Below are 71,188 nucleotides of genomic sequence, written 5' to 3'. Positions count from 1 at the left end.
CAGGAGCACGGAAAACAATTCCGTGTCCAGGAGCACGGAATTTTGGCAAAATCCGTGCTCCTGGACACGGATTTCGTGTGCTTAACATCCGTGTCCAGGAGCACAGAATTTTTGGAGATCAGGCTGGGTGGTTCATATGCGGAAATTAAGGTGCTGTTTCCACGTAGTAGGATTTTTTTTATGTGGGTATTTTTTTCACCTGTTTAGGTGGAAACACACCATGTGGATAAAAACAAATACTCCATTGTAACAAATGTGTTTTAACCCCCTAAATAGGATATTTTTAAAGCCTGCTTTTTTATAGGCCTATCTGGATTTTTTAAAATCTGCTACGGGGAAACGGAAGGCCAAAACCAATGTAATCAGGAGAAAAAAATATCCAGATTTAAAAATATCCTGCTACATGGAAACAGCTCGTAAAATGCTTCATAGATAGTCCACTAAAACAAAGGGGGAAAATCCATACAATAATGGCACTGGCTGTCGTTGTGCCGGCGACGGGTGATACTGCTGAAACATCAGACCCTCATTACGTATAGGCCACTCAACTTTTTTTGAACACACTGACCTTGACCTCATAAAGTTAACCATTAGACTTGACTTACACAGCAGGGACTTTTCACTTGTACTTGTACTTTCAGAAAGTAAGCAGTAATGGTTAAATACTTGTATTCAGTAACTTGTAGGCCTACTTTTACTTTCAGTAGAAGTTTTGTTTTCTCTTTAATCCATGTCTACTTACAATACTCAGTAACATACATTTTGAATACTTCAGTATAGGCTACTTCGACTTGAATGAGTATGGTATTAAAAGGGCACGTCTACTTCTACTAAAGTCAGTTTCTTGTTGCCTACTTGTAGGCCTACTTCTTTCTTGTACTTCTCTTCCGTCAGTGCTGCCAGAACAGGTAGGCCTAGACAGCACCTCCTTGCCACACTTCTTACGTCTTACGTATGTTTCTAGAGTTCCCACATACTGATTGCTGCTCATTGTTGGGCATTACATCATAATCCTTTCTGTCACTGAATTTCTATAGGCCTACTGATTTATATCCTAAATTTCTCAGACACTCTTCCATTCACCGAAGCAAATTGCATCAAACATCCTATACGAAGCATTACCAATCAGTTCATTTGCTGATTTCCATCCAAGTCGCTAGGACATTGAGAGATTCTTTCTTCTACTTGCTAATGTACGTTAGGCCTACATGAAATATTTCTCTTCCACTGCTTTTCATCCTCCTAGTTCAAACCATTGTGTAAACTCCACGAAATTCGGACATTTTGATTGCCTTACGGCTGCAAACATATGAGTAGGACTAGGTAATCAATAAGTAGGCTATATACAGTATATCAGTAGGCAATTGGAAATTATGTGTTTTTTTAATTGCATTTTGCTTTATGGGCTTTTACACAGTGGGTATGCCCTATGCCTTACCAATGGTTGAATGCTGGGGGGGTAGCAAAATTTGTGAATTCAACACCTATAGAATAACATTTCAGTTTAATTGGGTCCTTTTGTCTCCAAGATACCGTTTGCATGTATGGCTATTTCTCTAAATCAGTGGTTCTTAACCTTTTTTTCTTAACGCAACCCCTTTCCTGTGCCGAAGACAAGCCGTGCACCGGCAACACAAACTTCCACACGTTTATATGCGCTAAAAATGTTTTAAGTGATGAATTACAATGATTCTTGCTTGAGACATTTATCAATAACATGGTATAATTTGGTCTTAATGTGGCCTAACTCTAACGTTTGCAAGCATAATTTTGGCCACAACCTCAACACAAACAAAATTCTGCGCACCGCCTAGAATCTCTGGCGCACCCCCAGGGGGTGCCCGCACCCCAGGTTAAGAACCACTGCTCTAAATGGATCAATTTGGGCCTTTTGTTTACATGTAAACTGTTCTAGCCCCCTAAAACGTCTCTCAAGGGTGATTTCTTTATCCACTACCGTCTAAACAGATTTAGAATTATATCCGCTTTAAAAATCATCCACATAAGTAAATATCAACATATATGTATAACCATTATCCAGGTCCGAAGCGTTGACATTGTTACTGTGGCAGATACATGACTTTAAGCCTGGTGAGGAAGACAGGGCCATCCTAAGCAGCCCAATTTGGTGGGAAACCGCCCAATCTGGCAACAACGTCTGTGGTGAGCAATGACCTGGAAACACAGGTTGTGTGGTGTTCAACATGTCAGAGAGATGAACATTGTGGACTGGGCTGAGAAAGTTCCCCTCTGCACATTTATCCACCTTCCTCTGGTTGTCCATGATGCTGTCAAAACGGTCATCAAGCAAAATGTGGCACTAGGGGCCACATCTGAGTGCCTGTTCCTTGTGACTTTAAGCCACTTGTTTTTTGGCCTAAACCTTATTCTTTTGGATTTTACAGGTATGCCTCTTTGATATTTTATTTCTGCTATTGCTTTATTTCAGCTCAACTTTAAAAAAAAACTGATTTTCTTATCTATTTTTTTTTTTTAAAGTTCAGGGTGTACACAAGACAAAGAGATTGGTAAGCGTTGCTTGCCTAGATGTTCCACTGCACTAAACTGGATAATTTACTAATTTACTATCACAGTGGATGATTTCTGAATGAATGAAAACCTTTTACTACCAAAGTGGTGATATACTGACTGGTCCGTTAAAATTAACTGCTTGGTTTACTCTCCTGATGGCCAATGTAGCCTACATTTTCTTTGAGGTCTTAATGTGGAATATTCAAATTTAATAAAAAGTTGAAATTGGCCTCAGTCATCTTTCAATAACTGGTTAACAAAGTATGTTTCATATTACTGTATATTGTAATGCACGTCTAGGCCACAGACTTCATTGAACACACCAGTGAGTGTGCACTGCAGCAAGCAAATCTCTGCAATTATGCTTGTTGGCGCTTACTGAGTGGGCAGTGTGGGGTTTCTTTTTTTGTTTTAACCAGTTAAGACATTGCCCATTATTAAGTTGCTGTTACCAGAATGGCCATGACCAAGACCTTACGAGTTACTACAGGCCCTGCGTCACATCATGGTAGTGTAGAATTATGGTAGTTAAAAAAAAAAAAAAAAAACTATGTTCCACTGGTTGAGCGGCATGTGTTAAGGGCTGCCAACGTTGATGAAATAGGCCATGTTACTGCTGTGTCCTTGAGTGTATGCTGCCTATTCTCAAATATTAGCTTTGTAGTGAATAAAATTTTTAACTAATATTTACTCATCTGACCAGAGTACAGCAAGTTTTGTGACCAAAAATGTCTTATGGAAATTCATGAGGGTCAATGCTGACCAAAGTTAATCCACATGTTATTCATGTCTTCCAAGGAAAGGTCAAGGCAAATTTTCTGCAGACAGGCATTTTGACCCGTCTAACGTTTGCATGCAAGGTTTGATGTATTTGACATGCCATGTTTGTATGCTGCTTGACACCTTGATTTCCTTCAGGACCAATAACTATGCTCCATCATAACGGAAAATGGTTGTACTTTTGATTGAACTAAATACACTTTCCACTGTTGAGCTTCACACAAACTTGCGTTCCTCACCATCATGTTTTAAGATGAGTCTGAACACATTTTCAAAATTCAGTAAGACACAACCAAATGTAAACCACCTAACCCAAAATCGCTGCTCTAATCCATCTTAACCTGGGGTGCAGGCATCCCAAGGTGCTGCTCCAGAGATTTAATTGAGGTTGACCAAAATTCAGCTTGGGAACATTAAAATTAGGCCAAATCAAAACCAAATTTCCTTAAGGTATTGATTAATGTTCAAGCAAGTATCATTGTAATTAATCACTTAAATATTTTTTTAGTAGTATAGTGCAGTAGTTTGGGTTGGGGATGCACGGCTCGTCTTGCGCACCCGTAAAGGGTGCTTTAAGAAAAAGAAAAAAAGTTAAGAGCCACTGCTCTAAGGCACAGTTTCAACAGCTCATACAAGCTATACAGTAGGCTGTGTGGTAAACAAATGATGCTGGAGTTACATGTTAGAAGTTCTCACTTGTCCACAAGAATGATGTAGGCTAAAAAAGCATGGGGCAGATGCAAGTTGATTCCATACAGAAAAAGAATGTTTTATTGAACAGAATGACTATTCCGGATCCCCATCATCCATGGACATAACTCCACACGCCGACTTCGGATCTCTGCATTTAGTCCAGCTGAAACAAATCCAAATAAGGCATGTCAATTCGGTTTCAATCAGACACAGACAAGACAACCAGAACATTCAGCAGCCTCGGCAAGTTAAACAGATTAGCATCTGAACATCTACCAGGTAAGAATATCAACCATATCACTAGCAGGTTAGTTTTCCTTCAACCAATTGTGCACAAATAAATGCAAGAACACTGAAAAACGAGAAAGGGTCGCACCATGCATAGATTCTTATTTAATGTGTAATTAAGAATAGTGCATGGTGCTACCACCTCATTTTTCACTTTTACAATATTTGGAAAGCACTCTCAAAAGAAGAAAAACTTGTTGGGTGAAACCTGCTCCAACCTTTATGTAGGCCTACTTGCACAAATAAATGCAGCCATGACAAATTTATTTTGAGGAGTCAACTTTCAAAAAGGTAATAACAAAAGGAGTGGGGGCCACAAATGAAAAACTTACACGAAGGCATAGGCTACTATTATGATTCAGACTAGTTTCTCCATCATCAAACTGATGTACATTTGACATTCAGGAGTAAGGCTCAAACATGGCATAAAATGTTCATTACCTTCACGAAGCCGATGTCTTTTGCATACTGCCTGAAGCACTGACGGCACATATTGAGTCCGTATTTCCGGATGAGTCCGTGACGGTTTGAGCATACGCGGCTGCAAAACACAACACGCATATTAAGAACACATGGAACATTCATATTAGAACTAATAGAGATGTTCATACTCGTAATTTTGCTGCTTCGGGGCTAGGTCTGACTACCACAATTGAGCACACGCGAAAGACCTCGGCATAGCATCTCATGTTTATCCTCACGCGACATGGTCGGCATCTAAAACACGTTCTAGGAATGCACGACATTGGCAAGTATACCAACATCAACAGATCTGGGTTTCAACCGTTACACAGGGATTCTTATTCTCAACATCTCAAATCAGATTGCAACCAAATATGTATAACTTAATCCCATTCAGAGTCTCGAATGCTCCAATGTCCGGCCTCGAGATCCGCCATGTTAGTTAGCTTTCTTGGTTCACTCCCATGTGGCGCGAACTTAACATAAACGATTCGCAGCAATTCGACCCGTTAAGACAGAAAATGCATCACCAATCGAAAAATACAACATTTAACAACAACCATACGCAATACTGACCAGGCACGAGATCCCTGGCCGTATTTTCTGGGGTGACTCCAATAGAGCTGCTGGTGGCCCATCTTGTCGCTTTAGCTTGGGATGTCGAAAAGGAAGAATTTTTAGCACGCATGCGTAAAAGAAACTCTTTTTTGCTCGTTTCTGAAGACAATAGATTACACATTTCTCCTGCCATCTACTGGTCTGGTAGACACATCGCAATTTACAATTTATTTCCAAATCACTAAAATATGCCAGGATGAAGATTGATTAATTTGTGATATGCATACTTTTTAGTAGAATTGTATCTATTGGAATCATATGTGAATTAATTTTGGTTGTGAGGTTCCTCCCATTCCTAGCTTTGTCTACATGCAACTGTCATACAATTTAACAAGAGGAAAGTGGATCTTATGAGAACAGAAATGAATTAATTGATTCATTGGATAGGAATGGTGCAAAGCTGAACATTGTAATGACTGCCTGCCATGCTGACCAGTAGCTTTTTTGATGACTACTACACAAAGACAATTGTATCAATTATTCATTCTTCTGCAGGTTCATAAGGGGTTTTATACGCCAATATGCAGTAAAAGTTGCTGCAAGAACGTAGACTCTAGGTTGCACTCGTTACATAATCGTTCAGAAAAACGCACACACTTAAGATTTTAAGGGGCTTTTTCCTCTCTTTTTCCTGAGTGTATGTGCGTGCGTGCGCGCGCGCGCGCTGATTACAAAAATATTCAAACTATACTTTGCCCTTTTCTTTCACTTAATGAACATAAATATTTGATGTTGTTCTAGGTATTCTGCCAATTGGGAACTCAGAATAGGAACAAGTAGGCTATAGCTGTTGGCGGAATTACGCACTTTTACAGATGGCTCGTTCATTCAGGCAGGCAGAAATACATGGGAGAAAAAATACTGCTGTTCACGCCCCAACAAATGCAACGCAGGGTAGGATACATTACATACACATAAAACATGGTCCATGGAAAGCCGGACAAAACATAGCTTCCTACTAACCATATATAATAATATTGGCATTGGCTCACTAGTGTTTTTTCGACTAATTAGAACATACTTCTAAGTGATGTGTATTGGAGTCATCGTTTGATATATGCATCCTCTGAAAGGGCTGCGAGAGAGGATGGATGTAAGTTTCGCCGTTCCTGACATCATCCTTCTCATGGATCTCTCTTGTTTGCCGTGCACCCCGTCCCCTCCCCCCACCCCCAGAGGTGTAGTGCATTGTGGGTAAGGGGTCGGCAGGCAGTGGTTCCATAGCTGTTCCAGCATCTTTTTTTTTAAGCAGACACGAAATTAGTCCAAAGTAGGGACAAAATGAAGCTGAATGCATTTCTCACACCACAGCGTCGTTAAAGCTGGAGTCGAGGGTCTTTCTGCACGCCCACGTTGGCGGTAAGTCATTTTTTGCGATCTTACTTTCTCCTACCCTGAAGGATCTGATTGCGACACATCTTCTGTCGATAATTATTTGTCAAGTAATAGCTAACGTGTACCGCTATGTCGTGCTTAGTATTCAGACCTTGATTAAGCTAACATAGGCTGGTAATGCACATTGACAGCTAACGCTGTTTTTTTGCTGTCATTCATAAAACTGCGTTATTGGGAATAACATATCGAACTGCAGAGCAACTGTTGTTAATGTCTGATTTTCAGAGCTGCATGACATCTCTACCCAAGCTATTCAGTGGTGCTGTACGACTACAGAGCTAGCTGTCGATGAATAATAGTTAATTGAACAACAGTGTACGTGCAACATGGCTTGTCCGAATAATGGTCTAATCTTGTTGCGTGTGCCCATGGGCATCATAATTGACTTGTTAGCCAGTCTCAATGCAAGTGCGGCTCATCTTGCATTGCAGAAGGATTCGAACCTTTCTATTTGGTTGGTGTTGTGTTGTTTTGGACGGCGGGTTGTCACAAGACTCTGGTTTGTCGACATGCGCGTTTTGAGTAGCGAAATAAGTGTCAACTCTCAAACATAATTCCTTGAGTAGTTTGTGCTCCCTAAATTATTAAAAGGTTTTCACATCTCTCAAGCAATGCACGAAGCAGTCCCAAGCTTCCAACACGGTGGTTGCCAAAATGATACAAACTAACACGCTAAATAATAGTGCATGATGCTAAGTGATGCACGGTGTGTTATTGGTTTGTTGAGGAAGTGTAAATAACATTTTTGTTCCGTCTTGTTCTGAGTGCGTTGGTGGTTTCAACGAAGGCTAAGAAGGGTTCAGTACAGTCAATGTAAATATTGCTACCATTCATTCACAACCATGATTTTTGTACCCCCCCGACCCCGACCCCCAAAGCAGAGCATTACGATTGAAAATGATGCAAATGAATCTAACACTGTAAAGCCGTGAATGGCATACGTGTCTTCTGTCCTCAGATGTGCAGGTGCATTACCTGTCCTCAATTGCCCCCTCACGTAGAGGTCTAGTTCTTAATAAGTGAATACGATGATTTAGGCTATTACATAACAGACCACACCAATCCCAATATACTGAGAATACTTTTAATGCTTTGCTTTCATTTTTTTACTGAGAAAGACTACTAACATGTGCTGGTTGTTCTCTGAATGTAGCAATAACAGAGACCGTAAGATGGAAATGGTTGTGTGTTGACATAGAGAGTATCATTTACATGAATTCAGGAAATGACATAAACAATGGCTGTCCGACCGTCACACAAGCTTGTAGCTCTCTATGGCATTCATGATGCTTAATGTGATTTATCAGCGTACATTAAGCAGTGTTAAAAAGCACTCTGTTAGCCCGGAAAGAGCATAGCGATTATTTATTGTTCCCCCTTCTCTTTTGTGTGTTGCAGTTTGCAGAAGCTTCCTGTCGCCACAGGACTCTAAGCACAATGCCTTACTGGAGACCCCTAAAGTGTTTATAACACACAACGCAACACAGTCCATGTTTACATTCCCAATGTGAAGGGAAACCGTTTGGAGAACCAACAAAAAAAAGAAGATCTGCACCACTCTAGGCCTGCCCGCACACCTGCCCGCAGCCTCCCCTGGGCGAGCCACCCTGCCTTCCAGCATCTCACCCCGTTTTTCCTCTCCGGCCAAGTCCTCCCTGCCTGCTCCCGTCGACGGAACAGTGCGCAGCGTGCCTACCATGAGATTCCGCGTCTACAAGAGGAAGGTGGTGATTCTGACCGTGGTGGTGGTGATCTGCGGTTTCGCTGTGTGGAGCAACGGCAACCGGCAGCGGAAGGCGGCGGTGTTCCCCAAGGAGGCGGAGCCGGCGTCGAGGAAAGGAGGAGCAGGAAGCAGCGGCGGCGTCCTCAGCAGCAGCAGCAGCAGCAGTAGCAGTAGTAGCAGCAGTAACAACAACAACAACCAGGCACAGGCCCCACCCCAGCCCCAGCCGCAAGTCCAGGTCCAGCCCCAGCCCCAGCTCCAGCTCCAGGCCCAGGCCCAGATCCACCAGATCAACCAGGCCCAGATCCAACAGATCAAACAGGCCCAAGGGCAGCCCCAACCCCAGGTCCACCACACCACGGTGCCGGTGAGCCGGAGAGCGGCCAATGAGACGCCGGTAGAGAAAGCGGCCGCGGCGGCCAGTGCGCAGGCGGACAACGCCACGCTGGTCTACCGCAGCATCGTGTTCCAGCTCAACTTCGACCAGACCATCCGCAACCAGGAGAAGTTCCGCGCGGCGCGGCAGAAGGACGACCTGGTGGTGGTGGTGCAGGTGCACAACCGGCCCGAGTACCTGCGCCTGCTGGTGGACAGTCTGAGGAGGGCGCGCGGCGTGGAGAGCATCCTGCTGATCTTCAGCCACGACTACTGGTCGGCCGAGATCAACCAGGTGGTGGCCTCGGTGGACTTCTGCGCCGTGCTGCAGATCTTCTTCCCCTTCAGCATCCAGCTGTACCCGCGCGAGTTCCCGGGCAACGACCCCAAGGACTGCCCGCGCGACATCCCCAAGAAGGAGGCCTTAAAGCTGGGCTGCATCAACGCTGAGTTCCCGGACTCCTTCGGCCACTACCGCGAGGCCAAGTTCTCCCAGACCAAGCATCACTGGTGGTGGAAGCTGCACTTTGTGTGGGACCGCGTGCACGTGCTGAAGGACCACCAGGGCCTGGTGCTCCTCATCGAAGAGGACCACTACCTTGCGCCGGACTTCTACCACATGCTGCGGATGATGGCCGCCCTGAAGCGCGAGCAGTGCCCCGACTGCAGCGTGCTGTCGCTGGGCAGCTATGGCCATGTGGGCTACTCGAGCAAGGCCAACCGCGTGGAGGTCAAGGCCTGGAAGTCCACCGAGCACAACATGGGCATGGCCCTGACGCGCCAGACCTACCAGCAGCTCATCCAGTGCACGGACGCCTTCTGCACGTACGACGACTACAACTGGGACTGGTCGCTGCAGCACCTGACGGTCACCTGCCTGCCCACCTTCTGGAAGGTGATGGTGTGCGAGGCGCCGCGCATCTTCCACGCCGGCGACTGCGGCATGCACCACAAGAAGAGCGCCTGCATGCCCACCGGCCAGAAGACCAAGATCGACAACGTGCTGCAGAGCAGCGGGAACCAGCTCTTCCCCAAGAGCCTGCTCATCACCAAGCGTCTGCCGGCCAACGGGGCAGGCGGGGTGGCGCCCCACGTCAAGAACGGCGGCTGGGGGGACATTAGGGACCACGAGCTCTGCAAGAGCTACCTGCGACTACAGTGACCTTATACGACCCTTTGGGGTTTCTTCTTTTGTTTGTCTGTTTGTTTCATTTTGTTTCGATTGATTGATTGTTTTTTGCATCCTCTTTAACAGAAAGCCTTTAAAAATCCTTTTTCTTCATATTGCCTGTTTTAAAAATGGACTGTTCCAAATAAAAGGTATGTGCGTTTGGAATCTTAGTCATGGCAGTCTTTGGAGAGATGCGTCACTGACTGACAGATCTGTCTCTTACGCTCTAGAAGCATCTGTCAGGATAAAAAAAGAGTGAGTGGATAAGCATAAGCTTGCTATGGTCATGGAGATGTAGGTCTTCAGAATCTGTTGTTTTATGGTGGGGTTTTTTGCTCATTGTTTAAAAATATGTTGATGGTGGTGAAATGTAGGTCTGACACAAATGCAGAGTTGTGCACTTTCTTGGCAGCGCGCTCAGAATGACTAGGCTTTAACATACATCAATATTCCATCAAGAGTTGGGTCATTGGTTCAGTTGAAATTGCTCAGGAATTGTACCAGGACTCAGGGGAGGGAGCATATTTTTACATTTAAAATGAGCCCCCATCCCCTGCCAGAGTTGTGTGTGTGTCTGTGTCTGTGTCTGTGTCTGTGTCTGTGTCTGTGTGTGCGCGCGCGTGCGCAAGGGGTGAATAATTAATCTGGAGGTATTTAAATCGCGTAGATTTGCTGAGATCAAACTTGCTCTCAGGAGAAGGGCCCTTTGGCCCATTTTGCACAAGTGTGCATTCAGTCCCAAACACATTCCCCTTTCCTCCTCTTAAAAGGTAGCGCAAGAAAACCTCTCTAAAACATAACCAGTAAACTTCCTTTTTTCAATAGTGTTCAATTCAAAACTCCAGACCCCTTCCTTCAGATGAACATCTCTGCCCTCCAGTTGATCACTACTCAATCAACTGAAATGGGTCTTGTATTATGATGACGTTGTGCTGTCCGTGTCGTGGTTGAGTAACACGTTTTATTTTTGTGTTAGAGCAACTAGTTAAATAATTAATGAATTGCTATTGGGGAAAATGTCCCATACCCTAACTTTTTCCTTTCCACATTTTCTCACTTTCTTCCCCATCGGTCCCTGCATATTAAGCTCATTTCACCTCATCTTAGTTTGCCGCACAGCCTTCCGCTTTCTCCTCTGTCCTGTACGTGTACACACACGTCCATTTCCTCTTGGTTAGCTCTTGCACTTGTAGCCCCTTTAACAGATGCTGATGATGACTCCCATTACTTTCTCCTTAATCTCACTGTCACATCTGTCTGCTCCTCTCCTCAGACAGACTAAGCCACACTACACATACTCCTATTTTCTCTTCCTATACAGTATAAGTTCATACCTGCCTTTTCTTCCTCTGCCTTCATTTCTGGTATGCCACAGAGTGGTTATTTTCTTCTATTATTTCCATTATTTTCATCATATCTCAATCTCCTCAGTCTGCGCCACTCTACGTACATATTACGCTCCCATCTTATTTTTCTATAGCCAAATGCCCATGTCCCATTTTCTTCTGCCTTCATTCCTAATATGCCACAGTTTCTCATTTCTTCTGCCTTAATTTCACTTCTCTTTCATCGGTTTCTGTCCTCTCCGGGCTCGTTCTTGATGGTGCATTTGGCAGCAGTCTGCGCAGCTCACATGCGCACTGCAAAATTACAATGTACTCTGGACCTGGTTAGAAATTGTGTCCGTAACGTTGTTGATGGGAGGTGTCTTCTGCCGCGCAGTCATGTCACATGGTGTTCAGTCATTGCGGGAACCGCTTTTTAGCTGCGCTGCTGTGCAGTTGCCCTTACCTCGCTGTACTGTGTACTCTGTTGGACATTCATCTAACATTCAAAATACAAATGAGAAGTATCTGAAAAAAAATCCCTTTTTATCAAACCAACTTTGACAACAATGTCCTCACATGCAACAGGGCATAGTTTTAATGCGTTATATCACATTTTGTGTTTTGAATGTTGAATGAATATCCACTATGAGATTGACTTATACCCAAGTTGACAATGAGGCAGGAGATGGAAAGAAAGAGGGAAAGGGACGCAGGTTTTGGGAAATCATTTGCACCCCTACTCCCGTATTCTCTTCCTATAGCCCCAATGCACACTCCCATTTCCTCCATCTTCCTTCCAAGTATACGCCACGGGCTCCAGTTGGCACCTGCAGCAAATTCTGGAGCAGGGAGGGGAGAGAGTAGGTGTGAAAAGCTACAAGGCTGCCAGTAGCAACTCATTTAATCAGCTGTCCTGCGTGTCAATACAAAGCCTGAGTCATTCTGGCTGATCCGCGGTGCCTTGATTCAGTGGATTGGTTCTTCTTCTCTAAATCCTTGTTTTCACTGAACACGGCGGGACTTCAATTGACACCTGCCAGCAGCAACGGGCCGAATTCCTCAGTGGGGTTGTTTCTGCAGAGCTGCAGGCGGGAGTATAGCTTATCTTTAAACCCTTTTTTGGCATGCACATTTTTGTTGCATGTGACAATAGAATGAAACGGTAATGGTGAATGTATAAGCAAGGCCTCTAAAGGTCTCATATAGCACTTTTCTTGGTATTGCTCACGCTGTCCTTGACTTGTCAGTACACACAAAGCCAGCATGTTTTTGTTCAGCCCTTTGCGAGACCCTAGCCTGCAAACTGTGGGCATGGTTTGTGTACTTGGCGCTTGAAACATCTTAACATGCTGTTGGCCTACATACTCAAAATATCATCCCAAAAGTTGCATGTTGAAATTGGATGGAATTCTCCTGTGATGTTATGTCTTCACTCACAAGGACCTCTACAGAGGCTCTCAATTAACACCAGCCAACTGGAACAAATCCTGGTAGAAAAGTCAACTTACAAGCCACTTTGGCCCATTAGTGAGTGTGTTTGGCTAGTACGTAGCAGTTTGGCTTGGGCCCTGGACCTCTATATGCCTTCATCCAAAACATTGGGTTTGTTCGCGATGAAGTAGTGATGCTTTTGCTAGGCATTGCGCATGCACACTTTGCCAGTTTGATACATTCTAACCAAAATGCATCAACCTGGCAAAGTGTGCATCCGCGCACTGCCTGGCAAAAGCATCACTGCTTCATGACAAACGAGCCCATTAACTGCTGTCAGTTGGAAGAGTGACTGCGGTAAGCCATGCACAGCTCTTAGGTCTCTCGGAGACCTTTCACTGACTCTGTCGGTGTCATTAGCCAGCAAAGCTTCTGTGAAGCGTTGTCTTGACACTGACACGGCCTCTCCTCCCCTGTCATCCTCTTTGTGGCGCAGCGTCTTAAGCGCGGGGGTGTCTGACCCTGGCAGAGGTGTTGGGCGTAATACTACATCTGTTGAACAGTACAGTATGGGAGCTTTCCAATATGCAGACTCCCGTCCTCCACTTGTGCTTGTGGCCTCGCGTTTTACTGACGAGCTGCCTCCGTAGAGGAAACAATAGAGTTTCCACACTGTCAGCCTAGCCACAGCAACTTTTGGGGGACTGTTCTTCATTCACCATCCCAGTTGCGAATGAGGAAATGGCATCAGGATTGCGCTTTTGCGTGATGTTGACTTTCTCTGTCGTCAGTGACGTCATCACGAGGTCACAAGCAGGCAAGGGAGGATGGGAGTCTGCATATTGGAATTCACATTATGCGTGCCGGGGGCTGAACGTTGAGAGGCATGTGACCAGCAGGCATGCATCAGCACAGAAGACTGCGGCACGGTCATGTGAATATATGACCGATTGGCAGTTTACGACCCCAGAGGGGGCCAGTCTAGTAGTCATGTGACCATATCATGTGGGGAGAGCACAGCTGGAGGAGCACCACAGCAAGTGGGTCACCAATTAACCCCGCACCTCCTTGGGCAGCCTTGGGAGGCTTACTAAACACCTCCACTGACTGGCCTCCTCGTGACCGCTGGGATAGAGATGTGAGAGCATCCATAGGGAGGTATACTGGGTGGAGATCATTTCTCCAACCTTGGGTCCTTTCCTCTGTCCTCGTTGTCGACTTGGCTTAGGTCAGACTTATATTGGACACTCATACGGTATAACATTCAAACTACAAACATGACTGTGATATAACTGGAAAAGAAAATACACCTTGCAGCACATGAGGATAGTTGTCTGTGTTTTAAAGTGATACTGTCCCATTTTTGGAAATAAGCTTATTTTACACCTCCCCTTGAGTTAAATAATAGGGTTTTACCGTTCTCGTATACTTTCAACTGTTCTCTGAGTATGGCAGTGCAAATTGAGCCCTATGAGACCAGTTCGCCGCCGGCTCAAGGGGAGGTGTACAATGAGCTTATTTCAAAATGGGACCGTTTGACTTTAAAGCTGGTTTGACAAGTGCTATTCTTCAGGTTGATCACATTTGTATAATATGAGTGGAGTGCCCAATATAAACTTACTTTACCCAAGCTGACAATGAGGACAGAGGAAAGGATGCAAGTTTAGGGGATTGACATGAACACGCAGGTGAGGGAGGAGCAAGGCTGCCAAAAGCTTTGGCTGGTCCTGGGATAAAGTCATCTGAAAGGCCCCCTCTCCCAATACACATGCTTTTTTACATACAGTACATAGTGTAAATACATACTCACCCTCCCGCACCCCCCACCCCCGGTCCGGGGACAACCGACCCCTTTGTTCCTCCCTGTCAGCTTCCCTGAAGGGTAGCGCACTCTGCCGATGTCCTCATGGCCTGAAGAAAACATGGATGTGCTAAATGAGATCAGTTGAATTGGATAAACAATAGCAAGTACCCATTGATGCATAAATGAATGTGCTTTGTGTTGGCATTCGAGCTTATAGCCTATTAGAGCTGTATCTGCAAAGGGTTTGTGATGGTCAGCAGCAGGGCCACTGACATCTTTGGCCAAGCACGGGACAAAGTCATCCGAAAAGCCCCCCCGCCCCAAAAAAATATAATGAGGAGTAAATTCTGGGCCCCCTGTCTCCCTGGGCCCAGGACAACAGACCCCTTTGGCGCCCCCGCGGTTGGCTTCCCTGATGTTGAGCATTATACTGCTAGGGAGGCAGTATTCGACTCCAGCCAGCAGTGGATGAGGGTGCATGATTATATAAGAGCCATTGGATAGCTGGAATGGAAAGCCCTGCAATGAAGCACTCTGTAGACTGCACTGTTTCTACTGCACCCACCACCACTGTAGGTTTGTGTGGACTAAGTAGTAAGTTAGTTCACATGAGATTGTGTAAGTAGGTTTATGAACCTCCTGGAACATTTTATTGCCACGTTTTTTAAAACCGTCTGCAAAGGGATGGTACAATACTACACTGATAGACATTAAAAATACACGAAAAGAATATCAAGTCCACACACTCACACATTTTTTTCGGAGTGCATTTCTGATGTGTGCTGTATGTCAGATGACAAATATTTAAAGGGACACTGTGCAGGAAATGGTCAAAAAAGGTACTGAAACTATGCTGCTCATTGAAACTGGGCTGCCTATTGCCAAATTTGATCTTTACATGAAAGTTTACTAAGTAATAAACAAATATTTTCTAGTATGGTCCAAGTACAGTCATTTTTGCAGCTAAAAATGGCTATTTTTGGAAATTCAAAATGGCGGACCATGGAGAAGATCCCCCTTTTCATGTATGAAAAGTGCAATTTTCCAGTCATAATGAATACTTAAAATTTGATGCTGGTGGTAAGTATTCATGAAAAAGGTAACAGGTAACATTAGTGAATGGGCAGCATGAATTGGAAATTCACAACTAAAATAAACAACTAAATAAACAACTAAAAATCTCACACAGTGTCCCTTTAAGGAGAGGGTGATTGTTTACCAGAGGGAGAACCAAATCTGCCCTCCATAGCCCGTCCCCCCCCCCCCCATTCTATAAGTTGACCATTAGATTGACGAGAGGACTAGTGTAAAAATGTGTTGTTGATGGCATCCGCAGGGATATTTTTATGCATGGCTTCAGTCGAGACAAGTTTACACAATTTCCTGTTTTCATTACTTGTGCAATGCATACTCAGATTGGAACATACACTACATACAACTGTGTGTGTGTGTGTGTGTGTGTGTGTGTGTGTGTGTGTGTGTGTGTGTGTGTGTGTGTGTGTGTGTGTGTGTGTGTGTGTGTGTGTGTGTGTGTGTGTGTGTGTGTGTGTGTGTGTGTGTGTTTTATAGGGGAGTTGTACCACATACTGTATTATAGCATGCTATTTGGTGCAATGATAATGAAGTATATATTTATTTTCTGTCATGTTGTATTTTATACTCTGGCTCCCATGTAGCAAATGAAGAGGGTGCAGTGCATTCTGCACCCAGTCTGATTCTGATTCAGATTTTCTCTCTCTCTCTCTCTCTCTCTCTCTCTCTCTCTCTCTCTCTCTCTCTCTCCATCTCTCTCTGTCTCTCTCTCTCTCTCTCTCTCTCTCTCTCTCTCTCTCTCTCTCTCTCTCTCACACACACACACACACACACACCTCTGGCTCCAGTGTAGCAGGTGAGGAGTCTGCAGCAGCTGCATAAAGCATATGTTGCGACTCACCACTTTCATACGAGCCCTATCTCACGCCTTTCGTAAAGTCTTCACGAAAATAATATATTAATTTTCGTGGTGCATTCACGTTTTTGCCCGCGTTTCGTAAAGTCTTCACGAAAATAATAGATTAATTTTAACGCTGCCTATTCACTTGAATTGCCCCACTGCTGCTATGGTTATCCAAACGTCTGCAGGGGCGGGGAGGGGGTGCTGACAGAACACTGCTGATACACTCGGGACTCACTAATTCGACGCCCTTTCGGTACTTACGCCTTATGTCCCCTAAACCTAAACCTAAACCTAAACCTAAACCTAACCTTAACCCTAACCTTGACCCTAAACCTAACCCTAAATTGCTTGTTTGAAATGTTTGATTACCATGTGACGGTAGGCTACCGAAAGGGCATCAAAGGCAGCGTGAAAATTAATCTATTATTTTCGTGAAGACTTTACGAAAGGCGGGCAAAAACGTGAATGCACCACGAAAATTAATATAATTTTTTCGTGAATACTTCACGAAATGAGTGAGATACGGTTGTTCATACATTCCCGTGCGTGCGTGCGTGCGTGCGTGCGTGCGTGCGTGCGTGCGTGCGTGCGTGCGTGCGTGCGTGCGTGCGTGCGTGCGTGCGTGCGTGCGTGGATGCATTCACGCGTGCACGTGTTCACTTTTACTCTTAGATACTGCAGCATCTACAGTTCCTAACCACCACATACTCACTCGACCATGCACCAGGTTTCTCTCACTGCTGAACACACAGTCTTAAAAGTAAAAAAAAAAAAAAACAGATCTGCAGAGTTGTCTTCAGGATACCTAATGAGCTCAGATCTGCTTCTTGTAGAAGATTAATGATCAGAAACCCAAACAGGTATTGTGATCACAATTGTATGTATACACTATATACCGGTACACACATCACTGCTAGTACTTACACTTGCTCAACGTTACAGAGGGCTGAGGAATGCCGTAGCTGTAATATTACAATTGTTCTCTCTCTCTCTCTCTCTCTCTCTCTCTCTCTCTCTCTCTCTCTCTCTCTCTTCTCTCTCTCTCTCTCTCTCTCTCTCTCTCTCTCTCTCTCTCACACACACACACACACAGACACACACACACACACACACACACACACACACACACACACACACACACACACACACAGACATTCACACACACACACACACACACACACACGCAGACACACACAAACACACACACGGACACACAAACACACACACACACACACACACACACACACACACACACACACACACACACACACACACAAACACACACACACACACACACACACACACACACACACACACACACACACACACACACACACACACACACACCTAGCAGAAGGATGAGATGTACAGCATGGCCTGCTGATGCGACTCTCAGCAGCAATGCAGCAGCAACTGAAGTTGTTGTGTGGACAGTTTTTTTTTTTTTTGCCATAAGCAACTGTCTCTCTGCCATAAACAATCGAGCGGAGCCAATTCCCACACAACTCTACTCCACCTCTAGAGACAGAGAGAAGCTCAGACACCCACAGACCTGCAGCAGAGGCCGTGGTGGTGGTGGTGGCGGACTCGGACTAGCCTCGCGAGCCATCCTACGTACTTCCGCCAAAGGATGAAATGCGAAATGAAATGGTAGTATTATGGGATGGTCACGACCAGGCTAGACTCGGACGCCAATTGACTTTCACAGGTAATTTGCTGAGCTAAGTAAAGGACTTACGGAAGTCTTAATTATATGTATGCGGATATTTTTAAACACAGATGTTTTTATTCGTAAACATGTAAAAACGGCATGTGGTGAAAAAATAAAAAATAACATTGTGACAGGTGAGTTGCAGCTCTTTGAAATGGATATTTTTTTAAAAACCACAGTTTTAACCACAGACTTTTTAAGAGGAGATTTCTTAAATTCTGTTTACTTGTAAACAAGAGGCCAAAATGCGTTTACAAGAATATCCATACACACATACGTGTAAACAGGATCTGAGAGGTTGTTTGAAAGGACAGATTACTGAATGGCCCTACCAGGCCCACACCCAGGCGTCCAAGAGCCAAGGGGGCCCTGAAGCCCAAACTTTCGTGTTACAAAAAAATGATAATTATTGGTTATTGGTATCAAAATGACTGTCATTGGTCAACATTTGTATTCTTATATTGTATTAAAATTGCACTGTAGCCTCTTACTGCAGCAGGGGTCACTGTTTGCTGAAAATACTCAACTACATCATAACAACATAGCTATGACAGTGCCGAGAGCCTTAAGTAACAGATTAAGACATACATTTCAATTTCGATGGCAGTAAGGTTATAACATAGGTGCTGCGCTAAGGGGTTAAAGGTGCTCAATGTAGGATGACGTTGTTTGCGCTGTGCCCGCTGCATGCCTGTCTCAAAATGAAAAAAATGCTGTTTAAATAAAGTCGATGTGAGAATGTTTTTCCATCACGGAATGCCAGCAGTTGATGCAATCTGAATACGGTATGTAAAGCGATTTTTCGTATGAGAAGTGTTTCCCTCGACACTCGTTCCGACCGCTCTGTCAAAAGTTGCATTTGGGGTTTTCTGACAGCGGACCGTGGAAGTGATCGTGAGAGTCATCGTTCACTTACTAATGACTAAAAAATGACTTAAAAATAAGCATCGGCTGACTCGGGACAGTGATTAATTGAACTTTTAATACCTAGAGCCCCTTTATTTTTCTCGAGTGAGAAACCCCCAAACAAACAACAATGAAAGCTCTCTAACATCCTCACTAAACCCCAAATCTTTTGAAACCTTGCTATGCCATTGGAAGGGATGCCTTTCTACTGTAGCTGTCAATTGATTCTTGTGTGCTGAACAGGGACAGCCATTCCAGGTCCAGAAAGTCAATTTAGTGACACAGTTGATCCTAATTACAACACCCTATCAGCCAGGTTGATGTGAACACACATGTGTTAGTACCACAAGCAGAACCAATATCTTTTAGGACTTTTAGGGGTCACTTTCAGTATCTAAGTAACCTCCTGTCCTCTCTATGGCCTCATGATGTGAGGCGAGACGTCGATCACAATAAAAGTTTTTTTCTATTTCTCCCAAAAGCACAATTCAAATATCGTTTCCTTATTTGCAATTCGGTTGAATGGGTCCCCCAAAAGTTGTGACTAGGCTGACAGCCAGTGGCGGAACCAGACATTTATTCTTGGGGGAATGGGGTAGCCACATGAATTTCACAGGGGCATGCTCTTACACAAAGAAAAAAAACACTCAAACACTATAGAATAGATAAAGAGAATGATTTTCTCGGGTTCTTATGACACCTGTGAGTGTTACCAGATTGAGCGGTTTCCGATTGTCATATATGGGTTAAAGAATGGCTTTGGGCAGGTACATATTCTGTAGAATTGTGTTCATATAAATCAAGACTTCTGTTTAATTCTGGCAGGATTTTAGTCTTAAGGCGTTCTTTTTAGTATTTTTGGGTTGGTAATCATTGGTCACATTTGGCAACCATAACACCCGCTGTGCATCCAATAACTGCACCCTTAAGTTTTAGGTCTCCTATTATGTCAAACAGTAATCAGTTATTTTTTTGTGATTTTTTTGTAAGATTTTTTTGTGATTTGACCTTCAGAAACCCATTGCATTGCAAATGGCAAGATTTACAAATAACTATAGTGCCTTACATTGACTGAACTTAACTCAAATTAGGCCTACATATCCCAACACCACACAGTCATTTCCGGAGAGAAAATAGTATAGAAAAGATCACATTCCAAGTAAAAACATGGCCATTTTTGTATACTGCTAGCTGTCCTTTCTGAATACATTTTAACCATTGTAAAAGTAATTATTTAATATGTAGATGTGCCAGAAATGTGGGAAACATACGTTTTTGAGAAAAGTGATATGAAGGGCTGCTCTTATTTGGAAGGAAAATGCCTAATACCTGGGTGCTAAGCCATTGGAATACACAGACAGGTGTGTACACCTGTAGGCTATCTGTGTTTGTGTATACGAGAATCATATAGTGATTTGAGATGATAAAGATAAGTGTTTCACTGAAGCCCTATTGCAGATTTTCACCGTTTCTACAGAATTCTCAGAAATGAACTTAAAAGTTTCTGCATCAGAGACTTAGTAAAATTAGGTTGAAAGGAAATTAATGCTTAAGTGTCTGAGAGTTAATCAATGTTCTACCATCTGTGTTTTTATGTAATTTCAAATTTCCCATCAATAATTTGAGTCTCAAGACTGCACATTAAAGAGTTACCATACTAAAATCCAGTCACTGTAATGTTGCAATGCTGCTAAGAACTTGCTACAATTCACACATATAACAATGCTATCAAAGGTGCTGTACGGAAATTCTTTTAAAATAGGCCTACTCATTAGCATATAGTCTGTTCCAACACAAAGACAGCAATTAGCATATGCCAGTGAATATTTGGACTTTAGACATGAGGTTTGAGTTGAATTCACAGGAATTAATCATGAAGCTACTTTCATTTACCACCAAAAACCAATCTATTGATTTATCACATGGGCAATAGAGCATTATATAGTACTGAAAAATCTTAAAAAGCACACATCTGCTTCTATGAGTCATTGCCATCAGACCGTACAACACAGAGAGTTCCCATGCATACAGAAGGCATTCTAAGCTTTCGAATGGTATGCCCAAATTCACGAGGGTGGTGTGTACACAAACTTGCATCAAAATGTGTGTGGGGAAAATGGTTATCCTTTCTTCACTCGCGATAGCTCGCGCGCTTCGTGTAACGCGAGTGGGCGGGGCTACTGTCCATTTTCTGGGGGAGCACTTGGGGTAGCCAATCAGATTTCAGGGGGGTCAAATGCTACCCTAGCCACCCCTGTAGCTCCGCCCCTGCTGACAGCAGCAGTCATTGTTTTCTCCATGGAGGCAAGGCGGCAGAGAAGTGAGAGGCCACAAGGAAAAAGGAAAGGATTGGAGGTTAGATATTGAAAGGGACCCTTAAGCCAGAATCATGTGTCTCAATACAGTTTGCCTGCCCCTGGAACAAGAGCCGGTCAGTTGAGCTAAATTGAGCTGAAGAAGGAGGCGTAATGTGCATCTCGTTTGACAGCTATCACTGGGTGCATTCCAAATTATGCAAACTCCCGTCCTCAGCCTGTGCTTGGGGCCTCACGTTTCGGAGCCCTATCTCACGTCTGTCGTAAAGTCTTCACGAAAAAAATGTGGAAAATTCTGTGGGAAATTCTAGGGCAGAATCTACAAGGACGTGGTGCATTCACGTTATTGCCCGTGTTTCGTGGTTGGACAACGCTTCCGCTGCCTATTCATTTGAATTGCCCGACTGCTGCCTAGCGACTCGTGGTCGATTTACGATTGAGCCTCGTGGTTGATTTACGATATGCATGCGATTGTCATTGACACAAACTCGACAGACAGTTGGTTCGATTTGAGCCTCGTGGTTGATTTACGATTTGAGTCTCGTGGTTGATTTACGATATGCTTGCGTTGGCATTTGGGTTTCGCTGACGCCGCGCCTCCGTGTAGAAAATAAAGTTCGCTCACTGTCAGCTTATCCACAAGTCTTGGGGGAGTATTCTTCATTCACCATCCCGTTTGCAAATGAGAAAATGACATTAGAATTGAGCTTTTGCGAGATATTTTGGCTATGTTTACATGACGTTTTTAATTCCGAATTGATAATTCCGAATTAGATAGTTCTGTCGAGTTTACTTTGACGTTTCATTTAATTCTGAATTGTGAAATGTAAACATGACGATTTCAAAGCGGAATAAAGCTTAATTCAGAATTAAAGTGAGTTAATTCTGAATTAAATGTCTGATGTACACGAGGCCTTTGAAATGCAATTCTGCTGACAGTGATGTCATCAGGAGGCCACAAGGAGGCAAGTGAGGAAGGGAGGATGGTGGTCTTCGGGGCAGCCTTGGCCTAGTGGTTAGAGAGTTGGTCTTTCAATCTGGGGGTTGCAGGTTCGCAACCCCCTGACCTCTCCCTACATCTCCCTACATCCATGGCTGAAGTGCCCTTGAGCAAGGCACCTAACCCCATATTGCTCCAGGGACTGTAACCAATACCCTGACAAATAATAACTGTAAGTCGCTTTGAATAAAATGAAAGCTTCAGCTAAGTGTAATGTACTGTCTTCATATTAGAAAGAACAGATGAGGTTTGGGAACCTTTTTCATTCAAGGGGCCTTTCTTCGGGGCCTTTCTTCAGAGCCTGTGGAGCAGGTGTGCTGCTGAACTCTGAACCAGCGTTACACGATTTTTCTTCTCAGTTGGACATAACTAGTGACGTTTAGTATTTGTTCAATTACTTCGCAGACAGAAGTGGAGCTACGGGGTTGCTTGGGGTTTCCATTGCAACCCCAGAAATTCCTGTGCTGTTTTGACTAGCACCCCCTCGCATTCATGAAGCAACTGCATAGCATCTCCAACAAAAAAATTCTGGCACCACCACTGTTACGAATGGTAATCACTGCGCCAGGCCCACAGTACAGCGCCTTTCTAAAAAATTATAATACAAAAAAGTTTATTTATTTCCATAATCCTATCAATAATGTCAAACTTTCATAGATTATATAGTATAGGTGCATATGTAGGTTTTGGAACATTTCATATAGATTTTTCCATTTGGTGTTTTTTTACTTCAAGGACCCCCCCGAATACAAATCCACCTGTTTCCATTTTTTTCGTGAACATTTAGTGGCAAATTCAAGATGGCTGCCATTGTGTGTAGAAATTTCACCATTAATGCCGTTTTAAGGTTCAATTGAACTTTTGTATAATTCCAGGGCAACATTGAATAAAAAACAACTTATTTTCAATGTTTTCCTCCATTTTTGCGGGCAAAATCCAAGATGGCTGACACAATTTATGGCGAAATTGGCATATTTCATATTTTGAAGTCTATAAAGCCATTGTTGACTTGTTTTGGTAATATTTGTTACATGAATGCGAAGTCAGCCATTATATAAACTAAACCCATTACAAAATCCAAGATGGAAGACATTTTGTTTAGCAAAATCAACATTAATGGTGCTTTCAGGTCTATAAATCAATAAATGATATACTCTACTCTGAAGCCATTCATTTGTGAATTCGAGCACAGAGGATTCCGTGCTGGTCCAAATTATTGTTCCAACAACAATTGCTATGAATCACTTCATGTGTAGGCCTACCTATTATGCAGTGCTACCTGTACAGTAATATGCACATTCACTGGATTGGCTGCCTATATCAAGGCAAAGGGCTACAAAGTTGCTTCAAGGTCGGCCTCAGCTTATCTGAAGGCTGTGAAACCGTATGTTCTATCCGGGATGTTGCATTCTTCCAATGCCAACAATCTTGCCATGCTCTCTGCTCACAGAACTAGGCTCTCTGGCATGACAGTCAGAGAATATCCTCAACTCTAGTGATGGGTCATACCCTGATGGTCTTCCCTACGGTAAGCCCTGCTTCACACGCTTTGAACGTCCCTCATATAATTCCCAACTTACTTAGACCTATATCATCCATGGTGTCTAATATTATGCTTCACCCATCAGTAGCATCCATTGACATCACGTCTCTGCGGGTCTGTTGTGGCTCATCCGGTTGGCATGCCTATGTTGGCCTCACAGCAAGTCATCCCAATTCTGAAGCCATGTGTAGTGAAGAAGAGGAGAGTGGGCTCACACGACTTGGAACCAAGGCCTTCTGTTATTTGAACCCAAACCCAAAGTACTACCATATGTCATGACTCAAGGGGGCTTGGCTGTCCTCCCTGCTGGTTCCTTGGTCTGTCTGTGTTTCAGGTGCAGGATTGGCAGGTGCGCTGACTGCTGATTGCTCATGACTGGAGATGGTGCATAGGTGCCACAAATCCCTTTAAAAAACAGTCTGCTCCCACAGCAGACAGCTGCTGCAAAGAGATAATAGCTGCAGCAAAGTTTTGAAACCTGCAGCAAAGAGACTGGTTCATTGGCCTGACAGTGAGAGCACACCCACGATCCTAGTAATGGCCACACTATCATACACTGACCTTTGTGAGACCTTTGGCATCATGAGGGACCGTGTAAGTGGCACAAGCGTGAATCTTTTATGAAAATAATTGACATAAAAATTAAATGAAACTGGGTCCCTCAATGATGCTGCACATTATTCTGTAATGTTGGGAATTTCATGAAGGTGGTCCCCTTGCCCATTCTTTTGGACAGTTGTTCTATGAAATGAATTAATAGGATTTTCTTTTACTTTCTGATCAGTCTAGAGAGTTTAGTTAGAGGCAACAGGCCAACTTTTTGCAACTAGCCAATTGTTAGCCGACATGTGCGCAGTGTGCACAGTGTGTCACCCCAAATTCAAGATGCTCTTCCTATGAGACGAAACATTTAATGTAATGACAGTTATGTGCCTATCAAAATATTACCAATAGGCGTACAACATAGCATAATAGCTTAATAAACCTGAAAATACCAAATGTTGGCCATCTTGGATTTTGCTTCTAAAAATTGGAAACAGATTGTTTTGTTTTCAGAGGGGGTCCTAGAAATATAAAACACAAATTATCAAAGGGGCCAGCTCAGATTTGGGATGAGACACATTAGCTGGCCATATAGAGAGGTGCGCAATCGTTTTATAGATGTCATGTTGAAGTTTTATACATTTTAAATGATTTTTGAAAAAGTTCATGTAATGACTGACTGAACGGTCCTGTACACATCAAGAATATTAACCCTCTACTGCATGGGGTTGCCATATGGCAGGGGTCAGGAACCTTTTTGGTGGAGAGAGCCATAAACGCCAATTTTTAAAAAATACATTTTCACGAGAGCCATACCATTTTAAAAACACTGAATACAATCAAAAGCATGTATTTCAATTAAGCCCAACAATTTTAGAGTGTACTGTCAAGTTATTGCTTTTATTGATAACAGGTAAGTATAGGGTAGCAAACTGTCAAATTCATTATGGCAGGGGTCTGGGAGAATTTTGTATTTCTTAGATGTAATTTCCTGCATTTTAACACTTGTTAACCTCCCTTGTCCCGTTTCAACCCTATATGGAACCTGTACTTCTATTTATAAATACAAGACGATTCCACATTTCAGGGGATGGTTGGCGACCCTAGATAAGTAAGAGCCATATATAGTTCCCAAAAGAGCCACATGTGGCTCTAGAGCCATAGGTTCCTGACCCCTGCCATATGGCAACCGTAAACTTTTTCCAGTTTTTCTAATAGAGGGTGCACTATAACCTGTTTATTTATACTTATTTGTGATAAGACAGCCTTTTACTTTGAAACCAAAAAAACTTTTCAGGTCACATGATAAAGAAATAAACACAGGAAGCCCTTTTTCATCACCTACTTTTGTGTGTGGAGGTCATCGCTCGAGGCCTCCATAAACCAAGGTATTACTCTCATTTCAGCCCAAAATATTGTTATAAAAAAATACAAACACTATCTGGAATATGTAAACTGTTATTTTTCATCATTAAAACAACTTTAGATGCAAAGGTTTTTTTGTAAAATGGTAAAATGTTATGGTTGCCATATGGCAACTTCATGCAGTTATGGAACAACATTGTTGGCCATTTACCCCAATCAACCCCATTGAAATGACTTAGAATTAGATTAGTATGAGGCAATTTTTACAGATATTTCTTATAATTTTTGTGCCAAATTAATCATTTGAACTTATATTTGTAATTTTAGACATGCTTAATGTGAAAATGCATTGTAAATGTTTGCAAATAAGTGTAAACAACCTTATGAAGCTTTTATGTAAATGTGTGTACATGTCTATGGGCCGTCTTGTAGACCATATTTTGCTATTTTACCAAATATATTTTCACTAAATACTAAAAATATGCATTTTTATTTATGTCATTTAATGAGTTTTAACATTTGGAAAGTAATATATTGAAGATTTATGAAGGGAAAATTCTCTTTTTAAGGAAAAACCTGATTTTACACAAGATTCCGCGACTGCATGAAGTTGCAATATGGCAACCATTAGCTAAAAATTGGATTTTGGGCGTTTCCACTTCGGAAAAAAAATGGAAACAGGTGGATTTGAAGACTATGGGGTTTGTAGTTGATAAAAAACACAATTTGGAAAAATCTATATGAAATGTTCCTAAACCTCTTTTTTCTGACATATCCACCTGCACTAATAGATTCATGGTCCATATTTTAAACTATTCCAACTATTAATTTGCTTATTCTTGCATACTTTGCGTTCCAGAAAAAAAAAAAAAAGAATTAAGGATTTCAAAAAGTTTTAATATTGTGATGAAATCACCATTTACTTCGGAAATGACCACATATGTTTTGGTGCTTTGGTGGTACGGGCATTTCACCAGAAATAAAATCTCATTGAAGATCACATTTGGTAATCTATGAGGTATAAACAAGATGGAAGTGTGGGTCACCAGATCAAAACGCACAAAAAAAACAGCTAAAAGGCAAAGCATAAATGATATCTGGGCTTCCATAACTCCTAACAAAGTATTGATTATTGATATGTAATTTAGAAAGTACCATATTTCAGTTGATCTGATATGATCTGAATTTCTTTTTTCCTTAAGAAAATGGTGATTTCATCACAATCTTTTTTGTTTTAATTGTTTTTTCTGGCTGGAATCCTAAAATATGAAGAAGAATAAACGGGTGAATTATTGAAAAAACCTACGACAGCATAACATTATAGATGGAATTATGGAAATAAACATCATTTTCCTTTTTTTATAGAAAGGAGCTGTACGCGTCACATAGGGCTTTTTTCCTTTAAAATGGGTAGTCGGTTAGATATCAAAGTGTGCTGTATACCACATACACCTTGTCTTACTCTGAGAATGAACTTTATACACAAATAAGCAAGAAACAAGGAAGAATATTGAACATTCTTTAATTTTATCTAGACGTGGCTTTACACATTATAAATCTCACTATTTTTCAGAGGTGAATAAGCTATTATAACAATGATTTGGATCAATAAATCTTTTAAATTACAATATTTACAAATATAATACAGAGCATTCATTTAGTAGACATAATATTAAAATAAACGTTCAGTAGATACAAATATTTCTTGATTCTATGTACACTTTGAACAATCTGGTCATGGCATCCTTTTAAAATTCAGAGACCAAAAAAAGCCTCATCTCTGGCAAAGCATTTAGTGCAAATATTATGTCCATACATCTGAATTAGGGATGCACGATGTATCGGCCAGATGTATCGGTATCGGCCGATATCAGCCAATATTCAACACATCGGACATCGGTCTGATGGGTAAAACTGGGCCGATGTTAACGCAGATGTTTTTTTTTATATGTTACGGTTCTAAAAGAATGGACTTGACGATGACTTTCACTGTTTGTCTTCTATTTTGTCTCTATTTTTTTATCTAATTATCACAGGGAGTTAAAAAGTGTTTTTGGAAATAAGACGACATTCAAAAATTCAGATCGTTTGCATCATTGTCATCTCTTTTTTTTTTAAAAGAAAGAAAAACATCGGTATCGGTTAATATCGGTCATCGGCCAAAACCGCAATATCATAATCGGATATCGGTATCGGCCGAAATTTTTGACATCGTGCATCCCTAATCTGAATATAATAATGATGATAATAATAATAATAATAATAATAATAATAACAATAATAATACCACCACCATAATCGCAAGACCTCTCTCAGACAAAACTTCCTGGTTCCAATAGGACCCCCAATGCCAGCATGGTGGTCTCAAAGGAGTATTGTTCCATAATTGTGGTGCTATGAGACAGACACGCGCACACGCACGCGCACACACACACCTTTTCACAGTGACTCAGTCCGCCGAGGCATGACTGTAGATGATGACGTGCCTGACCGATGGGAACATGTATACACACGGCCAAATTAGCTGAGGGATACATCACAGCCTGAACATTTCAAAGATGAACATTTCTGAACACTTCATCACACAGAACCAACAGACCCACAATGCATTTTGAGATCGACCCATGCAATGTCAACGGCATCCTTGAATAGATGAAACCAGTGTGAAACGGAACACATACACACGCACGCACGCACATACACACACACAATCAGTGCAAAAGCGCTACAGGCTGAGGGCCAAGACTCATATCTTGTCAGTTCGTTCGTGGTAGCGAGTGGCAACTTGTATAACCCCCTGACAACCCCTTAATCAATATTTTGGCTGCTGCCACCCTCGAAACTTGCACATTGATTTATAAAAAAATGCAACAAAAACTAGTCGACCGAGTGACGTCATTTCAATGCAAAGTCAATGGGGCAGAATGCAGCTAGTGCGCGCATGCTACCAGGAGCCGTCAGAATTGATGGCAAAAAGTTGCAAGTTGGGGGGTAAGTCGGCTCACTTGTAGTCTACGTGCAAAAAAATATGTTTTCCCTCAAACTTTCAGAAGCGCTCTTTTTCGCTGTTAGTTTTGTCTGACCTTAGGCAACGAGACAGAAAATGTCAAAAAGAAAACACAGGCCCTGCCGTAGGGCAATGGGTTACTACGCCAGCGACCCAGGTTCGATTCCGGCCCGGGTCAATTGCCAATCCTTCCCTGTCTCTCTCCTCCACTGTCCTGTCAAAAAATAAAAGGCAAAAAAGCCCTTAAAGAAATAAATAAAAAAGAAGCCGTTCCCTCAAAGCAAAAGAGCGATGAGGTGGCTATTTTATGAGGTGACTAGATTATTCGCCAAAAAAAGAGATAAAAGCGAGCGAATTATGAACTATAGAAAGACTAGAGTAGAGAAGTAATGTCATCGATGTGCAAACAATGTTAAGTGTAAAAGATGGCTTTTAGAAATGTGTTATCAAAATGTCACGGTGCGTCCTTTTAATTATAGGAAGATTGACACCATGCAAGAGTCTCATCATTATGATTTACCACAATGGATTTACCGCATATCAGGCATAGTTTTGTGTTGCTCACATATGATATCTTCATTTCTCTTTAGTTTATTCACAGACGCCCTAGTTACCGTGATCTGAAATGGTTATTAAATGCCCCATCAAGAGAAGTGGGCTATAGCCAATCGGAAACTGTGTCTGTATCAAAACCCAAAACTACGTGTCAGTAAAGAAATGCAAGCCGTGTTATTTTTTTCCAGTAACAACAAAATGGCATGGAAAGAAATGCCTATGTTGTTCCAATGATTAGGTGAATTATCTGCCTATGAGAAAAAGCATGTTATACGGATAAATATTCCATATTCAACTTTGATGGGCGGAGATTTCCCATTGACTGTGCATTGTGTGACGTCATCCCCAGACTCTTTTTATTTTCGTTAATTTTTCATATCTAAAACTACATTTTTAGAGTGGCAACAGCCAGAATATTACTAAACATACCGTCAGGAGGTTATATTATTAAAATCAAGTTGCCACTCAACAGTGAGAACGTAACTCGTTTTCTAGAGGAGCTACGATTCCAGGCCCACCAGCTACTAGAGATGTTGTTGCTGTGAGGAGTGTGCCCCTTACACATAAGGGAGAGACATCCCACTTCACAACCACAGTTGAGTCGCAGAATCAACACACAACACACACACACACACACACACACACACACACACACACACACACACGGAAGGTAGGGGGGAGTGTAGAGGGAGTGTCAACAGAAATGTTATAAAAGAAAACATCAATGAAAAAAAGGGAAGGTTCCAAATGAAAAGAAAAGGAATTAGACATCAAAGAGTAGTTCTAGACTCTACCTCATTGCCATAGGCTTGAGAAGATCCTCAAGTCCTTTCTGTTAGGAGCAATGGCACGGAAGTGCTGCCCCATAGTGGCCATAGCCTAATCTGCACCCTACTCCGCTCCATGGGTTCTGAGACATTGAGTGCATCTTAATATGCGACCTTGCCTCCTCCACTTGCCTCCTCCACTTGCTTCTCGTCATGATGACATCACTGACAACAACATTATATTTCAATATCTTGCAAAAGCTCAATTGTAGAGTCTTTTTCTCATTTGCAATTGGGATGGTGAATGAAAAACAGTCCCTCAAAAGTTGTTGTGGCTAGGCTGACAGCTGGGAAACTTTATTGTTTTCTCCACGGAGGAGGGGCCAGGAGGCGGGACTAGGAGACAAGCGCATATTAAGACGCACTCATTGGACTCTCCAAGCCTAGCCGGACTCTCGCCAGATCCTCGTGTATTTCCGCTCAGCTACGTGAGCTCACACAAGAGTCTGGAAGACCCTAGAATTCACCCTGCTGCCAAACCCAAAATGTGGAAGAAACCAATCAGGATCACGGGAATTGCAGAGATTAGACTTAGTGGAGAAGGAGGAAAAATAAGTGAAACGCAACAATTGTTTCAGCAACAATGACCGCTCACGTGGACCTACTCATCGACATTGATTCTGAAATATTTAAGTGTATTTTCAAACCTGTCGGTAATTTAAGTAGCAGCTCATTAAAATCTAAAATGTCAGACAAGTGTTTCCCCAATCACGTGCAAGGATTCCCGATAAAACCACGCTCCAGATGGATGTTCGTGGAGCATGGCAGAAACTATCCATCTGACGAGAGTCAGGTTACTCCTGGCCTGCCTGCCACACAACAAACTGTGGCAGCCATATTGTCCCACGAGGAGAGCAGAGGAAAGCAGGGGCTGGTAAACGAGGGTTCCGACCCACATCCATCGCATCGCATCCATCCATCCATCTACAGGCCTGGTCCCAATCTCCCCCAGTCTGCCTGAACTCGTCTTCCATCTCCGCAGGCCTTGACTACTGGGGTCTTCTACGGGGGTATTCGTCCCTGCGTAGTGTTGCTTTGCCAAGTGTCTCCAGCCAGTGGCTACGGCTAGGTCAGGCAAAGCAAGCCAGGTCCAAGTCAACACTGCACATCCCCTGGGACCCTACACTGTGGTGCCACTAGGGGAGCTGCCTTGGTTCTGGGACAGCAGGAGGCCCTGTAGGGGGAAGGACAGAAGATGATAGCTGATGAGACCCAGGACATGACAAGTAGACAAGTTCAAACTTCTGGTCAGAACACAGTAATGTGATCTAATCTAGAGACATTGTGGTTGACACACAGATTTTTTTTTTATTTGCACATCGCACCTGTAACCTGGACATGTTAAGTTGGCAAGTGAAAACATCTGGAAAGGTCTGTCCATAATACTATTATGCTCTAAAATGAGGACCTTCTGTTTCTAGTGTATTGCCTCAGGGTCATTCCAGCTGGAATCAGCAAATGGTCCCCACTCGACCCCCTCGGATTTGCTTGAAAAAAATATATGTGATGGCTTAAACATCCAATAGAACATATCCACCATTGCAGATTTCAGCTGTGCATACTTTTTCCACAAAAAATCTGTAAATAAGGACACCCCCTCCCCATGATTTGGTGTCAATGCCTGAGTGACCATATTCAGACTTAATTATCTCCAAAACTATTTGTGGTGGGTCCATTATTTTTTCAGGGCTAAGAGTCATAGACCTGACAAGCATACATTACAATTTGCAGCACTGTATGTCAAATTACACCTTAATGCTGGCCCTCTACTTTTCTTTGAAATTAAAATTGCAAGGGTTTTCAGATGTCCATAAAAACCTCAAATTTCAACATTCAAGGTTCATCCTTGGTACATGGTCAGATATGTTCCATGACTTTCACATCACATCATATTTAATATAAGGGTCCAATGGTTGTTGAGATGCCGAGGTCCAAAGATGGGCAAAAACTAATTTGTACCATTATTTGGAGCAATATTCCCAATGTATGACACCAGTTGTGAACTTGCTGTTTGGTGTCTCTGAAAGATAATATTATTATTCATAACATATCTAAACATTGGGATGGTGTTTTGCCCCATTATTTTTATAATTAATTTTTAAAACTCATTCCTGTGTGACATGCAGGTGCACCTTAGAAGCCCTGTTACCTTAGAAAAATTGGGTTTACTACACCTAAAATGAATAGCCAAGTCAGTGTACACTAAAACCTAAAATCTCTGATCCCAAATAGGTGATTTTATACTTGTTCAGCTCAGTATTTCAGTATTTCTGACTTAACCCTCAATTCCATCCTAAGAAGGTGGCCAATCCCCTTGATTTTTGTGTTCCATTTTCACACAAAGATGGCGGCTCATGGAGCCAATGGCATAGTTCCAAAATAGTTCCAGGAAGTCAGCATCATGGGAAGGAAACAATACACCATTGTTTGGAGCAATATTTCCAATATATGACAGCGGTTGTGAACTTGCTGTTTGTTGTTTCTGGAAGAGGATATTCTTATTAACAACATATCTAAAAATTGGGATGGTGTTTTGCCCCTTTATCTGTATAATGCCTTTTCAAATCTCAATGCAGTGTGGCATGCATCCCTCAAATCCATCCAAAGTGGCGTCATGAAAAAAAAACACCATTTTTTAGAGCAATACCTCCAAAGTATGACACCAGCTGTGAACTTGTTTTTTGTTGTGTCTGTAAGAGGATATTTTTATTAACAACATAGCAAAAAAATAGAATGGTGTTTTGCCTCATTCCTTTTAATGATCGTAAAGCGCATTGCGGTGTGACATAAGCCTGTGATCAAATAGTGCAGAGGGAAGCGGAAGTGGTGAATTGTTCTGGGCCAAGGACATGGGGGAATCAAGATTGGGTACTCATTACATTGCATGTATTGGGAAGGGGTCTCTTCAGACGACTTTATCCCGGGCCCAGGCAAAGCTGTTTGTTCAGCTGAGTATTTCTGATTTTTCTGGGATTCTGGCCTCATCTTTTTAAGTGTACTATCGGCCAGATGATCAAGTGACTACGCAACATGTTCTCACTGGCGCTACGTTAGCAATAAATTCAAGATGGTTGAGAGAAGTACCATTTTGAGAGAAGTCATTAAAAAAACAACCTCTGGAAATAAAACAAGGCGTTGATATGATTTCCTTGATGCAACCTTGATTTCCTTGAAGGTGATTTAATATTTGAATAAAAATGAAATGTATTAAAAAAGTCAGGAACTTTTAATGCTCTGGCCTGTGACAATACATTTTATACACACTTAACTTTCAATCACCAGTTGCATCTTATGAGTTGACTTTATAAGGTAGCTTGCCATTGTCATTGATGATGCATTAGGTATCTGCACTCATATTGTTGTGTGCAATCTTCCTTCATTGGCAATTCAATGAGGAACACCTTGAAGGACCACAGAGGTATTGATTTCAGTAAGCATACCACCACCATGCTCAGGGCACTTCGGTCAGGGGAGGATGATGGGGGGCGGGAAGTTCTACAATCAGGATACCTCTTTACAAACTGTCTCCTCCTATGTGTCATCTCTTATCAACTTTTACTTTCCTATGCGACCATAAAACAGTCCCACCCCCGCCAACAGTCACCACGACAGAGGTACCCTGACTGTAGAACTGTGCCCCGCCCCCAATCCACCACCATATCTGAACGCTTTTGCATGCTGCAAAGGTTCCTTTCGGCTTCCATCATCTCACCTGGATCAATGTGATGATGAACTTTACAAGTAATGAACATTGTGTGCAAGCATCCAAACCATGATTGTTGTAATTACTGCTGCTAACCTGCAATCCACTTGTCAGCATTGCAGTGGGATATTATTACAATGATGCAAGCAGCTGAATTAGATCGCAACAATGTGACAAGAACCACATGGTTGTCTGGTGCCAATATGAACTTCTGTGCCTTCAATATTCACCTGATATTGAATACTGCATGCAAGCAAACTCTTCTAACAAAAACTCCAGGATCATGCTGTCAAACTAGTCTGAGGGAATCTCTAGCCAGTATGGTTAGTTATTTTGCAATACAGCTGGTAACTTAACGAGTAAGACACAAGCTTCATAGCAAATATAAAGTTACAGGTGCTGATTGAAAGACTAGTTAGGATGGGAGTCCTTGTTGCAAACAAGAGTACTACAATTATTTAATCCTCTCCTATTTCATCACTTTATTCCAAGACTACTACTACCGCTACAACTACTACTACTACTACTACTACTATTACTACTACTAAAATGATGATGATGATTATTATTATGATTTTACAATTAAAATAATTAATGTCTATCAAAGCCATGTGCAATGTGCTATTCTTGCTGTGTGGCATCAATCAATTCATTTACAAGTGTTATGGTTTCCCTAGAATTTGCTTTGTCATTCACAGGGTAGCCATCTTGTTTTCACTATTAAGGTGACATCAGAGCCATGGATTTGAGAGTTGCGACAAGTCGGTTGGTGACATGGTCCTCATAGCTTCAAGTAATTGTAGCCAATTGAGATTTTGAAGTCCGTTATAAAAAGAATGAGGCAAAACACCATCCCAATTTTTTGATATGTTGTTAAAAAAAACATCCTCTTTCAGAAACACCAAACAGAAAGTTCCTAACTAGTGTCATACATTGGAAATATTGCTCCAAACATTGGTGCAAATTAATTTTTTCCGAACTTTGGACCTCTGTATCTCAACAACCATTGGAGCCTTTTGTTAGATATACTATGATGTGAAAGTCATGGTACATATCAGACCATTTACCAAGGATGAACCTTACATGTAGAACTTTGAGGTTTTTACAGACATTTGGAAACCCTAGAACATATGATATCTACAAAAAGTAGAGGCACATTATTACGGTGTGATTTGACTTACAGTGCTGCAAATTGTAATATGCGATATTCAGGTCTGGGACTCTTAGCCCTGAAAATATAATGAATCTGACACAAATAGTTCTGGAGATAATTGAATCTGAACATGGTCACTCATGCAATGTCGCTAAAACAAGCGTAGGGGGTGTACTTATTTACAGATTTTTTGTGCCAAAAGTATCCACAGCTGAGTTCTGATATTGTGGATATGATCTATTGGATGTTTAAGCCATCACATACATTTTTTTCAGGCAAATCCGAGGGGGTCGAGTGGGAGATTTTTCAGAAATTTGCTGATTCCAGCTGGAATGACCCCTCAATTAATTGGTTGACTTTCATTGGTACATTACATTAATTTAAATGATAATGGTCTGCCTGGTTACACTGTTATAAGGGATAAGGTTTCCAGTGCTGTCTGTGGCGTATACAGCGTGATGTAGAGGAGTGTGGTCTTTAGCAGGGCGGCTAAGTGGAGGGCGGCGCGCTACACTGCACCAAGCCGTGCTCTTCCCAAAACAATGGCCTGGCCTGGGCGGAACATTCCGGTTCTAAATAATTGAAGAAGCTCTGAAACGTCTGGGTGGGTTTGGGGCACTGCCAACACTGACTCGTGACTCATCAGACTGCATCTGTCTGAACTATTGACGCTCATCATTTCAAGCATGTTGGATGAGGGTTGAGGAGGAAATTTGATTAATATCACTGGCTGCCAAACCATTTTAGAGCATTATAAAATTGTGCTATTCGTGGTGTTTAACGCTATATTTTGCTGCAAAGGTGTGTTAAGGTACAAGGCTAGGGGCGCATGAGTGAGACAAACAGAGGCTGAATCTCAAATGGTGCACTTGTGCACTTTAGTGTTCATGTTTCAGTGTGTATGCCGTATTAGTTACGCACTGAAACATAGTGCCTGAAGTGCACAAGTGCACCATTTGAGATCCAGCCAGACAGACACATGCACACACAATGTGATTTGTGACCAGGGAAAGTTCACATGGTTAGTGATGCCAAATACCCTTGTTGCTTTGAATATAGGCACAAAGGCAAAAAGTCTGCGTCCGCATCCTCACGCACACACACCTGCATGAAGAGACATTCACAAACGGAACACACCTGTATGCTCTCACATGCGAAAACGAACACACACTAGAGCTGCACGATATACGGGTATTTGCATCGGCCCATGTTTGGCATATCAACATCGATCCAATGGCTAACACTGGGCCAATATTAACGATCAATGTATGTAATATTAGTAATTATGTTATATTAGTTTAGTGTTTTCCCAACACAGACGTAAATACAAGATAGAACCTACATTGAGTGTATGCAGGTCTGTCTTTCCTGTCTGTTTTGGTTTTGTTTTGTTTTTGTTGCTGCCTGTTGCTTTGCTATACCTGTCTGTGTCTCATGTGCCAGCGTCTGTACTGCAAACAAAATTGCCCCATGGGGACAATAAAGTACTACTCCTACTACTACATTGACAGAAGACGTTTTTACCAGCAAAAATGTGACTCGCGGAGTTGTAAAGAGTTAAAATGTGTTTTGAAAATAATAGACATTAAAAAATACAGTTGATTGATTTTCAGTCTGTATAAAATGTCGTCATTTCATTTTTCTTTAAATATCGATATCAGTTAATATTAGTCATCATCGACCACAACAACAATGTTAATATCGGATATCTGTATCGGCCAAAATTTTCACATCAATGCATCCTTAGTGAGGAAATGTTTTTAACACGTTAACTTTTACCAGTAATAACAAAACTATCGAGAAAAACACTGAGATTTATGCGGTCCATCATGTGGGGCCCACAAATTACCATTAAAAGTATTTTACTGCCTCTGATGCCCACAATGTTTGTTAGATGTGCACGCACGCACGCACGCACGCACACGCACACGCACACGCACACACACACACACAGCTGAGCGACCTTCCCCACCTTGCCGGGCCGGGCCCAGGTGCAGACGAAGCCCTCCTGGCAGGCGGTGACCAGGCAGTCGTCCAGGAAGATGAGCACCGTCAGCCTCTCGTGTGCCACCTTCTTACACACCAGCGGCTCCAGCAGCGCCACCTCCTCCATGCGCGGGCACAGCGCCGTGCCCAGTGTCTTGGCCTGTGCTGCCTGTGCCGCCGCTGTGCCACGCGACGTGCCCAGCTGGCTCAGCTTGTCGTTACTCTTGCTACCTGTACCCGTGCCGGTGCCGGTGCCCATGGGGGTGGTGGTGGCCAGGCTGTGGTTGCGCCGATGCTCCTTGTTGTGCTGGCGCTCCCGGTGGCGCGACTCGTGCAGCGCTAGTGTGGCGAATTTGTGCACGCCCGTGGCGATCAGCGCCGTGTCCATGATGCTGCTGCCGATGCCGTGGCTGCCACCACCACTGCCACTGCCACCACCGGACTTGGGAGTGGTGCTGCCCCCTGCCGCGTTGGAGTGCGGTAGGCTGTTGGAGCGCGGCAGGGGGCTGGAGGAGATGCAGTTTGCCTGGGGGTGCGGCGGGGCGGTGCCCGTAGTACTGTCACCGCTTCCAGCGTTGGTCGTGGTGGTGCCGTTGCAGTTGGGGGAGGAGTTGGTGGCCTTCATGACGTTGGTGTGCGTGCGCGTGCGGGACAGGGGCAGGACAGGGAACAGCACGTCCTCGGTGAGGTCCCAGAGGCACAGCTGCGTGTCCTGCCCCACCGAGCCGAAGCGGTAGGTCACGCTCAGCCCGCCGCCGTCCGTGGAGTTGCACTTGGAGAGGCGCGACAGGGTGCTGTTGGCCCGCTCCCGGCCCACACCTGGACCGTGCTGCTGCTGCTGCTGCTGCTGCTGCGGCAGGTCCTCGTCGCTGCCGCTGAACTCCGCCGGGACGTCCCCGCTACCGTTAGCCGATCCGACACACGTGGTGCAGTGGTCAAACGCCACCACGCTCACCCAGGACTTGTGTCCGTGCCCCCTGGCGATGACCCGGCGTTCGGCGAGCGACCAGACCGTCACCAGGTCGTCCTCGCCACCCGCCGCCACTAGCCGACCGTCGGGCGACCAGCAGACGCACAAGAGCCCGCCGAAATAGCTGCGCATGGACCCAAGCAACAACAGAGACGGCGATGATGATGATGACGACGACGACGACTGCGGCTCACCAGCCCCTCCCGTCACCACCCCGTCAAACGCCAGCACGCGCAGGTAGCCGTCTTGACTGGCGCAGGCCAGGTGCCGTCCGTCGGGCGAGAAGGCGAACTCGTTGAGCGCGGCGCCCGCCCGGCCCAGCGTCCAGCGCCGCAGCGGGTTGCGCGGCTGCTTGCCCTTGCATGTGTGCACGGCCACGCCGTCGGCCTGGCGCAGCAGCGTGTAGTGGGGCGCCGCCGTGCCGCACGGGTGCTCGCTGCTGTACAGGTAAAGCGCGCCGCTGGCGTGGCCCACCAGGAAGTGGGTCTCCGAGCCGGGCACCCAGCGCACGCACGTCACCCGCGTCTTGTCGATCAGGCGCTGTGGGGACGAGAGAGAGAGAGAGAGAGAGAGAGAGAGAGAGACAACAGGTCAGACACATGGAGGAAGACTGGGTTGCACATTGATAAAAGAGACTAAAAGTGTTTATTTAGATGTCTCAGTCTGTGCTTGCACACAGACACATGGATCTTGCCTCAGCCTCGGTCTGAGGTGAAAGGCAGAGCCAGCCCACCCACCCACCGATCGGTACACACATCACACAAAGCCTGGAGATCGGCCTCTCGCTGAGTGAGGAGAGAGAGACAGTACAGGTCTGGCACGCACACAGACACACCCTCTCACACCTGTCCATCAGCCTCTGTGTGACTGAGGGCGGCAAGAAAGAAGACAGGGCAAGCAAGTACACATCTACGCACACATGCACCCGAGCATGGGCACACAGTGCCCTCACACTCACACACGAGCGCACACACACACACACACACACACACACACACACGAGCACACACACACACGAGCACACACACACGAGCACACACACACGCACACACGCACACACACACACACACACCACTTTGACTTTTCATCTGTCAGTCTCTGACGGAAGAGGACCCATTACTGTGACTTTTCAATCAGTCTTACTAGTGAGACAGATCATGTCAGACACATCCCCTTTACACATTACATCAGTGACGCAGCAATTCATCTATTTTTTGGGGGGAGGGGGGGGGGGGGGGGCTCTCTGCCCTTACTTTAGGACGGTGAAGACAATCGACAGGAGGCGAGTGGGGACAGAGAGAGACGGGGAAGAGCTGGCAAAGGACCCGGACTGGGAATCGAACCCGGGTCAGCTGTGTAAGACGTGTGCCATACCGTTAGCGCCACAGATGGGGCAGCGATTCGTCTTTTTGAATGTTAAAAAAACGGGGGGGTGAAAAAGTGACAGTGCAAGAGACCGAAAGAATGAGAGAAGAAGCAGCACACACAAGCAAAGTAAGACAAGCACACGGACATCCACGCACCACCCTTGATAAAGGGGCCTCTATTTGAGAAAGCGAGATGTCTCTCACTGGCACATACATCCATGATCTCATCTCACACACACACAAACAACATTCATGACTAATCATACACTAGTCTAGTAAAATACAAGTAGTTAACACATCTTCCCTTATAGAGGACAGACAGTGAAAGGGAGGACATGTGAACGAGTGTGAAATGAAACATCGGCACTGGTGCCTCCGATACGATACGTGTATCGTGAACAGGCCTGTGACTGTATCCCGATATCTATAATTTCAACACACCCTTAGCAGCAACTCACATGGGGTTGCTATGCTACAGCCTCTGCTTTGAGTATCAGGGAGGGCCTCTGTTTGACACTGGTGCTGTAGGGGAGGGCCGTAGTGCATCTGTCCAGCCGTTTGCATATGTCATTTGATAGGGGCTCCTCATTCATTATTTACCCATTGAGCTGAAGATTGTTTTACCACCACAAGGGTCCACACACACAACACCTGTGTTGAGGGAACTCGCCTGTAAAGCTAAACTTGGGCTACACTTGTTCCCTCTATTAGGGCGCATTCAGGCCGACGGAGAACCGTGCCAGTGCCCGTTCCCGCACCTGATTGCGAACCGGCCGTTGTGTTCACGCCACAGATCTTAGCGTTTGCGAACCTGAAAGTTGGTTGGCACTGCGAAACACAAAATATTTGGGAAGTTATGGGAACCATGACGACGTGGGCGTAAGCAGGTTCATTTGGGTAACACAGTCATGTGCAGAAAAAGTATGAACACAGGCGGTTCGCAGGTGAGCACTTTAGTGTTGAACGTAACTGGTGCGGGCACCAACATTGACTCCGTTCTGGTCGGCCTGAAAACAGTATTAGAAAGCTGGGGGCTTATTTATCATGCATTGTTACAGGACATAACAGATCTCTGATGTAGTGAAGCTGACATATACAATAAGCACAGTAGGAGCTTGCAAAACGGTGTGTGTGTGTGTGTGTGTGTGTGTGTGTGTGTGTGTGTGTGTGTGTGTGTGTGTGTGTGTGTGTGTGTGTGTGTGTGTGTGTGTGTGTGTGTGTGCGAGCACGCTCAGGAATACATCTGACTTTCTGACATTTCCACTCACAGAGCTGCCCTCAAAACAAAGTGAAAAAGTAGTGAGATTGTGCATTTTGGTGCATGTGTGACGAGTGTGCATGTGTGCGTGTCCCACCTCCTCGTTGAAGAGCTTGCTGGTCTCCTTCTTGATGGGGTCTATCAGCTGCACCTGGCCGGCAGAGAAGCCCACCAGCAGGGAAACGCTGTCGGCCGTGGCCGTCACATGGTTCAGGTCATGGCACGTGGGCTGTGTGCCCTTGTAGATCCTCTTGTCTATGGGCTTACTGAGGTCCGCAGCCTGAGAGAGAGAGAGACAGAAATTAGCATCTTGCCTGAGCTAATACGATGTAATTTAGACACTACATTTCATACTCAATATACATTACATTACACTTTCTTTACTTTTTTTTTTTTTTTTAACTCAAAGCGACTTACAGGTATTTTAGGTAAGCTTACATGGTATTGGTTACAGACCCTGGAGCAATGTGGGGTTAAGTGCCTTGCTCAAGGGCACTTCAGCTATGAATGAAGGTGCTGGTAGGAGTGGGATTTGAACCTGCAACCCTCTGACCTGAAGACTAGCCCTCTAACCATTGAGCCATGGCTGCCCATTTACTGTACATATCTACTGTAAGCTGATGCATGTGGAGACTCCTGCAGTGACCTCATTGGAAGGAATGTTATATGGTTCAGTGGGCATCAAATTTGTGTCTGTTTTCTACATGCTTACACATACAAGTCATTCAGAAGGAGAATTTTACTGTACAGACACACATGCATGCACGCACACGTGGACACACACACACAAAGGTTATATTCATAGCATTACAATATAATGATTGAATGCAAAGAAAAAAAAAAAACTGTAATGTGTAAGACAAATTAACCTAATGCATCATTTGCCATGCATGAGTGGATTCAAAACACACGCACAGACACGCACAGCACAGCGTGTGCACGCACGCATGATAGATGAATAATAGAAAAGTGGTCTAAATAAAGCAACCATGCCACTTCCTTTTCTTCTCTCCTCCGCAGAGGTCATGTTGGACTTTGAGGACAAAACAAACATCAAAAAAACACTGAACTCCTGAAAATACAAGTGCAAATAATACCAGCAAAAATCTTTGTCAGTTTATTAAAGGTCATTTCAAACCACGGAAAGCGTGTGTTTCTAATCTGGTGTCAGTCATTTATAATTGTCAAGGTGTTTAATATTTTGTATGCCACATCTGGATATTTTGTGCCTTAAAGGGAGTTTTATTTCCTTTTTTAAAGTATTTTTCCGACTTTTCTTCTTACTATTATGATAGTATGGTGAAGTTGTGACAGGAAATTAGCGGGGAAGGTTCGGCAAATGACCTCAGGCCGGAATCGAACCCGGGTCACAGATTTGATACTGTTTTTTTCTCTTTCATCATGATACTGTACATCTAACCTCAGAGGATGAAGTGCTAAAGCAAGAAGATGAGTGCTGTGCATACCTTTTGTAAATGGACATAACTTAATAACGCAAAAAAATCTTAACACAAAACCAATGTTCTTGAATTTAATTACAAACAATTGATACACAAGGGACAAACAATAGAATATAGGCTACACTGAGGACATACCAAGGAATAAGGTACCTGCCAAATCGGCTAATGACACGAAAACCATTACCAGCCACAGGCACGTTTAATACCAGCATTTGGGCAGTTGGCAGGAGCCAATGTCAAGCCCTGACGTGCATGGAAGCAAGCTGCGTCACAACACCCCCAAGGAAGAGCCGCTTTTGTCAAAATAGATTTATGCCTCTCTGACAACAAAAATATTGTGCAGTCCAGTAGATGTTTATGTTTAATATGCTACTGGATGCCTACAGTTCCTCCGGCATCAACATAGTGTCAGTCTACCGTGGCTATGATGTGATGGCAATGCTGTCAACAAAGTACGACTTTGCCCTGGGGTCTGGAGCCAGTCTGGCACAGGGGCACAGACGAGCCACGTATTTTGGCTCAGACTGGGGCTTCAGTTTCACTAGCTCACACACTTGATGGTAACACAAAGTGAAACTGCATGACGTGCTCACAGAAAAGGGACCTTAGAGGGTTAGTGCAATACTATGGACTTCCATTAGGTGGCACCCCCACCCCAGAGATCACAAATTTAAACGAGCAAGATTTTCACTGCCTTATTACATAGCCTTATTACATATCTCAAGGGCAGGACACAAACACCTCTATACTATATACACACCTATATTGGACCGGTCTGACATCAAACACAATACTACAACACATACACAAACACAATTCTAAAATATATATTTTTTAATTCCAAGGTATAATTCCTACATCTCCCTTAAAGTTTGCAACACTGCTTCCAGTGTACTGGGGCCTTTGTGTTGCTTTTCATTGTCACTCTGAAGACAATACAAAAATTGTTCACACAGCAGCCGTCAAAGGTTCATTTATCACTTTCTACATTACATTGCATAACACTTAGCTGACACTTAAAAAAAAAAAAAAAATCCAAAGCGACTTAGTTATTATAGGTACAGGGTATTGGTTACAGTCCCTGGAGCAATGTGGGATCAGGTGCCTTGCAAGGGCACTTCAGCAATGGATAAAGGTGCTGTAAGGGTTCGATTTGAGCTTGCTACCCTCTGACCCAAAGGCCAGAGGTCTAACCATTGAGCTAAAGATGTCTGCCCTTTCTAGGATGTTCCGAGATTACTAAGAAGCATGTCATAGAGACACATTGTTGAAAACAATCATTTTCAATTAAATACACGCAACAACACAGGATATCAACATAGGCTACTGCTGGCATACATCAGTGCTTTCCGTAGTTAAATTGTCAACCCACATGGAGCCACTGGGAACAAGACTGAGCTGATAACACTGATTCTGCTGCTGAACTCAAACCCATGAGTTGTCACTATCAGTGACAGTATGTCTATTACCTGCAAATAACGACAACTGTTTGAAAATAAACAGAAGCATCACATGCAACAGGTGAGAGCAAGAATGCAACTAGAACTGTACTGCAATTGATGCCAGTCATCCTCTGGACAAAGGAAAAACATATGGTAGGCGGAGGCTTTGACAATGGCCCTGGTGTTATATTTTGGGTTAAAATAAGAGAAGGAATTGTGAAGAGACTGGTGTAGTTAGATTTTCGTTCTGGTCCATGGTGATAGCCTAGTGTTGCATTGTACAGCACATGCAGTAGTTGTAGAGATCAAGCTGGAAGGGAACTGAAGGGTTGGCGGTTTCTGCGCAATCAGCACTGAACTGTCCTCGCCCTTTCACACGGTGAAAGTTCGTGGCAGCGCATTTCCTTCCCCGTCACCTTATTATGATAATCCACTTGTACGATGCTAGTTTCTTTGAGAAAGCGTGTCTTGATTGTTACTCGTGTCAGATTATGGTGTTGACCACTGACAAGACGGACAGTTTATCAACTGCGACGGGGGGCAGTTCTACCTGAACAACCAAGGTTAAAACCCACAGTCAGACCCACGGAGAGTGGGGATGACCCGTCCCTCGCGCAATGTTTCAGGTGCAAGTGCAACCCACAGGTGGGTGAGAGGCGCCTCGACAGCAAGGTGAAACCACAGTGTACTAGACAGGACTGATTTACTTTATAACACACCGGCCATTAATTGCCAAATCACTCCAAGATTTCCACGGCAAAGACACGCCAACATTTAACACAAATGTACTATGACATTGCATATTGTTATAGTATTTAGTATATAGTATTGAGCTTACCTTTTTCACGCCTTTGTAAATATAAAAGTAGAGTTCCCGGCCCACATTGAAACAGATTCTGTCCCCGTTACCAGATTGATCGTTGACGTTCACGAATGATACTTTGACGGGATTCGAACCCTGTGAGTTGAAAGGCACTCTGTTTGGACGGCTGTATTCGGAGTGTGTGAGAAGTTTGTAAACGCCTTCCCGAGTGGTGAATTGAGTTTTAATTTCGTTCGTCTCCTTCCCACCTCCCTCCACCGCCATCTTGGAAGTTTGCATTCATCCTCTCTGGAGCCCGGATCTTACTCACTGCGCCTGCGCAGTATGCCCTAGTTGTCACATGTTGGGTTGGATGTTGTAGTTGGGGTATCGAGTAGGGTCTGTCTGCGTCCTGCAAGACAGGGGCGTGTCTTGAGAAGGCGTGTCTCGAGCGGTCTGAAGGCGTGTCTCGAGCGGTCTGAAAAATGGATTACACCACAGCCCTTTGAAACCCGTTGGAGCCATTGAAACCCATTCAAAACTTCATTTTTTCGATCTGACACAGAATATTTTTAATTTGACCTAAAGACCTGTTTAAAAGTTGAGAACCTCAGCTTTCCATAACTGAAAGCGGTATTTTCCTAGCAGCTACCAATCCGAAGGTAGCCTACTTTAAGTGCGGGGTTACTTTTCTAAAGATAGCATTTTGTTTCCTTGGAAATGGACGCAGTTTATGTGTTACGCTTGTGCTATTTGACTTGGTTTTGCACTATTGTGGATGCATTAATCTTGACATGTTAATGGACAATCTGTGTGAATTTCATAATGTGTTTTTATGTAATATGGGAGTAAATGTGTTTACATCCCGTCTGGGATTTGTTAAAATAGCTGGCCCGCTAGTTAGCTAGCAAGTGCTAGCTCTACACTACATCATGTGTCAAAAGTGGGAAGATTTGCCGACACTCAAGGCTGTGGATATAATGAACTGGTCTGTGAATGTTTTCAAAATGTTTTGCTTTGACAAATTGCTGATATTAAACATCCAAATCCTGGTGTTTCTTTGTGTATGTTTGGGCCATTGAGACAGATCGATTGTAATATCTATTTACTTGCTAGCTAACTAGCGGACTAGCTAACAAATCCCAGACGGGCGTACTGTTAACACATTTTACTCCCATGTTCCATAAAAACGCATTTTGAAACTCGCACAGATTGTTCATTAGAATGTCAAGATTAGAAATGCATCCATAATAATGCAAAACCGAGTCAAATGACATACATTGTTTTATCGCTTCGTCAGTCTGTCTGGCTTCATCTCTGTTCCGTTTCCAAGGAAACAAAACGCTATCTTTAGAAAAGTAACCCCGCACTTAAAGTAGGCTACCTTCGGATTGGTAGATGCTAGGAAAATGCCGTTTTCAGTTATGGAAAGCTGAGGTTCTCAGCTCTCATCAGCTGAGGTTCTCAGTATCTCATCATTATAAGAAATACCGTTTAACAACTTTTATTCACTGTTTGAATTCGTATGGCGGCGCTAAATCCTGTTTCCTGCCACTACCGGTAGGCGTGTCTCGAGAGGGCGTGTCTCGAGCGAGAGGTGGGCGTGTCTTTAGTGGACGCAGGACGCAGCCGGACACTATTGGGGGTAACTGGCTTTACTTTACAGTGATGTGTGGCCTACACCTCCATCAACATAGTGAATAATAATCTGATTTATAGATGTTAACGGGTAATTCAATGAGGAACCGTTTAGTTATTGTGGTTAAATGAACCTACCTTCTGTTTTAAGCAACAGGATATTTCAGCTGAGTGCTTTGCAGGCCTTCATTGAACTTCACTAGCCTACAAGACCTGCAAGATCTGTAGGCCTGACTGCAATAAAATGCAAACATTCAACCTTCTTTAAAAGGAAAAGGCGGAATGTATATATGGGGCATCATGGACCCACACATGCGATTCATTTATCTCTAATAGCCTAAAATATCACACTCTCCATAGGGCCCTTCTACACAGCTGCGGACAAACACTTCAATTCTTATCTCAGATTGAGACCTGCTGGTTGGCTTGCTCTGGTCTATCTGTGGGATGCCGTCAAGCAGAATGTCCTCCCTTCACGACCAGGCAGCTGTGACGTTGACAGGCGCGTAGCCTGTGGCCCTGCTATCCGGAAGGTTCTCTGGGTGACTGACAGGCACCCTCTGTGGTCCCACACCCTTACAAGGGCAGTTGCAGGCTATGGTATTGGACACACAGACACCCCACCTCACCCAATCCCACTACTAGGCTCCCCCCATTGTTGAGAGCAAACTCTCTGGAACCTTCTAAATGGATGTCTCGAGAAAAGTAGACCCCCAAAGTATAAAAAGAGAGAGGCTGTCTCGTGCCTTTGCAGTAAGTGTGAAACACCAAGAGGAACACCTAGAGAGGCATTCCCAGCAGATCTTGTAGGCTGAGGCTGTCCACAAGTGATTCATTCCAACAGAAAAGGTAGGCATAACCTTTTTTTCTTTCCAGGAGTTAAAAAAATGTTCTATTAATGTATATCTTAATGTACATACTTATATTATTACTAAAACAGGATTAATATAATTTTACTGAAACTTGATGACATGGTAATATCCACAGTAGGCCTACGGTAAAAGAATGGATTGTGTTTTACATCCGCTGTGGAATCTCGAACATGATTATTGAACATCAGTGGCCCAAAGTTCAGGCTTTTGTACTGCACTGCAAAAGTTGAATAAAAGTAAAAAGGAAAATACTGAACAAACGTTAAAAGCAAATTATATTTTGTTTTTGCACCAACAGTAAAGGATAAAAGTAGAATTACATGTTTGTTCGCGGGAGGTAGATCTTTCTGGAGCACATGGCCTGCATTAAGGCTCAAAGTCACAGGAAAAGGGGAGCTCTTCACTCCTGGGTTTCTGACTGCAACATGTGTTTAATAAATCATGGAAGTTTCCAGAATTTGTATGAGATTCCTTATAATTAAGACCCGAAACAAGAACAAGACAATTGTGCAATTGATTGAAGTTGTCACATGTGCCCTCTACAATGAGTTTGTACTTTTTTACAGTGACACACACTTAAAGCTATAATTTAACACTTTTTATTTCTATTTCACTACATATTTGACTGTTCTTGTTTAAACAAAAAACGATCTTTGCATGTGTGAGGAAACGCTAACCGGCATCGCTCATGCCGGCCACATGCTTTCCCTTCCTCCATCTTCAAAGGGCAGGCTTTGATTGACAGGAGGGGAAGCATGGCAGCTGGTCTAAGAGACCATAGACAAAAAGTGTCAGCTGCAGCCGTATTTCGCCATCAACCATTTGGTCCACTCCTTCCAAGCCTTATAGTCAGCAGAGGGCTGAAGGATTACATAAGGTGCAGAAGACATCCCCCCCCCTATACTGTAGCTATACTCACTGTAACACAAGTATTATTTGAAAAGTGTGACCGACGTCTCATTGTGTTTGGTGATGTGGCTACATTTGACATTTTAAGATCAGGAAACGCATCTCTGCAGACTGCAGCGTCTATGTGTACTTAACTTTAACAATGTTGACAGTTCTGTCCCTAGACAGAAGTGTAATTTCTATATATTGTTTTATGTATTTATTTATTTTGGTAGGGGACACAGATATTTTGTATTGTAGTATTAGCAAGAGGAATGTGATGGGCTGTATTATGGATTATGGATGTGTTGTTCTCTCAAAGATGCCAGAGGCCAAGAATGTCATGGGGGAGGAGGCGGAGACCTTTGCCTTCCAGGCGGAGATCGCCCAGCTGATGTCCCTCATCATCAACACCTTCTACTCCAACAAGGAGATCTTCCTCAGGGAGCTCATCTCTAACTCCTCAGATGTGAGTCTCACAGCTCGAGTGTCGTCGGTGGTCATTATTATGGTTTTGCTCTGATGGTGTTAGTTCAATAAATCATTGTGATTAAGAATTTTGCTGTCAGATGATTTGAAATGGTTTAATTTTTGCCCGAAAAGGTAACATCACCACCACTTATTGCTGTTAGAATTGTTATACATATACAGTCGTGACACGTGTTGAATTTACCTTGACTGAACTGTCCTAAATGTTGGTTTCCATGACCTCGTATTGTTCTTGTTCTTTAGGCCTTGGACAAGATTAGATACGAAAGCCTGACAGACCCCAGCAAGCTTGAGTCGTGCAAGGAAATGAAAATTGACATCACCCCTGATCCACACGCCAGGACCCTCACACTTGTCGACACGGGCATCGGCATGACCAAGGCCGATCTCATCAACAACCTTGGCACCATCGCCAAGTCCGGCACCAAGGCCTTCATGGAGGCCCTGCAGGCTGGAGCCGACATCTCCATGATCGGGCAGTTCGGCGTGGGTTTCTACTCCGCCTACCTGGTGGCCGAGAAGGTGACCGTCATCACCAAACACAACGATGACGAGCAGTACATTTGGGAGTCTGCCGCTGGTGGATCCTTCACCGTTAAGCCTGACACTGGTACGCTGTGCTATGTATTTTCTACTTCTTCAGCCAGTTCGGCCTGCTTGTTCCTTCACGTCGCCCTGTCATGGAGAGGTGGAGCTTACTATTGTTTGTTCCAACAGGTGAGCCCATTGGTCGTGGCACCAAAGTCATTCTTCACCTGAAGGAGGATCAGACAGAATACACGGAGGACAAGCGCGTCAAAGAGATTGTGAAGAAGCACTCCCAGTTCATTGGCTACCCCATCACACTCTACGTAAGTCATGATGAATCAACAAGTCACCATTGACCATCTTCCTTTTATGCTTTTGCTGTAGTCGCGCTGGGGTTGGTTTCGGACATTACATACTTGAGTATGTGTATAGTAATACATTAGCATGTTTTGTGTTACAGGTTGAGAAGCAGAGAGAGAAGGAGGTTGACCTCGAGGAGGGTGAGAAGATCGAAGAGATTGATGCAGCAGCGGAAAAAGACAAGCCACAGATCGAGGACATTGGCGCCGATGAAGACGAGGACGCCAAGGATGGCAAAAACAAGAGGACGAAGAAGGTCAAGGAGAGGTACATTGATGTTCAGGAGCTGAACAAGACCAAGCCCCTCTGGACCCGTAACCCTGACGACATCTCTGCAGATGAGTACGGCGAGTTCTACAAGAGTCTGACCAACGACTGGGAGGACCACCTGGCTGTCAAGGTAAGAACAGAACACTCCCTGCAGTAGACATCTGACCTGAAGTGTCGTACTCCAACCTTAGCTTAAATTTAGCTTCTTTCGGGGACCCCTTTACCTTATGCTCAGGCATTATCATAACATGCCATTTGATTAGCTATAAGTGGTGGAAATAAATAAGTGAATGCATTAATTTCACTGTAAAACCATAACACATTATCTTTATATGATACTATATCCTGCTTAATAACATGCTCTATCTTTTTTATATTGCTGTCCACAGCACTTCTCAGTGGAAGGACAGCTGGAGTTCAGGGCGCTTCTCTTCATGCCCAGAAGGGCTGCATTTGACCTCTTTGAGAACAAGAAGAAGAGGAACAATATCAAGCTGTACGTGCGCAGGGTCTTTATCATGGACAACTGCGAGGAGCTCATCCCAGAATATTTGAGTGAGTTCCTGTTTTATTTGACCTTTCCTTTCAAAGTTGGTCTCACTGATGCATGGCAAGTAGATCTACATTTGCCTAAGAAACTGTCTATTTGCTCCTTCTATTTGAGTTGGCCTTGTGGAAGAGAGTCATCATTGGAGTTTTTTAATGAAAAAAATTGAGTGGCAGTAGCAAACTTTGAAGCTCATTAAGATTTGGTTATCTATTAAAAACTTGACAACACCAAATGAAAGAGTTTTTCCCATCTTCATCTTAATCTACCCCTACTCCCACCCCAGTGTACAGTATTCATCTGTAGTATAATCTATTGCTTTACTATGCGTCTCCATTTAATTTCAACTGATTTACTTGCATTTCCAGACTTCATCAAGGGAGTGGTGGACTCTGAGGACCTGCCCCTGAACATCTCCAGAGAGATGCTGCAGCAGAGCAAGATCCTGAAGGTCATCCGCAAGAACCTCGTCAAGAAGTGCCTGGAGCTCTTCCAGGAGATTGCGGACGACAAGGACAACTACAAGAAGTTCTACGAGCAGTTCTCAAAGAATATCAAGGTGGTTATGAGGACTAAGGATTTTCCCCAGTTCTTCTAGAATTTTACTCGAACACTCTACAGCTCCCATAGAAGTCTGTATTAAACATCTCGCAAAGTCCTTATGACGTCATAATGAGAACTCAAAATGTTTGCAAAATTCTAATCACATATTTGTGATGGTACTCCGCAAAGGGTTAAGCAAAACCACAGCCCTGTGGAATAGTTATGCAGTTTTATACAGAGTGACTTTCATATGATTGACACATTGGTTGGGTTACGTGTTTTCAAAACATGATCATGTTAACAGTCAAATCAACTGCGATGTTCATCCTGAGGCGCATTTATACTACTACCCGCCCACCCCCACCCCTACCCCTGAAACTGTTGTGAAGTTTACAATTCAGTTGTCTGGACAAAATTACATGGATAAAAGGAGATTGTGCAATTTTATTTTGAAACAATGTGAGAAAATGAATGCCTGTTTTGCCCTTCCTCTCCAGCTGGGTATCCATGAGGACTCCCAGAACAGGAAGAAGCTGTCAGACATGCTGCGCTATTTCACCTCCAACTCTGGAGACGAGATGGTGTCCCTCAAAGACTACGTGTCCCGCATGAAGGAAAACCAGAAGCACATCTACTACATCACTGGTGAGGAACAATTTAAAAATAATGTCATCATATCATATATCATATCAATTAGCAATAATGTCATCACCATAATGTACAGTAGTAGGCTATACATTATCAATGTAACAGTACTGCTTATACCATTGGATATAAATGCTAATTAGATATACGATATATTATGCAGCTATTTGGACAAGAGGAAACGACAACTGCAAAAGCTGACGCATGACACATTGTGCACAATTGTGTGTGCTTATTCCAGGTGAGACTAAGGACCAGGTGGCTAACTCTGCCTTTGTGGAGCGTCTCCGTAAGGCTGGTCTGGAGGTCATCTACATGATCGAGCCCATCGACGAGTACTGCGTCCAGCAGCTGAAGGAATATGATGGCAAGAACCTGGTGTCTGTGACCAAGGAGGGCCTGGAGCTGCCAGAGGACGATGAGGAGAAGAAGAAGCAGGAGGAGCTGAAGAACAAATTCGAGAACCTGTGCAAGATCATGAAGGACATCCTGGACAAAAAAATTGAGAAGGTACATTATGAATGTTCAATAAAGAATAGAGAGGGTGTCCCGCACACCTTTGAAGAGTTTTGCATGTGCAGCTACTGTATATAAAAGTCATCACTTTTCGAGGGTTGAAATTATTTGCCTATTCTTTTTTTAATGCTGATATTTTGGTCAGTTGTTTTCGTCAGTGCAAAGTAATTGTAGTAGTGCTGGGGTTTTCCACCCTCCAAAGGTGTGAATGTTTGTCAGCTACATACATTTCAGTGCAGATAAGAGGCTGCCAATCTTTAGCATTGAACTGTAGGAGCATATACTGTAGGCATACAGTACAGTGTATGCCACATCACACAACATGCCGACTTGTCTCACCTGTCCAGGTTTCCGTATCCAACCGGCTGGTCTCGTCCCCCTGCTGCATCGTGACCAGCACGTACGGCTGGACGGCCAACATGGAGCGCATCATGAAATCTCAGGCCCTGAGGGACAACTCCACTATGGGCTACATGACCGCCAAGAAGCACCTGGAGATCAACCCCGCACACCCCATCGTGGAGACACTCAGGGTGAAGGCCGAGGCCGACAAGAATGACAAGGCAGTGAAGGACCTGGTGATCCTGCTCTTCGAGACGGCCCTGCTGTCCTCTGGCTTCACCCTGGAGGACCCACAGACGCATGCCAACCGCATCTACAGGATGATCAAGCTTGGTCTCGGTAAGACACTCACTTGTGTGATCTGGGGCCTCATGTACTAAGTAGGGCTGTAACGATACACTGAACTCATGATTTGGTTCGTATCATGATTTTTGACCCACGGTTTGATACACCCCACCCCATTTGAAATGTATCTTATTAGAAGCTTGGAAGCACCATCACATTGTATCATATGCTTGGTTTCTGGGCTCTAGCATAACAAAACTTTGAAAGGGCGTATCACAATACTGCCTCCTTACATCATGATACAGTATCGTGAGTGACTCTGAGTATTGCAATTTCTCGGTTCGGTCCAATATTTTATCCAATACAGCTCTAGTGCTAGGACTTACTTAGATTTGCCTCTGAATCTTTGCGTATGTGAAAATCTGAAAAGATACATATGAACTTAAAATTTAATATAGCCTATGTATATGTCCATGCATAAGCAGTCACAATGTACAAACAATATATCTGATTTGACATGAAATGTAGTGCACATGCACTTTTTCATGTTAAGTCAGCCTAAGTTAGTAAATTTTTACAACAGCATGAAAAGGAAAAGTTACTTGCGTAGCTTTATTGTGTGCAAGCAAGCTTGCACATGAGGCCCCAGGTTTCTGAATAATAGGTGGAAAATATTAATGTATCTGCCCGTTACCAATGGAGCTTTTTCATAATGGCATACACCTTAGAGCACTGAAAACTTCAGTGGGAAGCAGGTATAAGTTAGCCTCGCGCACCATCCTACGTACTCCCGCCAAGAGAGACTTGGCTCCGAAATGAAATGGTAGTATTATGGGATGGTCAGGACCAGGCTAGGTATAAGTTGCATTCGGTGGCATAGACATACATTTAGATGCCACTGTTTTCTGCCTGAAGCCAGTAGTATACACCAAATGAATCTTGTCTTGTCACAGAAAAAAAGGGCTAGTATATCATGCGTTTGCCTATAAACTGGCCTTGACATAGTTTACTGGTGTGGAAGAGGAGTGGAGGTGTCCTGCAGAGCTGCATTAAGGGTGGGGGGTGGAGGAAGAATTGGCATGTACCACAGAGCAAGTTTTTCATTTTGTGTCTCTACATCACATCATGTTTCTCTGTCGGTGTGTTCTAGGCATTGATGATGATGATGCCATCGGTGACGACCTTCCTCAGCCTGGCGATGAGGACATGCCCGTTCTGGAGGGTGATGATGAAGACACTTCCAGGATGGAAGAAGTTGATTAGACGACTGTAAATGATTCACCTTTGTATTTCTTTTTTTGAATTCAAGTTATTTAAATATGGTTTTGTTTTTGTGCAAACATACTGTACATTTCATCAATTGGTGGTATTTGTTAAACGAGAAACTAGCGACTCATCATGACACAACATACCATCTTTAATCTGAGGTCCACTGAATGTTTTTTTTTTGTTTGTTTTGTTTTGTTTTCCTTTTTGTTTATGGTTATGTTTCATACATCTTTTTTTAATCAACTGTGAGATTTATAATAAAAACGTATTTAACTAAATACCCTATTGCCTCTAAATCTTGTGCATTTTCTGGAATGTGCCGTTGTGCCCTCTGTTTTCTAAAAACCATAGCTGTCATCACACCAGAATATTCTACTAAAACCACGTGGGTGAATATAGGCGGTGCCCAAACAATGTCAAGGCACACCTCCTGGAAAACCCATCGCAGTTGTTGGATTGGAAAGGGGCGTGGAGTTGGTACTTGATTGGCAAGGATTCCTTCTCCATTCGGTGACGCCCTCCTGATAGGATTGACTTGAGAAAATTCCAGACCCTTCTCGAAAGCTGAGCTTCTCGAACACTCTGAGGGCCGGTAGATAACTGGCCGGCATCGCACGTTCCTGTTATTCTTGAAATCAGCCGTTGTTTCGATTTGGTGGGAGTACGTGTTCAAGAAGCAAGACGAATAACAGCTTTGTAAGAATAAGCTGTTACTCTGTGGTTTATAAAGGGGACAAATAAGGTAAGAACAAGAACGACCCGGGATAGATCATAATGGCACAGGAATGTTCACATCCATCAAACTTGGAACAGTGTTGCATTCTGTCAGGGGCTGTTACAATGTTGCAGAAAATGCTTGATGTATCTTTTTTTACAAGACGATGTTAGTTCATTATATGAATGATTGTGACCTGGTTGGCTGGGTGACCATATCGCCCATCGCCTCGCCTCTTAGCTAGAATTTGGCTGGCTAGCTAAGCTGTCCTGCGCTTTCTGTCAGCCGGCTGAGCACGTTCCAGGTCAGTAGCGCAGCATCCAGGAGGCAGAGAGCCTGTGGTCCACTCCGGCTTGCGCGTGGCTCCCGACCGTGCCTGGTCTAAAGGACCCGATGAGTATTGATGGCTGACCTCTCATCTAGTCTACCTGGGGATGAGCTGTACATCATGTGGAGTACATAGCGTCATTATTCGGGCTGTGAAACTTTCCTATCATCACACCCCATGTATAATGTTAGCCGTCAAGTGAACTAACACTTGTCTATCCTTTCCCCTTTTTCATTAAATAATTGTAACGACTTGGCAGGAATTTGAATGGCCAAGCCAATAAGATTAGCCTACCCATCAGTATTGTACAGTGTAGCTCTAATGACTGGTGCATGCTTTCCATGATGCGATGATGGACCAGACCCTTGTAGGACTGAAATATGTGTTCTGGTCAGATTTGCTCTGTAGCCTTTACATGTTGTCGTCTATATAAATATTAAATATTTCGACTTTTAGAATTAAGAAATAATAAAACAGCTTAAACGTTTTGAGAATTCAGCCATGAGTTCATCACTTAGCCTACTGACTTCGCAGCTTTAGGGAGTTAATCGGCTTTGCCAGGTGCCTTTGGCTACGATTTATTTCCCTGCATTACAGATTTTAAAACAGTTTGTACGTATAGACTATCACATTACAACGCATGTCTTCACTTTAGCAGTAGAACAGCGTGTTTGACTGGAAACAACTCGTAGGTTCTAGAAGGTTGCAATTTATCGTAGAAACCAGAAGGTGGAGTGCGACTTATTAGTCCTGTAGTACAGTAGGCCTACATTCCCCGTAGTGCGAATGCACGTTTAAGTTATGAAATAAGATGGCAAGATCATTTCAGTCATGATGCTGAATTAACATTGAAATATCGGGAACACATTATCTGACCTAAAAAAAAACCCAAAAAACGTGCAGTTAAATAGCAGAAGATTATCATGAGGAATACTTGATGAGCTATACATCTATTAACACAAGGTTGTCACTAAAGATGCATTGTGTAGTATTTGTAGTTATTTATTTCGAGAATTCATACTGCCCATTCACAAATGTTACTATTTCCATGAATACTTTCCACCACCATCAAATTCCAAGTAGCCTATTCATTATGACTGGAAAAATTGCACTTGAAACCTGCATTCTCCATTGTCCGCCATTTAGAATTTCCAGAAATAGTCATTTTTAGCTGCAATACTTACTGTACATCGGTCATACTAGTAAATATTAATTTACTACTTAGTAAGTAATCATGAAAAGATTTGAAAATTTGACAGCACAATTTAAAAGATCAGCATAGTTGCAATACCTTCTCTGGCCACCATCATACACAGTGCACCTTTAAGTCTTGAAGCAGGCAAAGGTCTAAAAATTCATCCTGTTCATTTTTCACTCCACAGGGCAAGGCTAAGGCAAACGTATATCGTAAAAGGCCCTTGATAAGATGCATTTTGTGAAGAACGTTATGAAAGCAAGCAACTAAAATTACATGCAGGCCTTTGGCATGGTCAAGCTTTTGGGATTCACTGATTAAGGGAGCTGTTGAAATGTAACACTATGACAACATAACAGTTAGGGGTGGGTATTGGCAAGGGGTTCACTATTCGATACACATGCCACGATGCAATACTATCTCGATGCATTGCGATACATGTATTATTGCAATGCATTGCAGTATTAACTTAATTCATTTTCTTTTTTCACCTTTGCCAACATTATACAATAAAAATATTAATAAAAACTATGATGCGTACCTATGATACGTACAATAGGTTGCAAAAGGCTAATAATAAAGTTCCAAAATAATAATGATGATGATTTGAAGCTTGGAAGCACACATGATATCATGTGGTTGCTTTGTGGACTAAAGGGTAACAGAACTTTGAAAGGACACATCACAATACTGCGCCCTTGCATTGCGATTCAGTATCGTGACAGCGCATCAAGATTAATCATGATTCTCAATTCAATATCACCACATCCCTAACAGTGGCTATAGTACGACTGCAGATTTTTTCCTGATGCACTGGGGTAGAAATAATTTTAATGTGTAGCAAAGACTTCGCTTTATATTCACTTTTGTACTTGTTTCATATAGTGTAAGACTCTGTTCCTTTCCAAATGTTCTCTAGGCGGGTCGACTATGTGACTAGAAGTATCTGATCTAATTGTTGTGATCTATTTGTATTAATACGTTTTCTTAACAACTGGCTTCTTCCCACAGCAGATGCCGGAGCCTCAAGACCAGAACATGGCGGAGGAGGCGGAGACCTTTGCCTTCCAGGCGGAGATCGCCCAGCTGATGTCCCTCATCATCAACACCTTCTACTCCAACAAGGAGATCTTCCTCAGGGAGCTCATCTCCAACTCCTCAGATGTGAGTCTCACAGCTCGAGTGTCGTCAGTGGTCATTATTATGGTTTTGCTGTGATGGTGTGTTAGTATAAATCGTTGTGAAAAGGAATATTATTGTCAGATGATCTGAAGTGGTTTAATTTTTGCCTGCAGAGGTAACATCAACTCCCCAGACATCAGTACATTCACTAAATATAGATAAAGCTACATATTATCATTGTGTGATTTGTCGGAAAAAAAAACAGAAGGGGGGATACTTTTCAGAATTTATGGAATATCAATGCAGTTACATTACACTGAGAATAAAATCATGTAGAAGAAGTGGAAATATCACTCCACTTCAACCCCCCATCACCTCCTACAACTCACACCCTGTATGTTACTACAAAATGGATATATTGATACAATAAGCGTACGTATAATGTGAATTCATATTAAAATGTTATATATCGATCAATATAATTAATACATTATTACTATATTACTACTGATGCATTATATGGTATTTGCTACATTTAGATTATGGTCACATTCTCATGCGAAGACCTAAACAAAAAAAAATGTTACAGGCCCTTGACAAGATCCGCTATGAAAGCCTGACAGATCCAAGCAAGTTGGACTCCGGCAAAGATCTCAAGATCGACGTAATTCCCGACAAGGCGGAACGCACCCTCACGCTCATCGACACGGGCATCGGCATGACCAAGGCCGATCTCATCAACAACCTTGGCACCATCGCCAAGTCCGGCACCAAGGCCTTCATGGAGGCCCTGCAGGCTGGAGCCGACATCTCCATGATCGGGCAGTTCGGCGTGGGTTTCTACTCCGCCTACCTGGTGGCCGAGAAGGTGACCGTCATCACCAAACACAACGATGACGAGCAGTACGCCTGGGAGTCGTCTGCCGGGGGATCTTTCACTGTTAAAGTGGACACATGTAAGGATTACGATAGCAGATTTGTGTGAAACCAAACAATGTTTAGTTGTCTTAAGTTCATTTGCTTCATTTTTTTATAGTTATAACATAGTTTACACACAACACCACCATGGTTTGAATGAAAGCTAATGGAAAAAAAGTTGTATTCATTAAATTGATTGATAATTTGTAATTATAGGTCAAGCAAAAAAAAAAACTTTTTGGATAATCCAGTAAAAACAGACAAAAGAAAGCCAATGGTATATTTGCTGTGGTTGCATCACTCTGATTTTTTTTTAAAAAATGCCAATGACCCTTAACCTGAGCTTCCTGTCCCACCCCTTTTGTAGCTGAGTCAATCGGGCGGGGGACCAGGGTGATCCTGCACCTGAAGGAGGACCAATTGGAGTACCTGGAGGAGCGCAAGGTCAAGGAGATAGTCAAGAAGCACTCGCAGTTCATTGGCTACCCCATCACCCTGCACGTAAGTGACACGGGCGCACATACAGTACAACCATGCATACCAACAGAAGTGTTGGGCAGCCGTGGTCTAATGCGTAACCGCGCGAATAGACCAGGCGCGATGCGATTCAAGCGACAGAGTGCAGCAGCAAGCGATACGAGCGATTGAGGAGACTATGTCCGTACAGGCAGAAGGCAAAGCATTCAAGCATTCCCATTGGCTGTGATCACTGACCTCTATACAGTCATTGGCTGTCGCGGCTTGTCGCCGAACCGCGTCATAGAAAGTTGAAAAGATTTCAACTTCAAACTGTCGCGCTCGTCTCGCAAATCGCTCTAGTCTCCAGAATCGCTTTTGTCGCGCGACTCAATACAAAGTAAATTACTTCCATCGCTCGCCTCGCTCAGATCGCCGCTGGTGTATTTCTGCGGTAAGGAAATGGGATTTAGATCAGAGGGTTGCAGGTTTGAATCCCACCCATGCCTCTCCCTACACTCTCCATGGCTGAAGTACCCTAAGGCAAGGCACCTAACCCCACACTGCTCCAGAGACTGTAACCAATACCTTTTAAATAAATGTAAGTCGCTTTGGATAAAAGGGTCAGCTAAATGTAATGTAATGTAATGCAATAAAAGAACACGTTCTGAAATAGTCTGAGCAAAATGTAAATGACATGTGAACACATGCAGTTCACCAATGGAAGCATAATTGAGTAATGGTCTTAGCATGGTCTGTCATTGACATTGCAACACATAGTTGTACAGTGCAATAACACCCAACTTCTTATTTCTATATATTTAGTGTAAAAGAAAAAGCAAAGAAGGTAGATTAAGACTAACAATGGATCAGGTGTTTAAAATTGTCCCATAAATAATTGTCCCCAGGTGGAGAAGGAGCGTGACAAGGAAGTGAGCGACGACGAAGCGGAGGAGGAAGAGAAAGAGAAGGACAAGGACAAGGACAAGGACGGAGAGGACAAGGAGGAGGGCAAGGACGAGAACAAGCCAGAGATCGAGGACGTGGGCTCGGACGAGGAGGAGGACCACCACGATCATGACCACGACCACGACGGCAAGTGCGGCGGCGACAAGAAGAAGAAGAAGAAGAAGATCAAGGAGAGGTACATCGACCAGGAAGAGCTGAACAAGACCAAGCCCCTCTGGACCCGTAACCCCGACGACATCACCAACGAGGAGTACGGAGAGTTCTACAAGAGCCTCACCAACGACTGGGAGGACCACCTGGCCATCAAGGTGAAGAAGCACCCACCCTCCCATTATATCAGGGGTGGGGAACCCAAGTCTCGAGGAGGGCCGTTTATGGCCCTTGAAGCAATTGTATCCATCCCCCCTACATAATTTTGATGTTATGAAGTTTCTCATGAAAATATAACCTGATTGTATTGCAAATGCAATTTCAAACATTTATTTACAACAAGAAATGTTTGAAATTGCATTTGCAATACAATCAAGTTATATTTTCAGGGAATCTAGTGAAAGGTGGGGTCTGTTGTAAAGGGGGCCACCTTCAATAAAGGCCCTAAAGTGCAGGGGGAAATCTTGGTCTGTGTTCATAGTACAGCCCTTGGAGGACTTTATAAAATTTGAAATGACCCTCTAATGAAAACAGTTTACTCCTGCATTATATATAATGTACTTTTAAGTCGGCCACCTTGACAACAAACCCCTACCACTAGGTCCCCTGATAAGATACATATTTTGTGTAGTGAATACATTTTTTAAACTTGCTTCACCCTAAATGTGAACTTTTGTGGGTTTTCATTAGTGTTGCACCGATACCGATACCAGTATCGGTGGATTGGTGGATCGGCACTAAAATGGTGGTATCGGTATTGGCGAGTACCAACAAATAGGGCACCGATACCATTTACAGGTGCTTGTATGACACTTAAACAGCCTTGAAATTAGCTATGTCATAGAGGTATTTAAAAAGTATAAAAAGTTTTGCTGGATTCACTTTGTATTAGTCTTTCACAAAGGTAGGCAGCAGCCTGACAAAGCCATGCAATGATTTTACATCCAAGTAGTATGCACTACAGCCCTTCATATATACATTTAAAATAGGGTGGTATCGGTATCGGTATGGTATCGGTATCGGCCGATACTGCACAGCCAGGTATCGGGTATCGGTATCGGGGCCAAAAAATGGTATCGGTGCAACACTAGTTTTCATATCATATTTCATATGAAACTGCACAACATCTGTTTAGTGTTTTATCCCACGTTCACAGAAAAACACTATATTACTGACATGATTGTTACAATGTTGTTGCAGTTTGTGCTTGTATACCTGTGTGTGTGCTAAATTGAAAGCCATGTGTATTTCTGATTTGTACAGCACTTCTCTGTGGAGGGACAGCTGGAGTTCCGTGCTCTTCTCTTCGTCCCACGCCGTGCGCCATTTGACCTCTTTGAGAACAAGAAGAAGAAGAACAATATCAAGCTGTACGTGCGCAGGGTCTTCATCATGGACAACTGCGACGAGCTCATCCCGGAATACCTCAGTAAGTGTCACCACCAGAGAAGTCTCGCTACATTATTATTGATGCATCAGATGGTTATCTTTTTTTCCACATTTCTTGTTTACATTGAGGCTTTAACATGAGTCTGAATCATGTTTTCCACCAGACTTCATTCGTGGAGTGGTGGACTCTGAGGACCTGCCCCTGAACATCTCCAGAGAGATGCTGCAGCAGAGCAAGATCCTGAAGGTCATCCGCAAGAACCTCGTCAAGAAGTGCCTGGAGCTCTTCACAGAACTGGCCGAGGACAAGGAGAACTACAAGAAGTTCTACGAGCAGTTCTCCAAGAACATGAAGGTATGTTGGTTCTCTCTCTCTCTATCTCTCTCTCTCTCTCTCTCTCTCTCTCTCTCTCTCTCTCTCTCTCTCTCTGTCCGTCTGTACTTTTCACTGTGACCATCCATTGCATTATGAGACTACAATAGAAGAATATATTTTTTTTATATAGAGTATTTCAGTCACTCAAATATATTCTGCTTAAGTCACAGATAATAGATGAGTGCACTTTCCAGAATTCAGAAGGGTCTGTGATGTGTCCCAAATGGACATGTCCTGGAAGATCCTGGCAGGTTGTTGTGACCCAGTGTTGCCAGATGTACGATAATTTTCGTATTTGTTCCATAATTTTGTCCATTTTGTCCTCTGTACGATAAAAAACATGATGTAAGATCATTTCAGAGTTGTAATTCAGTTCATTTATATGCAATGAAACAACAATTTGGGTCTTGTAAGATAATTCCCCCCAAAAAAACGATAATTCTGATGTTTTGGTACGATAATTCACCATTTCCCATCTGGCAACACTGTTGTGACCTGAACAGTTCCTCGGTCCTGCCAGCAGTGTTGGGGTAGTCCCTCAAACCTGTCCCAAAGTGTTTGTGAAGAGCACGAGTTGGGCAGTCCCAACGTCGCTCCCAAGATGTCTTTGTCAATGAGGTCTGAGCAGACGCTGCTTAACTTAGCCTGCAGTCTCAGACCTGCTAACCTGTTAGCATCTGCCACCTGTCTGAACCTCCGGCGCCAAGGCCTGCTCTCCTCTAAACCTGAGCCAAGTAGATTAGCACTGACCCTAAACACTTCTCTCCACTCCCCTGTCCTGCTCTCCACTCACGCAGCGTTCACTGAGGGGATTAAGAGAGAGAGGAGGGATTTAGTGATGCCCCTTCTGTTCTCTTTTTTGGGGGGTGGGGGTTGTATGCATGTCATAATGGTTCTTGCTGACACGAAGGTTTTTCATGCGTCTGTAATCTCTCTAGCTTGGCATCCACGAAGACTCCCAAAACCGCAAGAGGCTGTCGGAACTGCTGAGGTACTACACCTCCGCGTCAGGGGACGAGATGGTGTCCCTGAAAGATTACGTCACACGCATGAAGGACACACAAAAGCACATTTACTACATAACGGGTGAGGGAAATGCATGTAATTTATTTTACAAACATCCAAGAACCACCATTAATATGTAGGTAACTTAAAAATAGATAATGACAACATAGCTTTGGAAGAAACGGCAAAAGATAAAAGCACAAATGAACTTGTGAAAATGTACGCAAGTCTGGTATATCAAATAGGAGTCAAAAATATATTTGTTACTTATTTGTAGAATTGAAATGATGAAATTGCAACAAATGCTTACTTCTGTGAAATTGAAGGCCTTTAAATGTCTCCATCATGTTCTTAATCCATTTAAGCCTGATGCTGCGAATATACCGCATTGACTTGTGGAGCGACATAGACTGTGCATTCAGGGTCTTGAGATTTTAAAAATGTGAGCATGTAAGAGCTGAATGAACACAGCCTAATGCAAGATGAGGGTCCTAGCTTTTAAATGCAACTTATTTCGTGTTTTATGTGCTTTGGAGGCTGAGGTATTTAGGGTTTTATAGGCCTTGGTTGCTTACTTTTCACGTCAATATGTTGCAGGTGAGAGCAAGGACCAGGTGGCCAACTCCGCCTTCGTGGAGCGTCTCCGTAAGGCTGGTCTGGAGGTCATCTACATGATCGAGCCCATCGACGAGTACTGCGTCCAGCAGCTGAAGGAGTTTGAGGGCAAGAACCTGGTGTCTGTGACCAAGGAGGGCCTGGAGCTGCCAGAGGACGAGGACGAGAAGAAGAAACAGGAGGAGAAGAAGTCTCAGTTTGAGAACCTGTGCAAGATCATGAAGGACATTTTGGAGAAGAAGGTGGAGAAGGTGAGTTCTCCCACAATCTGTCCCAAGATTTGTTTCCCTACACACATTCCTTCCATATGCATATTGAGTAGTGAAGTCAGCCTGCAATGGCTAGTTTCCATCTTCATTAGCTTTTATTTGTGGTCAGCAACCATTGTGGTGCATTATTGTAACTGTGACAGGTGTGGATCACCAATTGGGATTTGATTATGTGAGGGGAATTAAAGAAAAAAGGGGAGAAAAAGAAACAAAGTCACTACCTAACTGTAGTTACTCGGAGTGACTTCTATAAACAGTGTCTCTCTACATTCCCTGTTCCTCTAGGTTACAGTGTCCAACCGGCTGGTCTCGTCCCCCTGCTGCATCGTGACCAGCACGTACGGCTGGACGGCCAACATGGAGCGCATCATGAAGGCTCAGGCCCTGAGGGACAACTCCACCATGGGCTACATGGCGGCCAAGAAGCACCTCGAGATCAACCCAGACCACCCCATCGTGGAGACACTCAGGGTGAAGGCCGAGGCAGACAAGAATGACAAGTCGGTGAAGGACCTGGTGATCCTGCTCTTCGAGACGGCCCTGCTGTCCTCTGGCTTCTCACTGGACGACCCACAGACGCACTCCAACCGCATCTACAGGATGATCAAACTGGGCTTAGGTGAGGACTAGAGATGTGTGTCATGGATGAAAACAACAGACATGCATGAGTGACTACAAAGATGCATGAATTCTGGCCATTTTTTTGTTGTTGCTCACCCGACGCTGGGCTTGGCATTACCTGACAATGCAGCATTTATTTTGTTTGGGGGGCATGATTTGTGACAATTACCGACAAGTCAAGGGTAACATGAGCAATACAACTGCATGTTGAGATTGGAAATGAGAATTCTCCTTTAATCTTTCTTCAGTTCATTTCTGTACCTTGATTAGTAACCAGAACTGTTGTAAGGACAGTATTTCAATGAGATGATAGTGATGGCTGCAGTTGGCTAACCGCTTTGGGCTTTGCTTCTCCCCACAGGCATTGACGAGGATGACATGCCCACAGACGACACCAGTGCTGCTCCCATCGAAGACATGCCGCCCCTGGAAGGGGATGACGATAGCTCTAGAATGGAGGAGGTGGACTGAGCTCACCACAGCTCGCCATTTGCTCTAAAGTCTCTAGTGCTGTAAATGGTTATAGGATTTGATGTTCAAATCATTCCCGGAATGTCTGTTCCATAGTCGAATATTACTGTACATGCCTGTTGGCCACAGATACACACACACCTACATGCACATACACACACGAAATGTGTGTACCATTCCCCTGACACTGGCGTGGGTACTGTCCAGGCACACATTTCCCTTCCTTTGTAACTTTTTTTTTGTAATGAGTTGTGTATGGCTTTTTTTGTATTTATTTACATTCCAGATGCTTTTTGTGTTGAAATCTTTATCGTACATATCAAACTGATACTGTAACTTGAGAACTTGAAATGGTGGGTGGGACCCACCAAAATAAAAGTTTACCATGTCAACCTCTGTATTAAATATAGTCTTTTTTCGGTGATGTAATTTGTGATGTGATTGAGTACAAACTGTCTGGAGAATTGGCTGACATCCTGAGTCAGAGTAGCCTAATTGGTGGAAGTATGTAGTGTATTATTGCATGTAATTGTAATTGTATAAGCACTGTCCAGTGATGCCGGATGTTTGACGTTTATCCACCCATAGTGAAATGGGTTCTTGCATATCTCCAAACGAATATAAGTATGTATAAAAAATATATATATAGACGCACACAGGAATGTTATTGTGGGGGGATGGCCTCCTCATGAGGTGGCCATCAAGTGACGTTTGTGGCCACCAGGTGGGGCTTCATTCGTGACTAGGAGCGGTTCATCATGCTGCTTGCACTTGGTAGCAGTGTTAATTTTGTCATCCATTTTTTTATTTAGTCTTAGTCTTAGTCTTGTGTCAAAGTCCATTCTTAGTCTTCGTCGCTTTTAGTCTTTCAAAAATCATTTTTGTTTAGTTATTATTTAGTCGACTAAAATTCCTCAACATTTTTGTCTAGTTTTAGTCTTTCACAAATAATTTTTGTTTAGTCATTATTTAGTCGACTAAAAGTCCTCAACATTTTTGTCTAGTTTTAGTCTAAACATTTTAGTCTTTAGTTTAAGTCACAATACAATAAAACACAAGGCCTTTAGTAATGCACTGAGACTTGGTTATTGCCATTCTGGTAAAGCAGTCAATAGTGCATACAAATGTGAATATGTCGCTGGTGCTACATATTCGTAAAGGGATTTTTGTTTTGTTAGAGAAGCTTCTCCCCCAATATTCGTTAGGGTCAGTCTGCTGTAAAGTAAAATCGGTGGATGGAATCAGCTGTAATTAATCATTTTTTAAATCCCATAGTTTCCCTTTAAAGGTTAATTACCAATTAATTAATTTATAGGTTTTAGTTGTGGTTGTACCAATTTATGTCTGAGCCCCCCAAAAAAGTTGTCTTAGTCGTTTTTAGTCTTTCACAAATCATTTTTGTTAGTCAGAATTTAGTCGACTAAAAGTTAGTTCTTAGTCTTAGTCACTTTTAGTCTTTCACAAATCATTTTTGTTTAGTCATTATTTAGTCGACTTAAAGTCCTCAACATTTTAGTCTCGTTTAAGTCTTTCACAGATCATTTTTGTTAGTCAGAATTTAGTCGATTAAACTCTCAAAAGGTTAGTCGACTAATATATTTAGTCTTAGTCTAGTCGACAAAATTAACACTGCTTGGTAGAACATTCAGGATAATATTTCATGTAAAGCCATAGTTCTGACGTGCTCCAAGGTCAATTGACATGGACATTAAGTGCTTTGGTAAGAGTCGACATAGTAGGCAAAGACAGTAAAGTGCTTTATAAAATATAAAGTAAAGACAGGATAGGTAAAGACAGTAGGCCTAAAGCGCTTTATTATAAAAAAATATATTTAAGTCATTAAAAACAATACTATGCATTGACTTCAACATTGCAAATAACTTTTGAACCTGGTTATTTGTTTCATACCAGCTAGAGCCCCGGTCGGTAAAATAGATCGTAAATAATAGTCAAAGCTCTGGATAGCTCTAAACCAGTGTTGGACTTTCGGCGAGAATGTTGGGTCACCTGACACAAGTGAAGCAGCCTATCGTATGGTAGGGGAGAGGCAACTGCTAGACGGGCAAGAGTTGTCAGGAGAAGGCTCTTGTGAGAGTTCAAGAGGGGACCTAAATAACACACAATTGCAATGCCGAATAAAACAAAAAAAGATAAGGTAGGTCACTCAAAGCTGTCATGATTCTAACAGTACCTTGTTCAGATACATAGCTACTGTTCCATATATGAGGTAAAATACGAAGGCCTTGGCTGCATCTCATGTCGTTTCTAGGATGTCAGCCAACCAAAGCATCTGTGGTTATCTCAGCTAGCTTAGCTATCAAGCTAAGTCAGTCTGCAAGTCTGTCAAAAACAGAGATATGCAGGACGCACTTTCTACCAACATTAAATTAACAGTTGGGTTAAGTCGTGAATGCTCTGTGTTGGAAGCAGAAATATAAGCAAAAAAACTAGCCGGTACATTTGTGTTTCAGAAATCCGTTTTTGCTGTCCGCTAATTATCTGGCTAACTTGAGGAGTGGTCACTTGCTATGTAGTAGCTGCGTTACCTTGGTGCAGAGCTAGCGTCTTTAACTATGGTAACTAACAATTACTAGGCGGTGCAGCTACCCAAGAAGGTGGTGTAAGTAGAGGAATTGCAATGTCATTTATACTAATTCATCACCTGTCATGGTGGTCTGTTACCTGACCAAAATATCTTTACTAATCACAGGTAAACGGTGATGTATCTGGGCGTTGTTGGAATCGACCGCTGGCTAGCTTTTTAACGTCAATGCTAACATCATATCTTCAATACTACCCGGCTCTCTGTCACTTTTCTTTACAGGAATCACCGAAGTCTGGAAAAGTAGCCAAAACTGGCGGTCAAGACAATGCAGAACACGAGGTAATACTTGGTGCATTGTGAAAGCAAGCTTTGCTCAAAGAATACCCGCTCTATTAATGTGTCGGCTTAACAGTGTTTCCCCGGTAATTTAGCTTGGTGAGAAGGGGGGCTAATTACGATGGTAATTCTTGCATAATGTTACTGCCTTGGCAATGCTGGGCTTTTCTAAATGGACAGTCATATAGTGCTCCGAGTACATTTTTATTAAATTATCACAATTTGATGGTGATGGTGACTGTGATTTGCACAGCTACTGGATCTCGGGGGGGAAGCCTTCTGTCACCGCATGACGTCTCCCGTCCCAGTGATGATGTGTGTGCATTGACAGTAGTGTGTGTCAGAGACTTGCCGTTGTTATGTGCAAGATCACATCGCCCGAAAATAGCAAACCTTTTCACAATACTCTCGTTGTGAGATGTCGCTAGAAGCAGTTAACATTTCTACGAATTCGACATATAGTGTCATGTGGTCCTGTGCTTGCCTGCTAGACTGAATGGTCAAAAATCTTGGAACGTCAGGCCAGGGCTTTAATGTGCTATTTGTAGCCCATGTTGTTGACTAAAATTAACAATTGTCCACCTGTGAAAGGCCTGTATTTTAGGAACTGTTGAATTGTATGCGATTTGACCCACTGGTGAGAAATCCCTGCCCTTGCTGCCATTATCCTATTATAATATTCAAAATGTGTTGTGTAGGTGTTGTTTGAGGATGTGTTGTAGATATTGAACGTGGAAACATCTGGCTTAGACAGTAATATGACAGTAGTAGACCATGATTCACAAACTGCAATGCAAGGAAATTGTGTCTAATGTCCCTGTCAATAATGTTTCATCTGCACTCCTGTGCACCCTCTCTGCTGTTCCTGCATGGGCATTGCATGACAAAACCGAGCCACTTACTTACAGCTGATTCCACAAATCTATTTGACTAATGGTGAATAAATGCAGTGCTGAGGTTGTCCATGTGCTGTCTGTAATGTGTATTTCTGGTGAAATGTATTAAACACACACACACACACACACACACACACACACACACACACACACACACACACACACACGCACGCAATAACAGAACTGAAGAACCACTCTGTTATCTCAGTATAGACATTTGTCTTGCTTGAAAAACACTGAGGATAGTGTCTGTCCAAACGCAGTGTGTTCTGAACTTGAAACGGCAACATTAATTAGAATGAGTGACCCTGGCATTATGTTCACACATGCAGATGAGATGGCCCAAAAGAATTCATGCCAGAGTGGTTTGCTTTAATCCAGACACTTGCCAGCCAAACAGCTTCCAAAACGTCAAATGTTTTGCACTCTGTATGATGCGCATTAAGGCCTATTATGTATTTTAAGTCACTGCTGCCAAGCTGTGAAAGTGAAGTAAACATCCATCCGTCCACCCAATGTTGTATGCTGTGTTCCTCAGCAGCATTGGGAAACGGTTTGTCTGCACACTGCGTTTGTGCTAAAAAAATATCAACTGTATTTAATTGCATCATGACACCGTTTCCTGCCGTCTGCTACCTTTTGCACCTGCAACATTAATTTGGATGTGTGTGCACTCACCCGACAATGTTCCTCAGCAGCATTCTCATGTGTGTGTGTGTGTGTGTGTGTGTGTGTGTGTGTGTGTCCTCCTCTCCTGTCCCGCTCGGCCAGGGTTCGAACAGGAAAGGCAGCAACAGTGTGCCGCCGCCCACGCAGCTGCTGAAGGGCAAGCAGAGCGGCTCTCAGACGCCAGTCAAGAAGGACAAGCGCCCCAGCTCCTCCCGCTTCAGCCTCAGCAACAACCGCGAGCTGCAGAAGCTGCCCGCCTTCAAAGGTACACTGGCTCAAATCCCTCCACATACTAACACCAAGGCCACATCATATGTTGAGCACTGGTGTGATTGTGCTATTGTATGAACAGACAGACACGGGGTAAAGAAGGAAGCTGGCAGCCTTTAAAGGTTCAGTGGCTCAAACCTTTACAGCACAAACACATCAGAAGAGGCAAAAGCTACAAAGAGTTTAAAGGATAACTTCTGCCAATTTCAATATGCTATTGATGCATGCTATTGATGCTGCATTTTTCGACTGAGCCCTTTCCGAGATCTGGGCCCTTTCCGAGATCTGGGATAGTCTAATGGGGGCAGACTTTGTTTACATTAAAGACTTTCTTAAGTGAAGTGAAAGCCCATTGGGAAACTCAAACTTACCGGTAGCTGTTGACCCACATAAAGGGGAAAACCTGGTAATGGAAGGCCTGCAGCTGTCATATAGATAACGATTGATTGATTGATTTATTGAATGATTTACGACTACCTCTGGGTCAACTTAACCTGGTGTGCACCCGAAACGCCTTCTTGGAATACCCCTCATGCCTGTGCTCGCACTTCACAGTACTTGAGGCCACCAACCTAACATCTATCTTACTGGTTGTGCCTAGAGTAAAATCCAGATGGAGTGAAATGGCATTTAGTCATTATGCTGCCAAATGCTGGAACCAGCTTAATGTCCAAACAGTATAAGAAGAAATTAAAAACAGATTTATTTTCATCTGCTTTAAGTCCATAGTTATATCCACTCTCTATAATTCTTACTTTCTGATAACCTGATGACTGGCTTTTGGATTTATCTACAATACATTTCCAAACCGCAATATAACTGCGTCCAGCACTTTTGCAACCCCTCTTTGTTGTATGGGCTGACGGAGACAAGGTCAAAATTAAGCTTAACCCGTAAACCTTTTATCATAGAACTACTGTTTCATTGGTGGTCAGCAGGAGTACTACAAAGGTTCTGTATTTCGGCAAAAGAACTCATGGCTATTCTGTCTCCCAACTTATCCAGGGTCTCCGCGGATCCTTAAAAAGTCTTAAAAAGTCTTACTTTTAATATTTGTTTTTTAAGGTCTTATAAAGCCTTATATTTAGCCATTTGTGGAAGTGTGGTATTATATTTACATGGAAGGTATTATTTTTCATCTGGGTAGCTTGAGTGTAAGAAAAAAAAGTCTAGTGCTATAAACATTTAACCGGTTCACGTCCCAAGATGCTGAAACGTAGCCTAAAGTAGGCCTAGCTGTCGGCTGCGCGCTGTAGCCAGGTGTCTGTGGCGCAGAGCAGCCCGCTGCTGGCATCAAACAGCGGTGGGAAGCCACATACTTGTGGGCGCAGCGTTTAGCCTACTTTAACCATGTTCTAGTAGTAAAAAGTGATTTAGAACAGACACAATATGAACTTGAATCGAGATGGGTAGATTCAAGTTCAGTGTATTATGGCTTGAGGACGAGAAATGCAACCGTTGGGTGTCCAAATCAGTGTCGAAATATGAAGCTCGATGTAAACTGTCGGGAGGACGCATAATCATTTAGTCGTTGAGGGTAAGTTTTAAATGTTGTCTATCTTAAGCCTGCTCCTTCCTCTAATATTAGCCATGCCCTCACGTTTGGGTAAAAGCGTTTGCTAAATGTAAAGGGTTCATTTAATAAAGTCCATTATGACCGTAGGCTATATTTGAAAATAATTGTTCCCATAGGCCTACTCTTTCAAAATCGCCTCGAGATACGTGACAGGTTATGCCTCTGTCAAATGCAAATGATTTTGTTAACATGACCGTCACCGCATGAGGAAGTGAGCGCGAGGGTAATGTTGCAATACGAAATCGGATGAGTAATAGAATATGTACGAAGCGAAATTATTTGCCGAGGTGCGATAATGCCCAAATCGGTAACCACATGGGCAACGGTAAAAATCGCTAAATGGTTGCTAGTGGACAGGAAATCGCTTCCAAGTTGTGCGCTGTGTTTTGCATCTCACCTAGAACAACAAACTACAGACAGGCTCGAAGTAGAACGCTTCTACCCGTCTCTGATAAAGGCGAGCTGGAGGAGAAACGTCACTCAGAGCTACTACATTTCACCCTTTTGACACCAGGTGTTCTATAGTAAAGTGCAACTGTTTATCCATCAGAAATGGTGAATTGTTGAATCATTTTAAATGTGTAGCCTACATTTAAAGGCATTTGATGAACATTCATCAGATTTTTTTCATAGGCCATAAAAAATGCATGGGACCC

At 43.3% G+C, this 71,188-nt stretch overlaps 5 protein-coding genes across 7 annotated transcripts in view; 4 read left to right on the top strand and 1 right to left on the bottom strand.

Moving 5' to 3' along the window:
* The first annotated feature begins 6,530 nt into the window (after positions 1 to 6,530).
* Positions 6,531 to 10,207, top strand: mgat2 (alpha-1,6-mannosyl-glycoprotein 2-beta-N-acetylglucosaminyltransferase). The gene is made up of 2 exons (XM_063222450.1): positions 6,531 to 6,732; positions 8,167 to 10,207. Exon 2 carries the CDS (start codon positions 8,466 to 8,468, stop codon positions 10,026 to 10,028), a length of 1,563 nt encoding a protein of 520 aa, XP_063078520.1. The 5' UTR covers positions 6,531 to 6,732; positions 8,167 to 8,465; the 3' UTR covers positions 10,029 to 10,207.
* A 17,237-nt stretch (positions 10,208 to 27,444) lies between these two features.
* LOC134469215 (WD repeat-containing protein 20-like) lies at positions 27,445 to 44,749 on the bottom strand. The gene is made up of 4 exons (XM_063223356.1): positions 44,486 to 44,749; positions 40,843 to 41,025; positions 37,137 to 38,660; positions 27,445 to 31,482 (listed from the first exon to the last, which is right to left on the bottom strand). The coding sequence occupies exons 1-4, from the start codon at positions 44,747 to 44,749 to the stop codon at positions 31,429 to 31,431; spliced, it is 2,025 nt and encodes a 674-aa protein (XP_063079426.1). The 3' UTR covers positions 27,445 to 31,428.
* Positions 44,750 to 46,748: 1,999 nt separating this feature from the next.
* hsp90aa1.1 (heat shock protein 90, alpha (cytosolic), class A member 1, tandem duplicate 1) lies at positions 46,749 to 53,926 on the top strand. Its single transcript, XM_063223355.1, has 11 exons — positions 46,749 to 46,936; positions 48,170 to 48,316; positions 48,580 to 48,946; positions 49,054 to 49,187; positions 49,325 to 49,624; positions 49,884 to 50,049; positions 50,410 to 50,600; positions 51,082 to 51,229; positions 51,471 to 51,739; positions 52,093 to 52,426; positions 53,523 to 53,926. Exons 2-11 carry the CDS (start codon positions 48,170 to 48,172, stop codon positions 53,633 to 53,635), a joined length of 2,169 nt encoding a protein of 722 aa, XP_063079425.1. The 5' UTR covers positions 46,749 to 46,936; the 3' UTR covers positions 53,636 to 53,926.
* Positions 53,927 to 54,175: 249 nt separating this feature from the next.
* Positions 54,176 to 64,632, top strand: hsp90aa1.2 (heat shock protein 90, alpha (cytosolic), class A member 1, tandem duplicate 2). Of its 2 annotated transcripts, none has more exons than XM_063223354.1 (11): positions 54,176 to 54,383; positions 56,894 to 57,043; positions 57,591 to 57,957; positions 58,287 to 58,420; positions 59,284 to 59,652; positions 60,758 to 60,923; positions 61,048 to 61,238; positions 62,198 to 62,345; positions 62,862 to 63,130; positions 63,434 to 63,767; positions 64,131 to 64,632. In XM_063223354.1, the coding sequence occupies exons 2-11, from the start codon at positions 56,894 to 56,896 to the stop codon at positions 64,238 to 64,240; spliced, it is 2,238 nt and encodes a 745-aa protein (XP_063079424.1). In that variant the 5' UTR covers positions 54,176 to 54,383; the 3' UTR covers positions 64,241 to 64,632. The 2 variants fall into 2 exon arrangements, with proteins under 2 accessions (XP_063079424.1, XP_063079423.1); XM_063223353.1 differs by having other exon boundaries at positions 56,891 to 57,043.
* A 1,625-nt stretch (positions 64,633 to 66,257) lies between these two features.
* Positions 66,258 to 71,188, top strand: part of ppp2r5cb (protein phosphatase 2, regulatory subunit B', gamma b) — a 44,901-nt gene continuing 39,970 nt past the window's right edge. Inside the window, exons 1-3 of one of the 2 annotated variants that reach the window (XM_063223350.1) lie at positions 66,258 to 66,395; positions 67,065 to 67,124; positions 68,789 to 68,951. In XM_063223350.1, the coding sequence (XP_063079420.1) occupies positions 66,369 to 66,395; positions 67,065 to 67,124; positions 68,789 to 68,951 (250 nt within the window). In that variant the 5' untranslated portion in view covers positions 66,258 to 66,368. The remainder of the gene's footprint in view (positions 66,396 to 67,064; positions 67,125 to 68,788; positions 68,952 to 71,188) is intronic. The other variant, XM_063223349.1, reaches the window with a different exon arrangement.

The sequence above is a fragment of the Engraulis encrasicolus genome, chromosome 18 (assembly GCF_034702125.1).
Source record: "Engraulis encrasicolus isolate BLACKSEA-1 chromosome 18, IST_EnEncr_1.0, whole genome shotgun sequence".
Taxonomy (NCBI): domain Eukaryota; kingdom Metazoa; phylum Chordata; class Actinopteri; order Clupeiformes; family Engraulidae; genus Engraulis; species Engraulis encrasicolus.
The sequence above is the reverse complement of the archived record's forward strand: the minus strand, read 5'-3'. Positions and strand labels throughout refer to the sequence as shown.

What these genes read in the sequence shown, in the direction of transcription:
- LOC134469215 (XM_063223356.1), bottom strand. Translation starts at nt 44,749, where the DNA reads ATGCAAACTTCCAAGATGGCGGTGGAGGGAGGTGGGAAGGAGACGAAC. An exon ending in TTTACAAAGGCGTGAAAAAG is followed by an intron (nt 41,026 to 44,485) that starts GTAAGCTCAATA and finishes TCTCTCTCTCAG; the next exon opens with GCTGCGGACCTCAGTAAGCC. An exon ending in CCTGGGCCCGGCCCGGCAAG is followed by an intron (nt 31,483 to 37,136) that starts GTGGGGAAGGTC and finishes TTCCCCCTACAG; the next exon opens with GGCCTCCTGCTGTCCCAGAA.
- hsp90aa1.2 (XM_063223354.1), top strand. Translation starts at nt 56,894, where the DNA reads ATGCCGGAGCCTCAAGACCAGAACATGGCGGAGGAGGCGGAGACCTTT. An exon ending in TCATCTCCAACTCCTCAGAT is followed by an intron (nt 57,044 to 57,590) that starts GTGAGTCTCACA and finishes AAAATGTTACAG; the next exon opens with GCCCTTGACAAGATCCGCTA. An exon ending in AGGACCACCTGGCCATCAAG is followed by an intron (nt 59,653 to 60,757) that starts GTGAAGAAGCAC and finishes TGATTTGTACAG; the next exon opens with CACTTCTCTGTGGAGGGACA.
- hsp90aa1.1 (XM_063223355.1), top strand. Translation starts at nt 48,170, where the DNA reads ATGCCAGAGGCCAAGAATGTCATGGGGGAGGAGGCGGAGACCTTTGCC. An exon ending in AGGACCACCTGGCTGTCAAG is followed by an intron (nt 49,625 to 49,883) that starts GTAAGAACAGAA and finishes TGCTGTCCACAG; the next exon opens with CACTTCTCAGTGGAAGGACA. An exon ending in TGGACAAAAAAATTGAGAAG is followed by an intron (nt 51,740 to 52,092) that starts GTACATTATGAA and finishes TCACCTGTCCAG; the next exon opens with GTTTCCGTATCCAACCGGCT.
- mgat2 (XM_063222450.1), top strand. Translation starts at nt 8,466, where the DNA reads ATGAGATTCCGCGTCTACAAGAGGAAGGTGGTGATTCTGACCGTGGTG.